General features: G+C 33.8%; 1 protein-coding gene, 3 long non-coding RNA genes and 2 pseudogenes across 6 annotated transcripts; 3 read left to right on the top strand and 3 right to left on the bottom strand.

Moving 5' to 3' along the window:
* Window positions 1-3,126: 3,126 nt before the first annotated feature.
* LOC146937545 (calcineurin B-like protein 3) lies at window positions 3,127-11,548 on the bottom strand. 3 transcript variants are annotated; one of them, XM_085751808.1, is made up of 10 exons: window positions 10,945-11,548; window positions 10,621-10,748; window positions 6,775-7,845; window positions 5,772-5,819; window positions 5,527-5,687; window positions 5,191-5,273; window positions 4,892-4,951; window positions 3,890-3,966; window positions 3,645-3,694; window positions 3,127-3,463 (listed from the first exon to the last, which is right to left on the bottom strand). In XM_085751808.1, exons 5-10 carry the CDS (start codon window positions 5,648-5,650, stop codon window positions 3,183-3,185), a joined length of 675 nt encoding a protein of 224 aa, XP_085607934.1. In that variant the 5' UTR covers window positions 5,651-5,687; window positions 5,772-5,819; window positions 6,775-7,845; window positions 10,621-10,748; window positions 10,945-11,548; the 3' UTR covers window positions 3,127-3,182. The 3 variants fall into 3 exon arrangements, with proteins under 3 accessions (XP_085607934.1, XP_085607933.1, XP_085607935.1); XM_085751807.1 differs by having other exon boundaries at window positions 6,775-7,848; XM_085751809.1 differs by lacking the exon at window positions 3,645-3,694 and having other exon boundaries at window positions 3,309-3,463; window positions 6,775-7,848.
* A 1,206-nt stretch (window positions 11,549-12,754) lies between these two features.
* LOC146937546 (uncharacterized) lies at window positions 12,755-15,580 on the top strand. The gene is made up of 2 exons (XR_015033289.1): window positions 12,755-12,835; window positions 15,389-15,580. It is a non-coding gene; the product is annotated as an uncharacterized LOC146937546 (long non-coding RNA).
* A 3,704-nt stretch (window positions 15,581-19,284) lies between these two features.
* LOC146937547 (peroxidase 12-like) lies at window positions 19,285-22,025 on the bottom strand (annotated as a pseudogene).
* Window positions 22,026-25,260: 3,235 nt separating this feature from the next.
* On the top strand, window positions 25,261-27,625 carry LOC146937548 (uncharacterized). The gene is made up of 2 exons (XR_015033291.1): window positions 25,261-25,646; window positions 27,440-27,625. It is a non-coding gene; the product is annotated as an uncharacterized LOC146937548 (long non-coding RNA).
* Window positions 27,626-31,466: 3,841 nt separating this feature from the next.
* LOC146937549 (uncharacterized) lies at window positions 31,467-33,860 on the top strand. Its single transcript, XR_015030971.1, has 2 exons — window positions 31,467-31,754; window positions 33,552-33,860. It is a non-coding gene; the product is annotated as an uncharacterized LOC146937549 (long non-coding RNA).
* A 720-nt stretch (window positions 33,861-34,580) lies between these two features.
* On the bottom strand, window positions 34,581-35,216 carry LOC146937550 (cationic peroxidase SPC4 pseudogene; annotated as a pseudogene).
* Between the last annotated feature and the right edge of the window lie 36,873 nt (window positions 35,217-72,089).

The following is a 72,089-nucleotide window of genomic DNA, read 5'->3' on the forward strand; positions in this document are numbered from 1 at the left end:
TTTCGCGATAAGGGTCATCTCATTACTTTCTATTTACCAAATTTAAAACGAAATTGGTTCAAATATTATGTTACGCAATAAAGGACATCGACGGACAAATTCAACATTAATATTTATCAAACTTTTAACCATATAGGCTAAAATCTCATTTTTGGGACAATGCTCATTCAAATAATTTCATTTTGCCGAATACAAATCCAAATAGATTCACATATCATGTTTCGTATCAAAGGAGATCGAGGGACAAGTTCAACCTTTATCAAACTTCTAACCATATAAGGCTAAAATCTCGTTTTCGCGACAAAATGATTCCAATACTTTCATTTTTCCGAATATAAAACCAAATAAGTTCACATATCATGTTTCGCATCAAGGGACATCGAGGGACAAGTTCAGTGTTTATCAAACTTCTAACCACACAGGCTAACATTTCATTTTCGCGACAAGGTTTATTTCAATACTTTCATTTTACCGAATTTCAAACCAAATAGGTTCACATATCATGTTTCACATCAACGGACATCGAGGGACATGTTCAACCTTCATATTTAACAAACATGCAACAATATAAGCTAAAATCTCGTTTTCGCGATAAGGGTAATCTCATTACTTTCTATTTACCAAATTTAAAACGAAATTGGTTCAAATATTATGTTACGCAATAAAGGACATCGAGGGACAAATTCAACATTAATATTTCTCAAACTTTTAACCATATAGGCTAAAATCTCTTTTTTGGGACAATGGTCATTCAAATAATTTCATTTTGTCGAATACAAAACCAAATAGGTTCACATATCATGTTTCGTATCAAGGGAGATCGAGGGACAAGTTCAACCTTTATCAAACTTCTAACCATATAGGCTAAAATCTCATTTTCGCGACAAAGTCATTCCAATACTTTCATTTTTCCGAATATAAAACCAAATAGGTTCACATATCATGTTTCGTATCAAGGGAGATCGAGGGACAAGTTCAACCTTTATCAAACTTCTAACCATATAGGCTAAAATCTCATTTTTGCGACAAAGTTATTCCAATACTTTCATTTTTCCGAATATAAAACCAAATAGGTTCACATATCATGTTTCGCATCAAGGGACATCGAGGGACAAGTTCACTGTTTATCAAACTTCTAACCACATAGGCTAACATTTCATTTTCGCGACAAGGGTCATTTCAATACTTTCATTTTACCGAATTTCAAACCAAATAGGTTCACATATCATGTTTCGCATCAAGGGACATCGAGGGACATGTTCAACCTTTGTATTTAACAAACATGCAACAATATAAGCTAAAATTTCGTTTTCGCGATAAGGGTCAACTCATTACTTTCTATTTACCAAATTTAAACCGAAATTGGTTCAAATATTATGTTACGCAATAAAGGACATCGAGGGACAAATTCAACATTAATATTTATCAAACTTTTAACCATATAGGCTAAAATCTCATTTTTGGGACAATGCTCATTCAAATAATTTCATTTTGCCGAATACAAAACCAAATAGGTTCACATATCATGTTTCGTATCAAGGGAGATCGAGGGACAAGTTCAACCTTTATCAAACTTCTAACCATATAAGGCTAAAATCTCATTTTTGCGACAAAGTGATTCCAATACTTTCATTTTTCCGAAAATAAAACCAAATAAGTTCACATATCATGTTTCGCATCAAGGAACATCGAGGGACAAGTTCACTGTTTATCAAACTTCTAACCACATAGGCTAACATTTCATTTTCGCGACAAGGGTCATTTCAATACTTTCATTTTACCGAATTTCAAACCAAATAGGTTCACATATCATGTTTCACATCAACGGACATCGAGGGACATGTTCAACCTTCATATTTATCAAACTTGTAACCATATAAGCTAAAATCTCGTTTTCGCAACAAGGGTCATTCCAATACTTTCATTTTACCGATTACAAAACCAAATAGGTTCACATATCACGTTTGCATCCAGGGACATCAAGGGACAAGTTCAAACTTCCCATTCATCGAACTTGTAGGCATATATACCAAAATCTTATTTTCGCGACAAGGGTCATTCCAATACTTTCATTTTACCGAATACAAAACCAAATAGGTTCACATATCACGTTTGCATCTAGGGACATCAAGGGACAAGTTCAAACTTCCCATTTATCGAACTTGTAGGCATATAGACCAAAATCTCATTTTCGAGACAAGGGTCATTCCAATACTTTCATTTTACCGAATACAAAACCAAATAGGTTCACATATCACGTTTGCATCTGGGACATCAAGGGACAAGTTCAAACTTCCCATTTATCGAACTTCTAGGCATATAGACCAAAATCTCATTTTCGCGACAAGGGTCATTCCAATACTTTCATTTTACCGAATACAAAACCAAATAGGTTCACATATCACGTTTGCATCTAGGGACATCAAGGGACAAGTTCAAACTTCCCATTTATCGAACTTCTAGGCATATAGACCAAAATCTCATTTTCGTGACAAAGGTCATTCCAATACTTTCATTTTACCGAATACAAAACCAAATAGGTTTACATATCATGTTTGCATCCAGGGACATCAAGGTACAAGTTCAAACTTCCCATTTATCAAACTTGTAGGCATATAGACCAAAAACTCATTTTCGCGACAAGGGTCATCTCATTACTTTCAGTTTACCGAATTTAAAACCAAATATTAAAACCAAATATCATGTTTCGCATCAAAGGACATCGAAGGACAAGTTCAACCTTCAAATTCATCAAACTTGTAACCATATAGGCCAAAATCTCTTTTTCGCGACAAAGGTCATTCCAATACTTGGATTTAACCGAATACAAAACCAAATAGGTTCACATCATGTTTTAAATCAAGGGACACGTTCAACCTTCCCATTTATCAAACTTGTAACCATAAAGGATAAAATCGCGTTTTCGCGACAACGGGTCATCCCAATACTTTATATTTGCCGAATTTACAACCAAATAGGTTCAAATATTATGTTACGCATCAAGGGACTTCTAGGGACAAGTTCAAACTTCCAATTTATCAAACATGTAACCATAAAAGCTAAAATCTCATTTTCGCGGCAAATAGAAGACATAAATCAATAAGATAAAAAGAAAAAACAACAAAGTTATAAACCCAAAAGACAATCGATAAAAAATAAAAATAATAAACATACGAAAGAGATTATATTTTGACGACAAAATTCAATATCTCGAAAACTAAATAACAAATGGTAAAAGATGAATAAAGAGATGTTGCGGTGATTAAAGAAATTAAATTTACAAGAGTGACACGACTAACCTTGAGAAGACCATATTGAATGATTGATCCATCAATCAAGAAGCTTCGTATTTCTTCCCATTTGTTGCATTGTCTTCCTACATTGTTTGATCCAGACGATAAATAGGAAAGCCAAGAAAATACTTTGCTGCAGAGGCATCCGTCCCATTTTTTACACATCCTTACTACATCAGTAATTATTAACGACAGATGATGTTCAGATTTCAAAAAATGCAAAAATAATGTATGTATTAAATAGTAACAAGAGAGTCACTAACATTCAAGGACTTCACGTTACATTAGACATATTTCGTTAGTTGAAAAAAAAACACAACGTGTTCACACAGAGGAGAAAATGATGTATACCTGGAGCGCAACACTTGCGCCACATTTTCTTCATGGTCGAAATATAATAACTGTGGAAAGATGATTATTCAACACCATTAAAAAATATCATTTATAAATCTAACATACTAATAATTGTAGGACATTGTATTCCTTTCAGATACAAGGAGTTAAAAACCATAGCAGGAAAGAATTGGAAAGAACAAAAATTCTATACTAAGCAGTCAAAAAGAAAAAAGGGAAGAGAGGCACATTAGCATTCTTACCTAAAAACTGCAGCAATCATTGTAGCATCCAAACTTGAAAGATCCAAGTCTAACTCTTGACTATCAAATTCAAAGGCCTACAGGCAAGCTGAAATATTTAACCGCTATCAATCGATTTTCGAAACAAGGGTCATTAAGGCACATTCTTATGCTTTCAATTTACCGAATTTAAAACCAACTAGCCTTAAATATCAAGTTTCGTATCAACTGACAAGTTCAACCTTCGTTATTAAATTTCAAAACAAGGGCCATAAAGGCGCATTGTCATACTTCCAAATTACCGAATTTAGAATTAACTATGCTTAAAAATCAAGTTTCACATCAACTGACATAGAGGGACAAGTTCAACCTTCCCATTTATCAAACTTATAATAAAGTTTCCAATTTTCGCGTCAAGGGTCATCAAGTAAGAAGGAATACATGCACATACACATGTTGCAAGGAAGAAGGAATAGCATTTACAATGGTAATATGGTATGGAAAGTGCATTTTTTTTTAAATGTTAAAACAAAAAAGGGTACATGTGGGAAAGCTTGTAATCGAAGGTAAATAATTTAAATGATTTTGATAAAGAATTAAGGTACACTAATTCAATATAAAGTTTCACAGGAGTGAGTGATCATGAAAACAATGAGGTAACCTTCTTGGTGAAACATTAAGAATAACATGTAAGAAGAAGTTATTTTTAAATGTCGTATGATTCCCCTACAAAAAAATTGTCATATGAAGACATCGATGTTAAAAAACTCATTTCAGTTTAACTTTGTGGTAGTAAAAAAACTCATTTCAGTTTAACTTTGTGGTAATAAAAAGAAGACGGTAATCAAAATTTCAGTAGTTTAGAATTAGATGGAGACAAAGTTTATTTTGTATGTCATATTAGGTTGAGATAAGACTTCGTTATTGTTGTATTTGATGGCCTTGGCCTAATCTGATCAGAGAAACAAAATTTCATAGTTCAGAGAAAAGTCAAACAAAGATCAATAGAAAAGATAGAAATACCTGATCGGCAAACAGACTCTCTTTTTTATTTGTCTTGAATAATTCCAATTCAAACTCTTCCTGCAAATGATGCATATTAATAATTAATATTGCAGGAAAAAAGTGAAAACTGAACATATCATGTCATATTTTATAATGTTAGATCCTCTCTGATTGAAGAAATTAATAAAATAGCTTGTCAGAAAATATAATTTATCGGTATAGAATGATTATACATGTTTTTTTGCATTGAAAAGGTTCAATCAAGAAAATTTATTATATCCACAAACCACAAGTTGTCAGTGACGAAGCAGACAAACCTTGTTGATCAGCCCATCATCAATCACTGCACTGCTGATCTTTTTAAAGAGCTCATAAAGAGCTTCAATTTCACTTACACTAACTGCATGCACAAGCAAAACAAATATCTATCATCATCCCTATCTATGTGTATTTATTTCAAATAGTAGTATGAGAGGTAATTGAATCCACAACTAAAAAAAAAGAGCATAATATCGTCCACATGCTTTCAAAATCAAAAGGTAATGACATAATATACAAGATATAAGAAGCACATATTCAAATCAGAATTCATTTTTATAAGAACAAAAGTAACAATAACTGCATTATATTCATAAAGTTAGGTCGATGCATACACACCGTCTCCCTCGCAAGAATTTCAGGATCTTCGAGTCCTGTTGTCTGCTTATACAAGTCAATGTCACAACATTGCAATAGAGGAGCAAATAAATGCTTAATTCCCTCTATGCACTGCAACATGATATCTCTTGTACCTCAAAATCAAAATCCTCCATAACTGTTCCAGAAAACAAATCAATTAGATATTCAATTTAGTTAGTTCCTCATAAGGTCATCTTTAGTAGGAAATTAGCAACTAAACCTTTTAACCATTTCCAATTTCAGTTGGCCAACTCCCAAATGCTAAGATCTGCAAAATTCGAAGGCACCATCAACAAAAGAGTCTAGTTGAGTCTAGTTATAGAACTGAAGTAAAATATCAATCACAATCTACTAAAGAAACAAAAAACGTAAAATAATCAAAACGGAAATACAAATGAACAAATGCCATGCTCTAATCAGGATCAGAACTTAACTGCAATTTACTGACTGCATGTTTGAATTCGCAGTTAATTCGACAAAAACTAAACCTTGGAGCTTCGACAAAATCACAGTGCCACTATGATTTTGTCAAACCTACCGTGATTCCAAACATACTACATCAAACTAACAGCACTCAAAACTCAAACAATACAAATTATGTATCGCTTTATTCCCATCAACGATTCCTAAGTTTGACCAAATTCATAACAAAAACTTAATACAACAAACAGACAACCCTACTTAATTACTCCTTGTAGTGAAGTAGTTTAACCAATTAACAAAAAATTCGACGATACCTAATTATTCATATAACCACAACAAACAATTCAATCTCTCTCTAGCACCTAAGATCCATGATCAAACATTCAGCATCACATAGAAAACATCTCAGAATCGCGTTAAAACCATTGAAATATAATCAATTCAATACCCCAATATTCAAAAGATTCAAACTTTGAAAACATTGAAGGTTGTTAGATTCTGAATTCAACCCAATTCACATACCAATCCACATGCACAGAAAATTCATCGATCTATCCAAAACAGACATAAATAAACACGAATAAACAAAAAAGACATGAAATTTAAGCAAAATTCAACAAGTATTCATATAATATCAAGTATTCAAATATTTCTGCTAAAACCGAATTTTCGCGTCAACCTTTACATTTGCTGCAATACTCCAACGTCTCTTCAAAGCCTTTAGCGCCACACAGCAAGTATTCATAAAAAGAGCAGTATAATTTGAAACTTCCATTTGAAAATCAAAAAACGAGAAATACCTGAGGCAAATTAGTTTTGTCGCACTCAGCTGTGAGAACATCCATCTCCACTTCGCCTTGAGAGCTTCCGTCTGTAGTTTCGGTTTTAGCACTGTCCTTTAAAACGGATTCATTATCCAATAAGGCGGATGGTAGCAGTTCAATACAATGTTGGCTGTCATAATATGCTAAGGCTTCTGATTCTTGAGGTTCAATTTCAAAACCTGATGAGGCATTAAACTCCATAGAGATTGCATGTTGCTCATCATTTTTTTCCACATAATGATTCTGAACTTCTCTCTGTGAATCAATATGATTTTTGGGTTCAATACTTGACCTCACTGCTGGTGGAGGTGAGAGTTCCGGAGAAGTTACAGGGACTTGTGGTACTGCAAAATCAGTCCTCATAGATTCTGTCCTATTAAAGCCAGAGTTTGACGGAGCACTGACCTTCATGTTTTGATGACTTCATGAGGCTTGTTATCCCAACTTTTTTTCCAAGTATTTACCTTCTTCGGCTCCTCTAATATCACGCCTGAAGCCATGATCCATTGGCACCATTGTAATCCTTGACTTTTCTTTCATACCTTTCATCAGGAACTATCTTGTGCTTAAAAATACGAGCTTCATAACTCACATTTTCTAAATAGTACCAATTTTTCTTAGATTTCGGTAGTACTGGATTTATTTGAGAATTTGGAATCTTCCTACTCTCTTGTCCATTTGAAGTTTTCTTTGATGGCTCGCGCAGTTCTAGTAATATTCGGGGTTTCTTCCCATTATTTGATCGTGGACATAGTATTGGGGCCACAACAGAAATAGTTGATTTCAACCTTTGATGTGGTAAGCTCTTTTTATCAGCATAGTCTTCCATTGTTTGATTTGGTAAGTGCCACTCATCAGCATAATGCTCCTCCCTTTGACGAGGCAAGTGCCTGTCATCAGCATACCATGGCAAGTGCCTCTCATCGGCATAGTGTTTCTCCCTTTGACAGGGTAAGTGCCGCTCAACGGCATAATGCTTCTCCCTTTGACAAGGCGAGTGCCTCTCATCGGCATATTGCTTGTACTTGGTGGATCTTGACCATGTGGCTGCTATAGAAATAGATTATACATAAGTGATTATATGGTATAAGCAGCAAATAAGCTATTTATGGAAACAAGGCCTAAGTCTCTCTGAGAGAATTACAACCAAATACAGTCATGTTATATGTTATAGCAATACATTAAAAAACCGTAATTTCAAAATCCTACTTGGATCGGCTGATTTGAGCTTATCTACTGACATGAGTTTTGTAAGTCTTTGGAAAACTTGTAAACACAGCTTATCAAATAAGTACTAACATTGTCCATTAGCAATTTTTAGCTTATTTTCACCAGTTTACCGAAATAGCTTATGAAAACAACTAATAGCTTATATGAAAAATAGTTTAACTTTATTTTATATTTTCCTATAGATATAGCTTATACATAAGCGCTTATCATGATATAAGCAGCAAATAAGCTTTTTATCCAAACAGGGCCTACACCTCTCTATATATGTGAGAGAATTACAACCAAATACGCTCATGTTATAGCATCATCATCACTTAAAAGGAAGAATACAAACAATTTTCAAACACAAATATTCTCATAAACAAAACTCGACACATTACATCATACATATCAGAACTTAAACTATACACTATCTTCATTTTTAAAACAAAACCCTTGTATTATCTCCCTAATTACTGTCGTGCCTATTTCAAAGACAATCAGGTTAGATAAGTATCATTCAATACTAATTAGCATTAACCTTATCGAATTTAGATGAACTAGAATATGAAGCATTTAAAACTTCAGTCAACGCCTACGCAGATCATAAAACCTATTAACCAGGTCAGATTAATTATGGGTCAAGAATCTCAGAAAACCTGTCAACGGATAGGTATGGTGGGGGAAATCATAAAAATGGGAGCACACCCACACAAATTATAAACTCCCCTAGAATTAACTAACAAACAAAGGAAAAGATCTTCAAGGGACCATGCATCTTTGTGTTGAAATACTAGTCAGACACATCTCAGTGTTCAACACCGACATGACACCAACAGATATATATTATGTAATGCCAGTGTCATACCAGTGTATAGTTTAAGTTCTGATATGTATTATGTAATGACATTAGTGTCATTACATATTAGTGTCATTACAAATACATATTAGTGTCATGCCAGTGTTTGTACTTCGTGGGTCTTGACCAGTTGGCTGCTTTAGAAATAGATTATACATAACTGATTATATGGTATAAGCAGCAAATAAGCTATTTATGGAAACAAGGCCTGAGTCTCTCTGAAAGAATTAGTTATAAGAAAATTTTAGACATGGCACTCAACTACCAACATATAAGAAATTTTAGACATAGCACTCAGCTACCTACAAAGTGTGTATTTTCTGTCACGGAAAAAAGTAACAACACTGATTTAACTTTTACTAAAGTATAGATGTTTAATTGTTGTTAGCAAAAGGTGATCAAATCTAACATCTAAATCACATATTAGCCAGAAGTGATTAAAAGCTTTTGTATTAAGCTGCAAAATTTAGACTACATAACAAAAATAACACCAGTTCAAATTCATTACAGACCAAAGCAATTTTACAAAATCAAGTTTATTCTGAAAAACATTTGCCAAACAGTCACCCAAACATACACAAAGCAGGCCAGCTCATTAATCTTTATTTTCTTTCTGTTCAATTTACACACACCATTTTCCCATTTACCCTGCACCTGAAGCAAGCATTGATTGACAGCCATGCAACTTCACTAACTACACCATGGATATTGAGATATAGATAGAAAGAGAACCTCAGTGAAAGGAAGATCAGACACAGCACACATTTCTCCTTGGCATTATAAGGATATTTAGGTTGATCTAGTTAAACTTTATATTGAATTACTTAATCTTCTGAACCCTACAAATCTCCCCAATATTGGAGGAGAGTCTCACTTAAGTGAGAATGAAGTTAACCCCCCTCCCCTCCATCTTCCTATCCCTCCAAAACAATAAACCAAAGAACAAAATTTAAAATAATTCCTTTCATCCCCTCTCTCCCCCATCCTATTCCCCACATATCCCCTAAAAAAATACTATGTAACGATCCATATTTGCTCATTGTGGATGATAACCTCACATTTTGCATAACTCATTACCGAATTATTCTTTAATCAGCCCCAACTTTCAATGATTGTCCCGTCTAAGTAAATGAAAAGCGACAACTATACAGCTAATATGCATTAAGGATCACATCCCAAAAAGCCTAATATTCTATTAGAACTTAGAATGTAGATCCTCGTTACCTAAACAAATTAATATAAATGTAGTCGTGACGGTGTCCTATGTTTTTTTACATTAGCGGTGTTGACCATTCATCATGTTTGCACAATGTAAGACATACCATTATAATGGGCGTACATGTAAAACAACAATAACAAGACGGTATGTTTTGAAATGAAGATATTTGATTGATCCTAAAGTAAGTAGTACCTATGATTAAAAATAGACAAAAAAGTTAAAACAAGAACATTACTAATCATTAATCATTGCGGTATCTTTCATAGACATCTTTGACCATTTTCAAGACGGTATCAGCCCTCTCAGCAATATTAGGCAGTTTATAATTTTGAGCGACGTAAACTCCGGCAAATAAGCTATTTATGGAAACAAGGCCTAAGTCTCTTTAAGAGAATTACTACCAAATACAATCATATCATGTTATATGTTATAACAATACATTAAAATACCCTAATTTCAAAATCAAAATCAACATTAACCTCATGAACCATAACACACGAAATCGAAGTCAAAAACAAAAATCAAAGAAACATACTTGAATTCCAGTAGAATTCCGTGAAAATCCAAGGACTTCATACGCGTCTAGCAGGTGTCACGTCTTTCTTCTCCAACTTCGACCATCCTAAAACGACTTTGTATTTGTGGGTCTTGACCATGTGGCTGCTATAGAAATAGATAATACATAAGTGATTATATGCTATAAGCAGTAAATAAACTAAAACCACACACTATCAAAATCGAAATTAACATTAATCGACGTTAATCAAAATCAAAGTCAAAAACAATTTCAGAAAAACCAATTTCAAAATCAACATTAATCAACATTAATCAAAATCAAAGTCAAAAACGAAAATCAAACCAATTTCCGGTATAATTCCGTGCAACGCCAAGGACTTCATACGGTTCTCGCTAGCACCACCTCACGCTATCTCATTCGCACCTTCTTCCTTCGTGTTTCCGTCGGCAGCACCGTCGTCTTCTCCTGGCCACAAAACCTCGCCTGTGACAGCGCATACTTCTTCTCCACCGCCACCGATTACATGTGCTCGTGACGGCGTCGGCTTCGCTTCGTTCTTCTCCGATTTCAATCGTTTTGAAAACGGCGTCGTTTCTGAACCCCTCCGCTTCCACCACCACCACCACGAAAAAAACTCTCCGCCTTTTCCACCTCACGCTATCTCATTCGAACCACCGTAATCTGCTCCTTACGGTCTCCATGGCCACAAAACCTCGCCCGTGACAGCGCATACTCCTTCTCCACCGCCACCGGCGCTTCGTTCTTCTCCGATTTCGACCGTTCGAAAACGACGTCGTAATACAAAACCGTAATTCTAATCGGAATCAAAACCGAAGAAAAAGAGTTGGTTGAAATTCAAGTTGAGAATTTGTGAATGTGAAATCGAAAATGAAGAGAGAGAGAGAGAGAGAGAGAGAGAGAGAGAGAGAAGAGAACGTGAGAGAACAGAAGAAATAACTTGAATTTTGAATTTTTATTTTGTTTTTATGGGTAAAATAAACTATAGTTTACTAGGTTGGTTAATTAGGGAGTTAGTAAGTGGTGTTTGGCCCATGTTATTTTTAACTTTTCTTTCTTCCCTTAAAAGGAGAACTAGGGTCAAATATTCTTTATAAAAAGGTCTTAAAAAAATAAGGACCTTAATTTTATAGAATAAAATAGAACAAAAAAGTAAATTTGAAAAAAGTTAATAACGTCGAATTTCAGCATTTGCTAAATCAATTATTTTCGAGTTAAATAAGGACCTTAAAGTTAAAAGTAGATTTTAAATAAAAAATAAGTTAGGTTAAAGGCTACCTTAGTTACTCCAAGTTACTCAATAAATAAGCTACATCAATTTAATTCATTCTACATAAATGTTTATGAGTATCTCCCTCGTAAATCTATATTCGTAGTTGATTATTCTATTTATTAAATCTATCATAATGCATAATATTGACATTGTTAGGTTGAATATCTTTTGTGGTGTTCCAATTAAAAAAAGTGTTAGCTTATGAAATGGAAAGTTAGCTTTCCGATAATCGAATAGTCCAGTCCGTATAAATGAAAAGTTTTTAAAGAAATATAAACATATTTTACAAGAAGTTAAAATAACTCAAGAGTGGTTTCGACATATATTTAAAACATGGCATTCATATTAAACCAAAGTTAATGTCAGTTGGCAATTGTCGAAAATTAAAGACATCGTCAAATTACAAACGAGAATTCCAAATAAAATGGATATTGTCATGTTACACATCTTCATGATAACCCCAAAACAAAAAAGCAAAATCTAATTTAGTAAAAGCTAAAGGCCTAAATAGGGTGGGTGTAACACCCCAAATTTTATTTACCTAATTTAATAGAGTTAACCAAATAGTGTCTTGATTTATTATTGTAACAACGAGGCATTTTATGTGGAAATAATATGTCGTTGTGGAGAAAACAAGGTGTTTAATAATTATTGATATTGTGTGTGAAATAAAATAAATGAGGGGAGGAATAATATAATAAATAGTAGTGTTGAGAGGTGAAAATAGAAGTAATAAAATAAGTGGGGGAGATGAAAGTAAAATTAGGTTAAGAGGAGGCGAGAAAACAATGACAGGTGGATTAGCCCAATTCCCTAGTATAAATAACATAAAATAAAGTCATAAACATTATTGTTGCTGCACTTGAGAAAGAGGAGAGGAGAGGAGGCAAACCCTAGCTCAGGAGTGTTGAACCAAAAGCGGTGTTTTTCAGAAAATTCGAGGTAAGGGGGAGAATCTTTCATCTTTAGGTTTCTTTTAATTTTAAAAGGAGAGAAAAGGAGTTCTTAAATCCTTCAATTCTATGGTGTCTTGTTGTTCCCAAAATTAGGGTTGTGGTGATGTAAATCCCAAACTTTGTTCTATGTAGAAAAGTAGACATCCTGGAGATATCGTAAAAGAAAAAAAAAATTAATGATATAGGTAATGGATTAAAAAGGTAGAAACAATGAATATGAGTGTGTGTAGTCTATTGCGAGAACTCAACTTTTCGAATATCAAACTGCCATAGACCAGTTTTTGGCTTAGCCTTAGAGATGCCAGATAACCACATCATTTGTAGGACATGCGGTTTAAGAAAATAAATAAAAATAGATGATCTTTTAATTTTTTTATTTGAAACCGGTGGTTCCTTAACTTGAAGGGTAAATTAGGTGGTAAAATAGATGATTAATTATAGAAGATGAGGGATAGTAGATTATAGAAGGTGAGATCAGCATAATCATCTACAATATTCATGAACTTATCAACGGTCTTAGGAGTAACAATAATATCAATTGTAGCCAAATTAGAGATTCAATAACAAAAGAAAAAAAAAAGAGATGGTTAGAAACGAAGCATAAATATAAACAAAAACAAAACTAAAACAAAAAAATTAATAATACTAATTACGATGGAAGATAAATTGAGAGAATATTATCTTTAAACAATTACATAATTAATTGTTAGTTATAGTGCCCCAAAAAATAGGCTGAATCAATAGTAGTCGGCAAGGAATGTAGAGAGATAACAACAACCTCGGTCTATGTTGAAACTCAAAAATCTGAATGTGAGATTGAAACGACTGATCTACAGCCCGTGCAAAACTCACACTTAGAGTAGTAACGAGTTAAAATGAACGAAGAATAGAGTATGATCGATCAAGATAATTGATGATGCTAAGAAAAGTGTTAAGATGAATGTAATTGATAATAGGAAGATGGGATCTTAAGATTTAAGAAGCCTTGGTTATAATAGTGGGAGACATTATAAGTGGAGATAATTGTGAAATAAAACTTTAAACTAGGAATGAAGATTCAGTATGGATAATAGAATAAAGTACGCCATAAATGAGAGTAACTAATTTTGAGTATAGGAATTAATGATGATGCAGAATAATGATGAAACAATATGTATATATACAACGATGAAAATAGTGAGATAGCACTACCATATGACGTTGATTAATGACGAAATGATGATGTTGTATAATGATGATTAATGATGACGTAATTGATGAACCTGATAGATGAATTCTGTTGTATTTGTGAGCTATTTGATGATGTGCTAATATGTGGTATTTAGAGAGTCTTTCTTCATGCATCATATCATCTTTAAGACCATGTTGAATGACGAAGGATGTATGTATGTTCAGTAACACAACTCTGACATACAAATGTTGATTAGGATGTATGTATGTTCAGTAACACAACTCTGACATACAAATGTTGATTAGAAACCGGTACCGGCATGCATATAGGTCTAGGGGTGAGTTGCATCTTCTCATATACATGTTAGTATGTTGATCCTGATGTTGATGTGAATGCTATGTGTACTCATGTGGGTAGTGAAGGGTAGTTAATTTTCGTTGTTTCCTTACTCCTATGATGAATCTATGATTAAATTCATGTTCTCTTTTTTTTTTTGCTATAATAATGTGTTTGATTTTCGTTTCTGAATTATGAGGTTTTGATGATTGGAATATGGTTGTGTTTATATAGTTAGGTTTATTATTATAACCTTGAGAACTTCTATTTTTTTTTAATTATTGAGTCAATTCCAATTGTTATTATTTTTAACGGCTGTATTATTTTCTATTGCCATATTTCAATTCAAATTGTTTTCATTCCTTGTTGCTGCTATTAACAAGAGCTTTTCTGGCATTTTAAATTGAAATTAAGCTTCCACTTATAGAAATTAAGTTTGTGTCTTTCCAATCCCTTATATTAGTTGAGTACACACACTGCCGTAGCTAATTTATCTTTTATATTCAGCACAAGTAATAAATGATTGACAAATTGATAGATGTTGATATATATATGGTTTCATATCCCTTCAAAAATAAAATATATGAATTTGGATATAGATTTTTATCATTGCAGATAACTGAATTTGAGTACCTACAGCATTGAACTTTTGCTTCCTTGAATTATAATAAAGTTTTTTTTTTCTAGTTGTTAAGTGGAATGGAAACATACTGTTTTGGATATTCATTTGTTTTCAGTTATTTCATTTTATTTTTGAGAAGAAAATGTACAATAAGAATTAGAATAACAATGAGTTATTAAAGATGTGTAATTGATTAATTATTTGACTAAGTATAATTTGTGAGTTATATGTAAAGATGTGTAAATAGTTATGTATAAAATGATGAGAAATTATGATGATGCTTGTAAATGATGATGATTGCATGTGATTTATATCTTTATGTTATCCACGAGTTCTAATTATACCTTATGAAATGTATTCTCACCCTTCTTATTGTTGTATGTTGTGATGTCTGTACTCGTGGGGTACAGACACTCAGGCGAGGAGCTCTAGCTGCGGGACGCTTCAAAGGTGGTGACGGAAGTCCTCCTCCGTCATTATTTTTATTAGTGATAATTATGTAGTCGAAAAACACGTGCTCTGATCTGTAACACTAGGGTCGGGGGTTTATTATTCGAACTATGTTTCTGAAATTTTAAGTCTTTGGAGTTGTGTTTCTTTTACCATGATGTCGAGAATTTAAATCGTTTTATTATGATGGTTGAACATTTCCGCTGCCGAATTATGATTAATATTATATGAAACCTTTGAATTAAGATTATTTTTTATGAGATGGTATAATGACGATTCTGCGTAACACCTAATTTAGAATTTTTATAATTTTATTTACTAGTTCAAAGTTGGGGTTTTTAGGGTGTTACAGTGGGCATGATTCGGTTAACCATCAAAACCGAACCGAACCGAACCAAATTGCTGAAATGGTTCGGAAAAACTGAACTGAACCGTTTATAGTTTGGAAGTAACCAAACTGAACCAAAGTTATGGTTCGGTTAACCATTTGCTTACCTATTAACCAAACCGAACTGAACCAAAACAAATATTTTCTTATCCAATGAATAAAACCACTTTTATTAAAAAAAAATAACAAATTAAAATTAAAAGCTAATATAGTTTATTTCTTCAAAACAACTTATCTTATTCAAAACAACTTATTACGATCTCTTTTTCAAAAAAAACAGCTTTTTTATGCAAAACTTCTTATTTTAAAAAACAGCTTATTCAAAACAGCTTATTTTAAAACAACTTATTTTATGCAAAACAACTTATTTTAAAAAACAACTTATTTTTGCGAAACAACTTATTTTAAAAAACAGCTTATTCAAAAAAGCTTATTTTATGAAAAGCAGCTTATTACGATCTCTTTAAAAACAGTTTATTCAAAACAGCTTATTTTATGCAAAACAACTTATTTTAAAATACAACTTATTCGAAACAACTTATTTTAAAACAGCTTATTTTAATCAGTAAAACGACTTATATGTTTAAATCTAAACAAGTATACTCATATATAAAGTATTGGTTAATTTTTTCCTAGCATTTTTCATGTTTATTATCAGTAAAACTTGCTGGTCCCCGTGGTTGTCAACTTTCTAATGAGTTCACTTAGCCAAAATTGTCACTTGCTATTTCCGGTCAATTTGCATAGGTAGAAGTTTTGGGGATCAAAGCAAATACAAGCTTGTGTGATAAGCTTAGAGTACACTTTGCTCTCAACTTATTTTAAAACATTCACCTCCTTTCCCTGATATAACTATATATTGCATTTTATCCTATTTTAACTTGAATGAACCTTCTGTCCATATTTTCTTTTCTCCACAACTTTCAGTGTCACTGTCACTTAATTTTGGATATTTTATTACTGTATTGAGGTTTTTATTTTAGCAACAAAATGAAGTTTTAATATTTCATTCGTCGGTTTTGGAACTTTGTACATAATATTTGTTTGTCTTTTATCGTCTTATAATCGACAATGAGGATCCAAAACATATATCAATGATCTTTAAAAGCATAAATCGATAAAAATGTGTCTTGGTGGAGGGTGTAATTTAAGCTGTTTTGAATAAGTTGTTTTGATAATAAGCTGGTTTGAATAAGTTATTTTTTAAAATAAGTTGTTTTGAATAAGCAGTTTTTTAAAATAAGTTGTTTTGCATAAAATAAGCTGTTTTTACAATACGCTGTTTTGAATAAGTTTTTTTTTTAAATAAGTTGTTTTCATAAACAAGTTGTTTGAATAAACTGTTTTTTAAATAAGTTGTTTTGCATAAAATAAGCTTTTTTAAAATAAGTTGTTTTGAATAAGCTGTTTTTAAAACAGATATGATTAATGGTTCAGTTTGGTTCGGTTCAGATAATTGTGGTTACTAACGGTTCAGTTCGGTTAATGATTTATTATCAAAATAATAGTTCGGTTCGAGAATTGGTTAAATGGTTCAGTTAGTTTTGATACGGTTCGGTTTTGTTAACCAGTTCGAATTGGTTTTTGGTTATTTTTGCCCACCCCCTAGGCCTAAAGTTGGAGGTTATTCTTTAGTCTTTTGTAGGCTGTTTCAGCATGCTGCAGTTTTAAGTCAATGAAGGACTCAGTTTTGACCATTCCTGCAATGTCAGCTTCAAGTTTGGCAGCGTTCTCATAATGTTGAAGAGCTGACTGAGGATGGCTACAGACTCTGGAGTCTTAATGAGGATGTCTAGCAAACCTTTCATTTCATAGCATGCGCCTGCATCTTGTCGAAGCGTTTGGAATAAATCCATATTTAAAACCTTTTCTTGAAGCATCAGCTCAAATGTCTATGAGTATCTCCCTCGTGAATCTCTCTTGGTAGTTGATTATTCTATTTGTTAAATCTATAATCGGGTTGTCTAACATGTGCAACATCGCACATGTTAAAACAACTAAAAGTAGTAAGTTTTTATTGAAAACTAATAATTATTTATTAAAAAACTATATATATAATATAAAATGTACAAGTTTCAATGTAAGTAAATTTACTATTTAAAATTTCTTAACATATGCAAATTTGCAAGAAAAACTCATCTATAATAATTATAACGCATAATATTGACATTGTTAGGTTGAATATCTTTTGTGGTGTTCCAATTAAAAGAAGTGTGTTTCAGCTAGACGTAAAAAAGGCATTCTTGTGTGGGGAGTTGAATGAGGAAGTTTTTGTTGATCAACCACAAGGTTATGTGAAAAAATGGATGATAGGTTGAAGGTGTATAAATTAAAAAGGGGTTTGTATGGCGTTAAACAAGCACCACAAGTATGGTACAACTATTAATCCTCAACAGGGACGTCAAATAATCCATGATTCATAACCGTTAAACAAAAACCATTAATCAACTAGTTAGAACGATTTGTCCTATCACATTTCTCACTTGCATCCATGATGTCGTTGAAATCACCAAAAATGCACCAAGGGTGAGTAGACGATTGGGACAACTACCGAAGGAAGTCCCAAGCAGCCTGTCATCCTACCCATAAGGATGATTGTTTAAATAATCTACAATCTGACGTCTTTTAGTAAAAGAGCCCCAATAAAAATCTAAACCACCACCTCTGCCAACATAATCAACACAAAAACAAGAATCAAAACCAAGAATGTAGCGAAATTCCTTATTTTTATTTTGGTGAATAAGTATCTCACTTAAGAAAAGGATATACGGCAGACGAGGTATTTAAGATTAGAAACTACACTCGGGTTACCCAATCCGCGACATTCTAACTAATGACACTAATCCCCTTAAAGAAGAAAAACCATATTCCTAAAACGGAGAATCCAAGCAAAACCTTGTCTTGCTTACTTTCCAAAACGCAAGTAAGACCCCGTTGTTATCTAACTTAACTTCCAATGGTATTTGTAGCAAATATGAAACCAACAATCACATGATATTACTCAAGGTCTTTAAAACCGTGAGAATAACACAAAGGTATCAAAGTTTTATGAAACGATGGAATAAAGGAAGCACATGGAATAACTCACGAACGAGTGATGGGTGAACAAGGATTTACAATCAAATGATAACACACACTCACAAGGGAGGCAGTAACTCGTAACCCTAGGAGAGAAATCGCATATGATTACTTACTTATATATTTATTTTCTTCTTGTAAGAAAATCATAGGGAACTCTGAGTCAATGTTGTTATTGCTTTATATTTAAGATTTACTAAGATGTGTGATATTTTAATCAACAAGATTTAGAGATGCATTTTAGAAATTTAGGTTTCTTCTTACCTTGGCCCATGACCTTCAAACAAAGATTATAAGCATAAAAAAAAAATACTAAATTTCCATGTGCTTAAGGAGGTAAAACACAAAGGCATCCACAACTTATAGCAACACAAACAAAATACTCTCTCTTAAAAGCAACTAATTAACTTACTTGGCCACCTTGGCTAGTAATTTTTTTAAACAAGAAAATAAAAAAGATTATTAATAACGGTGAGAGTAATAATCATTTTCCATGTTTTCTGCGATTTCCACCACCTCTTCGACCACAAACGCCACATTAGATTGCCGATTATTTGGGTCCAAACAGGACTTGCGAACTTCTCCTTGATTTCCAGTCAAAACACTCAATTGGCTAACCTTAACAAAAGCATTAGCAAATTTATTGAAAAACTCATTCTAGTTAGAAGCAAAGAGGTTCACAATCTCCTTAGTCTTAGGATGACTTGCTAGGTCTTGATCAGATGTAAACACACCCTGGTGATTCAAGAGATTAATATAGTACATGTTATCGAATTTCGTTGGTGTTCTAATATCCAAGTTAATTGTGTTCAGTGATTGATCATTCGGACATGTCGCTTCGAGTTGTTTCTTGAAATTTGGGTCTATTGGTGGGTTTGTATCAATGGTTCGATTGAATAGTGTAGGACAATGGGATCGACCAAAAGTGTGCGCCCCAGAAAGAGCAACTAAATATGTGGCATCAAATTTTCTGGATTGAAAAAGTCTTAATTGTTCATCCGTTCTTTCAAATGGTACTGGAAGATTGTCTGGTGCAGTTGCATTGAAGGTTAGGCTGTCTCTTCTTCCCAATGGTACATCAAAATCGGGGCCTCCAAGCTGTACAAATTCAAATAAACAAATGACATATTGTTAAGAAAATGTGAAATAATGCTAGGAATACGTAGAGGAAAATGTTAATAATTACACTCATCAGAGAGTTATAAACAACCGTGATCAAATAACACATTGAAAATTGTAGTTGATCACATTTAACATATTCAAATGCCAGTAAAAATTTAATCTCATGTTGTACAACAATATTTTTATTTATATTCTCTTATGAATAGAGTAGTTGCTATAGCTAGGATATTACTGTTAGTATTTTCTATTATAAATAAAATAAAATAAAAACATTAATATTTTCTTCTTTATCAGAATTCGAACTCGGATCCTTTGACTATTCCAACTCCTTCAACATAAACTACTTGAGCTAACCAATACCAGTGCTACGAAAGATGTTTTATATATGTTTAAACGCATTATCTTTATCTTTTAAATAGGAATCACATTTTTACCTCTTATTTTATCATAAGGAAAAAATTGATGTGATGATGATGCACAAGTCTAAGATAAGGATGATCTTAGGACTAAAAGAGCGGAATTTACATTTAGATCCTTTGAAGAGACTAGTAGAGCTCGGATATGAACAGAGACGATAAGAGAGATCAAAATTGAAGAAAGTAAAAATTAAAATGACTAACTTCAAGTATTTGGTCTATTGATAAAAAAAAAAAAATAGATGCAGAACCCGAAGGTTTCGTGTACAAATGCTCCTAGTGTCCTTAAAATGAGGCAAACGAAAATAGTTTTTCTAGTGTTCTTTAAATTCTAAAGTTTTCTCAATAAATGAAAATTACCTGACGAACAGCTTCTCGTGCCGCGAGGACGAGTATGTCCGCACACGAGACAACCCGTGGACACTGTCTACGAATTAGAGCACGGAGATTTTCAAGGGTTTGAATAGCCTCTTCCCTTAAGGCGAAGTTGGCAGGATGTTGTTTTTCGTCATCTTCTCCAACACCGTTCAACAAAATCGATCCATCACATCCCTGTTTCAATTCAAATCAACATTGAATATAGTAAATTATATGTAAATAAAGGTGTGTATAATATGAACCTCATAATTGTGTTAAGGATAGATTCTTACCATCTTTATTTTTTTAATATAAAACTAACTATTTTATAAAGATGGTAAAGGGTCCATTGTAGACTAATTTTTGAAAGTTTATACTTCATCCGTCTCAAAATAATTGTTTCTTTAACATTTTTTCTATATCTCAGGATAATTGTCACTTTAGAATATCAATGCAGTATTTATTATTTTATTTTTTTACTATTATACCCTTATTTATTGAATTTCATCCAACTTAACTACTTCACTAACTACAATTAATCATTTTCTTAAAATCATACACAAATCTAAAGATAAATATAGTATTTTCCTTGATTTTTTTTTACCTGGGAAAAGCAGTCATGGAAAAAGAGCCTGAGTATGCCAGGAGCTTGGCCACTATCTTTTTCAAACACATCTTCAAGATGGAACCTTACAATCCTTAGGACATGACAACCAATAGTAATTCCAATCTAGTCCCCTCACAATGGGAGGCCTTGATAATCTCTTAGAGGAAACAAAGACTAACGAAGCTAATAGAAAAGAAATAAAAAACAATGAAGAAGATCTACATGTACTACTACTAACCCTTACCATTTTTGGTTTACTAATTGGTTGAGATCAGCACAAAACTTGCATGATATTTATAGATGGATATTGAGGGCTAGTGGTCTCTTTGCACAATATGGAGCACATGCATTTGAGATTTGGAACAACCAACAAAGAGACAGGATAAGATGTTACAAAGTAACTCAAAAATCAATAATATAAGTGTAGTTTGCGTTAATTATATTATTCTGGAATGCACAAGTTGAAGGACCTTTTCTTAAAATATCATTGAGAACACAATGTCACCACGAGGCTTCCATAACGTGCATGTATACACATACATTAATCGATGATATACTCTTATATTTAAACATCCAAAAATTGTGTAACCAAAATAATTTAATCCTAAAATTTCATACATTCATTCAACACTTTTTTTTCCCTCTTTTCATTTCTATCATATCAACAGCATATCACATTTACAACATTGCTCTTTCTATTTCCTTCTCTCTCAGGGTATGTTTGGTTGTGAGAAGAAATTGAGAAGAGAGAAATAGGTGAGAGAGAATATGGTAAGAGAGAAAGATAAGAGAAATAGAGTAGATTTGAGGTGTTGTTTGGTTTAAGAGAGAGAGAAGAGAAATAGAAGAGAGAGAAGTGTTGATTATATTTAAAATTACTAAAATACCCTTTCATTAATAAAACTATCATTCTCACATTTTTATTTTACTTTAATTAATTTCAGTTAATTAATTAATCCAATGATTTTTTTATTTGGTAATCTAAAATATCAATTAATTAATTAAATTATTCAAACGCCTTTAGATAATTTATTTTGCTAAAAAAATTAATTAATAAAGAGTTAAATTAATATTTAGTTAACCACAACGGAAGATGTATACAATTATTTATGTGTGCTACTCTCCGTCTTTCAAAATAAAATGTGTGTTATTATCCTTTAAAAAAAATAAAACTATTCGGGTGTTACTGAAAGAAAAAAACCATACTTACCGTAAAAATAAAAAACCAAATTTATGTATGAAAAATGGAATATCACTATGATCACAAAAAAAAAAAAAAAAAAGGAATGTCACAACTGTACGTAGAAAAAAAAAGCGTAGTACAGCTATTTTACAAAATGTTCACAAAAAAAAAAAATAACTATTTTGCCAAATAAACAAAAATGAGGAAAGGGTGACAAGGGTATACAATGGAAAGTGAAAATAAAAGGACCTTTCTCCTGGATCTCTTCGCACATCAGCGAAGAAAGATAAAAGTGGTGGGTCCCACAATAATGTTTTTCTCTCTTCCTTATTTCTTGGCCTACCAAACAGGAGAAGTTTGATATCTCTCCAATTTCTCTCTCAGCAGTTTCTCTCTTCCTTATTTCTTTTCAACCAAACACAGTGTTAATGTTTTAAATGATTTTGAGTGTTTATCAATCTTTTTTCTTTATTGAAAGATCCTTGTGAAACATATTTAAAAATTTCATCAAGAATACTAGCAACACTTTTGTTTTATAATGTTCACCTGAACACTTACTATTTTATTGAGTGATCTCAATTTTGTTATATATTTAAAAATAGATTTCACATAAAATGATGAGACATGCATAAATTTGTGAATTTCACTCGATAAGATAATCAGTATTGATAAGGGGTGTTCCATGCAGTTCTCTTTTTATTAATTAACCTTAACCAGTAATGCAAACAAGTGGGTGGAAAAGCTATTGGACCGAATCGAAAACAATAAAAAAAAAACCAATAAGGAATGAGTCGATCGTACTTAAGGAACTTTTTATCCCACCCTCCTTTTCTCTTGCATGTTCATGGTAATCCACCTGAACTAGACAACTAGTAACCATGTTATGCTTTTTACAAGTTTATCATTGATTAAGTTTGGGGTATAGTCATAACGGACATTCTGGTGAGAGAAAATGGAGCAAAAACCAAGGAGTCAGCTACTTCCTACTTCGCATCATGGGCTATGAGCCCCGCATCATGAGAATACAATGGAAATCTAGGAGATCACTATTGTCTATCTTGCAATTAGGACTGAGCATCAGACGGGTTCGGGCGGGATCGGACCGAAGATATCAAATCTGCAAGGAACCGAAAAGGATTTTATTTCAACCATCTCCGACCGTGTGAGGCGTCGGATTAGTCGGATGACGGTTTGCGCCGGCGACGATTTGAGCGGGCGGTTTGGGTCGGAAACCGTGAATGCCGAAATAAAACCATAAACAAAAATTTGACTAAACAAAAACAAGTTAGCAGCTTTGGCAGATCTGAACAATTTTAACATCCCTTCATCAATACTTGGCTAGATCTAAAGTTGTATTGAGTTTTGGGCATATTTTAAAGCAAAAGGGGAGATGATTGATGCGGCTACCAAGAGATTGAGAGATACAATTGGTCATGAGACAACATCGTAGAGATGAAAATATGAGAAAGAGGAGCGGTTCTACTACATCTTGTAGAGAGAGAGAGAGAGAGAAGAACATAAACTTGTAGAGAGAGAAGATCATAAACAGAGAGAGAGAAGAACTGAGTGAGAGAATAACAGTAGAAAGGGACCCTTCTTTTTTGTTTACGTTTACTTTATTCCCTTTTCCAGAGAGTGCATTTAAACCATCCATTTAATTTATGATTCCCATAATTTTTTAATCTAACGGTGCTTGTTCGGTCGGGTACGGTTAGTGACAGAATTGTTTTCCAACAACTGATACCGACCATTTTAAACCACACAGAACTGTACCTTTCACCCGATGGGCCCACAAACCCGATTGAACCTACCCGTTTGCATATTTATCTATACGGGTTTTTCGGGTTGTAGGCGGGTTCGGTTGTGTTGCTCAGTCCTACTTGCAATGCAGGCTATGATCCCCACATCGCGAGATAGAGCAATAAGGTTAAAAGAGAAGCTCTTTGCCTACACTCAAAATACCATTAGAAAGTTGCTTGATTTCCAATCCAGAAAAAATATCTAAGTTCTCCCATCATGCTCTTATCAAATTCATTTTGCATAAGGTTTAAAAAGTCCTTGCACATCTTTTTATTTGTTGAGCCAAAAAATATATTATCAACATAAACTTGAACTATCAATATATCAAATTGATTAGTTTTTGTGAAAAGAGTAGTATCTATATGTCTTCGTGAAAAACCATTTTCAATAAGAAAAGAGCTCAATCTATCATATAGAGCTTTTGGAGCTGGTTTGAGTCCATATAGAGCTTTTATTAATTTTAAAACATGGTTTCGTTTCTCTTGATTGATGAATCCAGGTGGTTGATGAACATAAACTTATTTATTCAAAAAAATATTTAGAAAGACACTTTTAACATTCTTTTGAAATAGTTACATGCACTTATGATCAACATATACATGTTAAATTATAATTTCGTATAACCTTGCTACTTGTGTAAAAGTGTTATCGTAATATATACCATCATATTGATTGTAGCCTTGTGCCAAGTCTAGCATTGTTTCTGATCACTTTATCTTCTTCACCAAACTTGTTTTTGGCACCCATCTTGTTTGATGATGGTTTAACTACGAGGATTAGAAACAAGGTTCCTGTAACATCCCGCTCATCAGCTTAAGGAACTTTATCAGACAAATGTATCAGAGGAATTAAATTTATGGAAAAGTAAGATAATGGAAATATTTTATGACATGTCAGCATATTACGGATAAAGTATCAGTGTCAGATTAAACACGCTTGAGGCAGGGGCATAATGGAAATTTCGCACGAAAGGGGTATTTAAGTGGCTTTGGCCCAAAATATTCATTCTTCACTTGTCTTTCTCTCTCTAGGGTTGAGAGAAAGAGTTCTCTTCTCCCTCTCTCTCTAGGATCGCCCTCTCCCTCCATAATAATCATCCAAACTTTCTTAACATCATGATCAAGCATGGATTATGGTAGCTTTGCAATCAAGAATCAAGTGGGAGAATGGATTTAAGCATAGTTTGGTTGGGAAGCTTTGGATCATGGATGAAGCATGAGCTAGGGTTTGGGCTTGAAGCTCGAGGAATTGCAAGGAACACGTTAAGGTGAGTTCCATAGATAGATTACCCACCTTTGGGATTGATTAATCTTGTAGAAAAATCATGTTTTATGCTAAGTATAGTTTTTATGTAACTTTAGTACCCCAAGCCAATCCTAGGTGATTATAGGTTTAAATTGCCATGATATATGTTTAAATAAGTCTATATATGTTGTTGGATGTATTTGGTGCATTACAGGGTCGAATTGGACGAGTTTTGGGTCGAAAATGGCGAAAACCCGCGGCCGAAACACGCGAAAACGCAGAATTCGCAGCGCTGCGCCTGAACAAGGGCGCTAGGCGCCCACAAGTCAGGGAGCCAGCGCTAGGCGCCCTCCCTCTGGCGCCAGGCGCCCCAGACAGGACAACGTTCGCGTTGTTCTGCGCTCGGGTGCTTGGGGGCAGTCGCGTGGGGGTCCGTAGCGATCGTTTCGGTGTGTTCTTGTACTGTTTTCACTTGTTTTTCTACTGGAACAAATATGGTTTTATCAAATCTTAAGAACTTATAAACGGCTTGGAATTCGGGTTTTCGGCACGTCCGGTCTTTAGTAACTATTGGGAATTTGCACAACTCGTCAATTGATCCTTGCATCATTAATCATGGCAATGTTAGCATAAATTACAAGGATGGCTCAAGAGAGTTTAAGCTTGATGGGGTAGTAATGAACTAGGAAAGGGAATGTATGTAGAGCCTCGACTTAGCTAGTCGAGAACTAGAAAGATAGCAAGAATCCCTAGAAAGCTAAGACGCGAAGTTATTCTCTTCGCACACGATTAAGAATAAGATAGCAAGCAAGATAAGTTGTGGTTTGATTAGTTAATCTCTCCACTAAGTTTAAGCATGGACAAGTATAAGTTTACCGTCAATCGGATCGACTCAAGGGTCCGAGGTAATAAGCAAGTATGTATGTATGTATGTATAAGTTTATTTTATATGAACGACAAGACCATGACTAATATAAGTAGGTGGCATGTCTCTTGTTATCCACATCAGGGGGATACAAGAGGTTCTCGATCTAAGGGGAACGATTCAAGCCGTAAGGGACCCGCATGTCACCGAAATAAGCAAGACGTAGGTGCTCGTGTCTCTTGTTATCCACGCTAGGGGGATACGGGAGGTTCTCGACCTAAGGGGAACGGTTTAAGCCGCAAGGGACCTGCACGACACCGAGGGAGTCCGATGTACGTACATCGGTCATGTATGGGATTGATTTCGGGGTTACTCCACCCGGGACTATCCGTAAAATGAATCAAGATAATAACTGTTTGTTCAACGCTAACCCATGAATGAACTTAGACACGATTATGTTTATGATGAATATGATTATGTTATGTTTATGCTCATGATCGAGCCCATGTATGATATGTTTAAGAACAAGACTAAGAGCATGAAATGCTATTAGACGAGAGCAAGATATGTATAGGACAAGTAAAGAAAGCTATGGCCGTGACGACCCTAGGTTTCCCTAATCGTCCGGATTAGAATCATGTCATGAATATGCTATGTTATTTATGTTTAGGCCTTGTGACGTAGAGTGTACACTTGGTAATGCGGTTTAGGTTCCCTCAACCGCCATGACATGTATAGGTGAGAAGCCTATAACAAGTGAGATATGACTATGACGGCCCTAGTATGCACTACCGTCTAAGTATGCATGTCCCCACACACGTATAATCAACCGTCAGGTTGTAATGTAGACACGTGGTGACCGTAGGTTTTCCCTTGAGGTTGCCTATAGCCTAGGATTTAGGGGAACTCACTGAGACATTATGTCTCATCCCAATCCTTATTTGTTTCAGATAAGCAGGATGTTTATGCATGTTCGGAGCCGGATGGATATTACTTCAAGGGTTCGTTCGTGAAGCTGCAGGATGTTATGGACTTCAAGGATGTATTTTTACGTATGGATGAGTTATATTGTATTATTATTTACACGAACGGAACTTGATGTAAATATTATTTATTCGAAGTTTTTAATTGTTGTATATTTTAATGTATCCAGTACTAATATTAACGCACGTGCCAGACTTTCTAGATACGTCTGGTATGGGTGTTACAATTGGTATCAGAGCTGGTCGATTCAGACCGTGCCTTGGGTCATTAAATTACAACAAAGGAAGTGGGACCATTGGGTTCCAGGTAAATGTTCTAGTTGTTGATGTTAGTTGAGCCTGATCAACTCAATTTAACATTCGATGATTAGAATGGATGCCTGAGAGCTGAATAGGACCCTGGAGGAACGAAGTATGTGATGAAGAAGTTTTATCGTGCCAAAAGGTGGCCGGTGAACTAATCAGGTACAAGTGTGAATCCTCTGGGAATGTAAGGCATGTTAAGAAGGGACGTTTCGACAATGTCGGGTAAGATGTTGATGATACTTCATGAACCTGTAAGTGAAGAGATGTTGGAACGGATTTATGATATACTGGAATGATAGTACAAGGTTACAAGATAGGGAGAAGTCGACTTATGTTGACGGAGTCAGCGGGCTCTCAGGAACAGTAATATGTAAATGAAGTTAAGGACATGTAGGTTTGTCAAGTTGCGTAAGTGGCAACGTAAAGAGGCAAGTTAATCATAGTGGTGGAAGTTAAGGATTCAAGAGAAAGTTTTATGTTATCAGGAGTAAGACATTGATTTCCAACGTGCCAAGAATTGTATCGAAAAAGGTTGATGTTGCCATGCATATGTTATAGAATATTTTATGACGATAGGAATGAATGATGTGCATTTTATACTTGAGAATAAGAGTTTTACGCAACAAATGTTTTCTGAAAAAAATACTTTTGGAGAAGCTCACCAATAGTAAGCCTGGGACGAAAATTTTTCCGTTTTTTTTTTTTGTGAAACCTACTAGTTCGATCCTATGGTTTGCAATGACTATTGGGGAGATGTCTTCACAATAAATTTCACGTGACGAAAATCTTTTAAGACATCAAGTAATGAATGCATATCACCTCCTACAATTTCTAAGGAAAAGGACGTGGACAACCATCAACGAAAACGATACGGTTTAAGGTATTTTTGGAAGTTAATGTGTTGATGTGTCAAGAACAAGCCAAGATCAAGAGTATAGAAGTTCCTGCATTTAGAAGGAAAGTCACCAATGTTTATGCATGAGGTATGATGTACGAATTAAAGCGGTGCAGAGTTATGAGAAAATCACAAGATTCATCGATTATGTGGAATTATGACGTATCGCTCGAACCTATGTTTTGCTTAATATACTTGCTAGGCTCGATATGATGTTGAAACATAAAGTAAATAATTTAGAAATATTTACGCGTATGGGTCGTTGAAGTTGATATTTTGAAAATTCACGAGATTTTCTAGGAACCGGTTTGCTATGATACTCGTAGAGCGAGCTAGACTTATTATAATCTAGAATTGATGACACGTATGTGCTATCAACTCGTTCTATGAATTTAGAGCAACGGTCGGGGCCAAAACTCAATATATTTATAAAGTAGAAAATTATCAGCGTCAATGACTTGTGCGCTAGTTTACGAAGTTTTTTTAAAAAAAAAAATTTAATGAGCAAGCATTGGTTTGATTAAGCAAAATATAGTCCGCGAGAATGCGAAGGTACAAAGATTAAATGTTCAAGAAAGTTATGTTCAAGTGCTAGATGGGTTGTTAATGGAAATTGAGTTTACTCAAAAATAAGTTCAGATATGATATGTATGGTAAGTGCAACCAGCAAGAAAGTAAGGTTTACTCCCGAGTCAAGTATTATGAGCATAAGATAAACCATCATGAGTTTTGAATTCACAAGACAAGTGTAAGGTTGTGATGTTGGTTACAACATGGAAGATCTTGAGAATAATTCAAGAAGTAAATAATCAAGGGATAAGCATGAATTGAAGTCTCAATTGCTCTAACGGCTTAGAGTATTAGTTTGAGCCAACCAGTGGGAATTCAGAGTAGCGCTACGGAAGTTAATGGTAATCATGAAACGAGGAATTTTAGTATGTATGAATCTTCGTGAAGAATGTTCGGTTGGAAACACAAGTTTAACAAGAATGCATCATAAGACATGCAAGGAGTTCTCGATGTGATAGATAAGGATGAATTCTTATTCAAGCATTGTTGGCTAAGGTATAAGTTTAAGTATGTGTCGTTAGCTAGGTAAGATAAAAAGGACAAGAATTGTCGTATTTGGTCAAGATGCATGAATGATGATAATAGAAAACATGTAAGGACCAGAAGGATTCGTTCCGTGACTTAGGTAAAGAATCAAGTTTAGTGTTTCGAAGAAGAGAAATAAGTTTATGTTAAGAGGTCCAAGGATTTCCTATGGATATGAAAGCGGTATGGCAAGTATGTATATCGGTTGATTAAGAAAAGAATTTATCTTCGAAGTTAAGTATGTTATCATGAAAGGAGGTGCAACTCTCGAGTTGTGCAATGAGAATCATACTCTCGTATGCAATACTTGTTGAGTGAAAACGATACTTGTTAAGACATGTTAAGTCATGATTTTAGAACTTTTAAAAGTTAAGATTGGTATTATGGAACTTGGGAACGATGCTTATTTTAAACTCATGGAATTATACATTTTCGAAACTGATGAGATACGTCGTAAGTGAACTCACTTAAGACGTACCAACTTCAGGACCAACTTGCCGTGGACAAGTTTAGGGCGAGTTGTTAAATCTTTTTCAAATATAGAAACTCGTCCGATGGTTCTGTGGTGCTATTACAAATTCAGTTTTGGGAATGATAAAATATTTTAGTCATGTATATATATATTCGTTCCAAGAACCTGAATACCAGAGCTTAAGGAAATTTCTTCAAGAAAGATTCTAGAACACGTATCGTTATCATTTAGCAAGAGATGGCACTTGAAAGTATGTACATGTTATGAAAACGACAATGTTCGTATGAAGCCAATATCATGTGGGATACACGGAATTGTGTTAAGAGTATACGATGTAAGTGCAAGTGGAATTACTAGTAAGTTTCACGAGTATGTGAACCATAATATTGGTTAATGGATTGTCAGATGAAGTGGTGAGTTGATTTCACTTTTTCATGTCAAGCTATATGAGTTACCCATTAATTCGGGTGTGATAAGATGCAATGGAATTGCGATGAAATCAGAAGATTTCCTAAGGCTCTGAAAAGAGATAAGAGATTCATGGAATCATTTACATGAGTAATACAAGTAAGAAGCATGTGCCTCAAGGTACAGTAAGATTATGTATTCATGATAAGATGTATGTATGAAATATGTTTTAAAGTTACAAGTAAGCACTGCAGGGCAAACCTGGTTTCCGTAGGATCCCAGTTAAAAGGCAAATCCTGAGTGTTCATGTTTATAAAAAGATACCTATATGAATGGTTTATGTTAAGTGGGTAAAATACGAGTCCGAGACAATAAGTCTGTGTGTAGCAAGGTAAGTTCTGAATCATGATATGATAAGAAAATTCTAAGTTTGGGTAATATTAAAATCAAGAAGGTTATGTTCAGTTGCATATGGGTTAAGAAACAAGATGAGGACATGATACAACGAACTCTATGAGTAAGTATGAATAGAGTATGTATGGCTCAGACCAAAGATGGTAAGTTTCTGTCATGATGATTGGTAGTCGATCTCTAAAATTTCGAGGACGAAATTTCTTTAAGGGGGGTAGAATGTAACATCCCGCTCATCAGCTTAAGGAACTTTATCAGACAAATGTATCAGAGGAATTAAATTTATGGAAAAGTAAGATAATGGAAATATTTTATGACATGTCAGCATATTACGGATAAAGTATCAGTGTCAGATTAAACACGCTTGAGGCAGAGGCATAATGGAAATTTCACACGAAAGGGGTATTTAAGTGGCTTTGGCCCAAAATATTCATTCTTCACTTGTCTTTCTCTCTCTAGGGTTGAGAGAAAGAGTTCTCTTCTCCCTCTCTCTCTAGGATCGCCCTCTCCCTCCATAATAATCATCCAAACTTTCTTAACATCATGATCAAGCATGGATTATGGTAGCTTTGCAATCAAGAATCAAGTGGGAGAATGGATTTAAGCATAGTTTGGTTGGGAAGCTTTGGATCATGGATGAAGCATGAGCTAGGGTTTGGGCTTGAAGCTCGAGGAATTGCAAGGAACACGTTAAGGTGAGTTCCATAGATAGATTACCCACCTTTGGGATTGATTAATCTTGTAGAAAAATCATGTTTTATGCTAAGTATAGTTTTTATGTAACTTTAGTACCCCAAGCCAATCCTAGGTGATTATAGGTTAAAATTGCCATGATATATGTTTAAATAAGTCTATATATGTTGTTGGATGTATTTGGTGCATTACAGGGTCGAATTGGACGAGTTTTGGGTCGAAAATGGCGAAAACCCGCGGCCGGAACACGCGAAAACGCAGAATTCGCAGCGCTGCGCCTGAACAAGGGCGCTAGGCGCCCACAAGTCAGGGAGCCAGCGCTAGGCGCCCTCCCTCTGGCGCCAGGCGCCCCAGACAGGACAACGTTCGCGTTGTTCTGCGCTCGGGTGCTTGGGGGCAGTCGCGTGGGGGTCCGTAGCGATCGTTTCGGTGTGTTCTTGTACTGTTTTCACTTGTTTTTCTACTGGAACAAATATGGTTTTATAAAATCTTAAGAACTTATAAACGGCTTGGAATTCGGGTTTTCGGCACGTCCGGTCTTTAGTAACTATTGGGAATTTGCACAACTCGTCAATTGATCCTTGCATCATTAATCATGGCAATGTTAGCATAAATTACAAGGATGGCTCAAGAGAGTTTAAGCTTGATGGGGTAGTAATGAACTAGGAAAGGGAATGTATGTAGAGCCTCGACTTAGCTAGTCGAGAACTAGAAAGATAGCAAGAATCCCTAGAAAGCTAAGACGCGAAGTTATTCTCTTCGCACACGATTAAGAATAAGATAGCAAGCAAGATAAGTTGTGGTTTGATTAGTTAATCTCTCCACTAAGTTTAAGCATGGACAAGTATAAGTTTACCGTCAATCGGATCGACTCAAGGGTCCGAGGTAATAAGCAAGTATGTATGTATGTATGTATGTATAAGTTTATTTTATATGAACGACAAGACCATGACTAATATAAGTAGGTGGCATGTCTCTTGTTATCCACGTCAGGGGGATACAAGAGGTTCTCGATCTAAGGGGAACGATTCAAGCCGTAAGGGACCCGCATGTCACCGAAATAAGCAAGACGTAGGTGCTCGTGTCTCTTGTTATCCACGCTAGGGGGATACGGGAGGTTCTCGACCTAAGGGGAACAGTTTAAGCCGCAAGGGACCCGCACGACACCGAGGGAGTCCGATGTACGTACATCGGTCATGTATGGGATTGATTTTGGGGTTACTCCACCCGGGACTATCCGTAAAATGAATCAAGATAATAATTGTTTGTTCAACGCTAACCCATGAATGAACTTAGACACGATTATGTTTATGATGAATATGATTATGTTATGTTTATGCTCATGATCGAGCCCATGTATGATATGTTTAAGAACAAGACTAAGAGCATGAAATGCTATTAGACGAGAGCAAGATATGTATAGGACAAGTAAAGAAAGCTATGGCCGTGACGACCCTAGGTTTCCCTAATCGTCCGGATTAGAATCATGTCATGAATATGCTATGTTATTTATGTTTAGGCCTTGTGACGTAGAGTGTACACTTGGTAATGCGGTTTAGGTTCCCTCAACCGCCATGACATGTATAGGTGAGAAGCCTATAACAAGTGAGATATGACTATGACGGCCCTAGTATGCACTACCGTCTAAGTATGCATGTCCCCACACACGTATAATCAACCGTCAGGTTATAATGTAGACACGTGGTGACCGTAGGTTTTCCCTTGAGGTTGCCTATAGCCTAGGATTTAGGGGAACTCACTGAGACATTATGTCTCATCCCAATCCTTATTTGTTTCAGATAAGCAGGATGTTTATGCATGTTCGGAGCCGGATGGATATTACTTCAAGGGTTCGTTCGTGAAGCTGCAGGATGTTATGGACTTCAAGGATGTATTTTTACGTATGGATGAGTTATATTGTATTATTATTTACACGAACGGAACTTGATGTAAATATTATTTATTCGAAGTTTTTAATTGTTGTATATTTTAATGTATCCAGTACTAATATTAACGCACGTGCCAGACTTTCTAGATACGTCTGGTATGGGTGTTACAGTTCCAAACTTTATTTTCAAACTTAGACAACTCTTCTTTCATTGTCTTTATTTATGATTCATCAATGATGACTTCATCCATGGATTTTGGTTCAGAATGAGATACCATGGACATGTTTGACTCATATATGAAAGATCTTCAATTTTCGATCTCATCATCAAGACTTCCTATGATTTTCTCATGTGGATGATAATCTACCAATCTCGAACTCTTTGGAGGGTTCTAACTTCTAAGAAGTTGATGCAAGATTTTTTTTTTTTTAACAAAGATGATGCAAGATTATGATAATCCTTTTTTGGAAAATGTTTTCGATAGAAATTATTCACTATGATTTTAAATTTAAGACGATCGTGAATTCGTTTGTGTAAGGTTTTGAGTTCTTTAAAAAAAATGCACATTCCCTATTAAAAAAATTAGGGTGTTAGATAATACCACTGTAAAAACGAACATATTTTAATCACAAGAATTAAAATATTTAAATCAAGAAGATATATTAAGGAGATGCATCTTGAACTCAAGACCTTCAAAAAAGAGGTTATTAAAAGGTAAATGAAGTACTAAATTTATGAATAGACTTGTGTGCACAATGTGGCTTTCCATACTCTCATTAGCCACTTATTACACATTTCATACATTACAACTTATAACAACATAAACAAAAGTACTCTCTCTTAGCGACCCTTATTACCTACTTAAGCAAATAGTTTTTCTCAATGGGATTGGAAAAATTATTGTTAATTTTTTAGGTAAGGCAGGAGTGTGGACATACATCAAGAGGAAACAACGACATCCCAACTAGGTTGGCACCCCGTGAAATAACATAACATAACAATTTTATAATTAATCTACATGTTTGCTGCAATTTCCACCACCTCTTCCACCATAGATGCCACCTTAGATTTCCTATTATTTGGAGCAAAACATGACTTACGAATTTCTCCTTGATTTCCAGTCAAAACATCCAATTGACTAACCTTAACAAAAGCATTAGCAAATTTGTTAAAAAACTCTTTCTGGTTAGAAGCAAAGAGGTTCACAATCTCCTTAGTCTTAGGATGACTTGCCAAGTCTTGATCCGATGTAAACACACCCTGGTGATTCAAGAGGTTAATGTAGTACATATTATCGAATGTGTTTGGTGTTCAAACATCCAAATTAACGGCGTTGAGGGACTCCTCATTCGGACATGTTGCTTCGAGTTGTTTCTTGAAATTTGGTTCGATTGGTGGGTCGGATTCAATGATTCGGTTGAACATTGTTGGACAATGAGCTTGACCAAAAGTGTGGGCACCAGATAGAGCAACTACATCAGTTGCATCGAATTTTTTTGATCCGAAAACGGTTAATAGTTCATCTGTTCGTGCAAATGGTACTGGGAGATTATCTCCTGCATTTACACTGAAGTTTAGTAATGTTCAACCTTCATATTTAACAAACATGCAACAATATAAGCTAAAATCTCGTTTTCGCGATAAGGGTCATCTCATTACTTTCTATTTACCAAATTTAAAACGAAATTGGTTCAAATATTATGTTACGCAATAAAGGACATCGAGGGACAAATTCAACATTAATATTTCTCAAACTTTTAACCATATAGGCTAAAATCTCTTTTTTGGGACAATGGTCATTCAAATAATTTCATTTTGCCGAATACAAAACCAAATAGGTTCACATATCATGTTTCGTATCAAGGGAGATCGAGGGACAAGTTCAACCTTTATCAAACTTCTAACCATATAGGCTAAAATCTCATTTTCGCGACAAAGTCATTCCAATACTTTCATTTTTACGAATATAAAACCAAATAGGTTCACATATCATGTTTCGTATCAAGGGAGATCGAGGGACAAGTTCAACCTTTATCAAACTTCTAACTATATAGGCTAAAACCTCATTTTTGCGACAAAGTTATTCCAATACTTTCATTTTTCCGAATATAAAACCAAATAGGTTCACATATCATGTTTCGCATCAAGGGACATCGAGGGACAAGTTCAACCTTTATCAAACTTCTAACCACATAGGCTAACATTTCATTTTCGCGACAAGGGTCATTTCAATACTTTCATTTTACTGAATTTCAAACCAAATAGGTTCACATATCATGTTTCGCATCAAGGGACATCGAGGGACATGTTCAACCTTCGTATTTAACAAACATGCAACAATATAAGCTAAAATCTCGTTTTCGCGATAAGGGTCATCTCATTAATTTCTATTTACCAAATTTAAAACGAAATTGGTTCAAATATTATGTTACGCAATAAAGGACATCGAGGGACAAATTCAACATTAATATTTATCAAACTTTTAACCATATAGGCTAAAATCTCATTTTTGGGACAATGCTCATTCAAATAATTTCATTTTGCCGAATACAAAACCAAATAGGTTCACATATCATGTTTCGTATCAAGGGAGATCGAGGGACAAGTTCAACCTTTATCAAACTTCTAACCATATAAGGCTAAAATCTCATTTTCGCGACAAAGTGATTCCAATACTTTCATTTTTCCGAATATAAAACCAAATAAGTTCACATATCATGTTTCACATCAAGGGACATCGAGGGGCAAGTTCACTGTTTATCAAACTTCTAACCACATAGGCTAACATTTCATTTTCACGACAAGGGTCATTTCAATACTTTCATTTTACCAAATTTCAAACCAAATAGGTTCACATATCATGTTTCACATCAACGGACATCGAGGGACATGTTCAACCTTCATATTTAACAAACATGCAACAATATAAGCTAAAATCTCGTTTTCGCGATAAGGGTCATCTCATTACTTTCTATTTACCAAATTTAAAACGAAATTGGTTCAAATATTATGTTACGCAATAAAGGACATCGAGGGACAAATTCAACATTAATATTTATCAAACTTTTAACCATATAGGCTAAAATCTCATTTTTGGGACAATGCTCATTCAAATAATTCCATTTTGCCGAATACAAAACCAAATAGGTTCACATATCATGTTTCGTATCAAAGGAGATCGAGGGACAAGTTCAACCTTTATCAAACATCTAACCATATAAGGCTAAAATCTCATTTTCGCGACAAAGTGATTCCAATACTTTCATTTTTCCGAATATAAAACCAAATAAGTTCACATATCATGTTTCGCATCAAGGGACATCGAGGGACAAGTTCACTGTTTATCAAACTACTAACCACATAGGCTAACATTTCATTTTCGCGACAAGGGTCATTTCAATACTTTCATTTTACCGAATTTCAAACCAAATAGGTTCACATATCATGTTTCACATCAACGGACATCGAGGGACATGTTCAACCTTCATATTTAACAAACATGCATCAATATAAGCTAAAATCTCGTTTTCGCGATAAGGGTCATCTCATTACTTTCTATTTACCAAATTTAAAACGAAATTGGTTCAAATATTATGTTACGCAATAAAGGACATCGAGGGACAAATTCAACATTAATATTTCTCAAACTTTTAACCATATAGGCTAAAATCTCTTTTTTGGGACAATGGTCATTCAAATAATTTCATTTTGCCGAATACAAAACCAAATAGGTTCACATATCATGTTTCGTATCAAGGGAGATCGAGGGACAAGTTCAACCTTTATCAAACTTCTAACCATATAGGCTAAAATCTCATTTTCGCGACAAAGTCATTCCAATACTTTCATTTTTACGAATATAAAACCAAATAGGTTCACATATCATGTTTCGTATCAAGTGAGATCGAGGGACAAGTTCAACCTTTATCAAACTTCTAACTATATAGGCTAAAACCTCATTTTTGCGACAAAGTTATTCCAATACTTTCATTTTTCCGAATATAAAACCAAATAGGTTCACATATCATGTTTCGCATCAAGGGACATCGAGGGACAAGTTCAACCTTTATCAAACTTCTAACCACATAGGCTAACATTTCATTTTCGCGACAAGGGTCATTTCAATACTTTCATTTTACTGAATTTCAAACCAAATAGGTTCACATATCATGTTTCGCATCAAGGGACATCGAGGGACATGTTCAACCTTCGTATTTAACAAACATGCAACAATATAAGCTAAAATCTCGTTTTCGCGATAAGGGTCATCTCATTAATTTCTATTTACCAAATTTAAAATGAAATTGGTTCAAATATTATGTTACGCAATAAAGGACATCGAGGGACAAATTCAACATTAATATTTATCAAACTTTTAACCATATAGGCTAAAATCTCATTTTTGGGACAATGCTCATTCAAATAATTTCATTTTGCCGAATACAAAACCAAATAGGTTCACATATCATGTTTCGTATCAAGGGAGATCGAGGGACAAGTTCAACCTTTATCAAACTTCTAACCATATAAGGCTAAAATCTCATTTTCGCGACAAAGTGATTCCAATACTTTCATTTTTCCGAATATAAAACCAAATAAGTTCACATATCATGTTTCACATCAAGGGACATCGAGGGACAAGTTCACTGTTTATCAAACTTCTAACCACATAGGCTAACATTTCATTTTCACGACAAGGGTCATTTCAATACTTTCATTTTACCGAATTTCAAACCAAATAGGTTCACATATCATGTTTCACATCAACGGACATCGAGGGACATGTTCAACCTTCATATTTAACAAACATGCAACAATATAAGCTAAAATCTCGTTTTCGCGATAAGGGTCATCTCATTACTTTCTATTTACCAAATTTAAAACGAAATTGGTTCAAATATTATGTTACGCAATAAAGGACATCGAGGGACAAATTCAACATTAATATTTATCAAACTTTTAACCATATAGGCTAAAATCTCATTTTTGGGACAATGCTCATTCAAATAATTTCATTTTGCCGAATACAAAACCAAATAGGTTCACATATCATGTTTCGTATCAAGGGAGATCGAGGGACAAGTTCAACCTTTATCAAACTTCTAACCATATAAGGCTAAAATCTCATTTTTGCGACAACGTGATTCCAATACTTTCATTTTTCCGAATATAAAACCAAATAAGTTCACATATCATGTTTCGCATCAAGGAACATCGAGGGACAAGTTCACTGTTTATCAAACTTCTAACCACATAGGCTAACATTTCATTTTCGCGACAAGGGTCATTTCAATACTTTCATTTTACCGAATTTCAAACCAAATAGGTTCACATATCATGTTTCACATCAACGGACATCGAGGGACATGTTCAACCTTCATATTTAACAAACATGCAACAATATAAGCTAAAATCTCGTTTTCGCGATAAGGGTCATCTCATTACTGTCTATTTACCAAATTTAAAACGAAATTGGTTCAAATATTATGTTACGCAATAAAGGACATCGAGGGACAAATTCAACATTAATATTTCTCAAACTTTTAACCATATAGGCTAAAATCTCTTTTTTGGGACAATGGTCATTCAAATAATTTCATTTTGCCGAATACAAAACCAAATAGGTTCACATATCATGTTTCGTATCAAGGGAGATCGAGGGACAAGTCCAACCTTTATCAAACTTCTAACCATATAGGCTAAAATCTCATTTTCGCGACAAAGTCATTCCAATACTTTCATTTTTCCGAATATAAAACCAAATAGGTTCACATATCATGTTTCGTATCAAGGGAGATCGAGGGACAAGTTCAACCTTTATCAAATTTCTAACCATATAGGCTAAAATCTCATTTTTGCGACAAAGTTATTCCAATACTTTCATTTTTCCGAATATAAAACCAAATAGGTTCACATATCATGTTTCGCATCAAGGGACATCGAGGGACAAGTTCACTGTTTATCAAACTTCTAACCACATAGGCTAACATTTCATTTTCGCGACAAGGGTCATTTCAATACTTTCATTTTACCGAATTTCAAACCAAATAGGTTCACATATCATGTTTCGCATCAAGGGACATCGAGGGACATGTTCAACCTTTGTATTTAACAAACATGCAACAATATAAGCTAAAATCTCGTTTTCGCGATAAGGGTCATCTCATTACTTTCTATTTACCAAATTTAAAACGAAATTGGTTCAAATATTATGTTACGCAATAAAGGACATCGAGGGACAAATTCAACATTAATATTTATCAAACTTTTAACCATATAGGCTAAAATCTCATTTTTGGGACAATGCTCATTCAAATAATTTTATTTTGACGAATACAAAACCAAATAGGTGCACATATCATGTTTCGTATCAAAGGAGATCGAGGGACAAGTTCAACCTTTATCAAACTTCTAACCTTATAAGGCTAAAATCTCATTTTCGCGACAACGTGATTCCAATACTTTCATTTTTCCGAATATAAAACCAAATAAGTTCACATATCATGTTTCGCATCAAGGGACATCGAGGGACAAGTTCACTGTTTATCAAACTTCTAACCACATAGGCTAACATTTCATTTTCGTGACAAGGGTCATTTCAATACTTTCATTTTACCGAATTTCTAACCAAATAGGTTCACATATCATGTTTCACATCAACGGACATCGAGGGACATGTTCAACCTTCATATTTAACAAACATGCAACAATATAAGCTAAAATCTCGTTTTCGCGATAAGGGTCATCTCATTACTTTCTATTTACCAAATTTAAAACAAAATTGGTTCAAATATTATGTTACGCAATAAAGGACATCGAGGGACAAATTCAACATTAATATTTCTCAAACTTTTAACCATGTAGGCTAAAATCTCTTTTTTGGGACAATGGTCATTCAAATAATTTCATTTTGCTGAATACAAAACCAAATAGGTTCACATATCATGTTTCGTATCAAGGGAGATCGAGGGACAAGTTCAACCTTTATCAAACTTCTAACCATATAGGCTAAAATCTCATTTTCGCGACAAAGTCATTCCAATACTTTCATTTTTCCGAATATAAAACCAAATAGGTTCACATATCATGTTTCGTATCAAGGGAGATCGAGGGACAAGTTCAACCATTATCAAACTTCTAACCATATAGGCTAAAATCTCATTTTTGCGACAAAGTTATTCCAATACTTTCATTTTTCCGAATATAAAACCAAATAGGTTAACATATCATGTTTCGCATCAAGGGACATCGAGGGACAAGTTTAACCTTTATGAAACTTCTAACCACATAGGCTAACATTTCATTTTCGCGACAAGGGTCATTTCAATACTTTCATTTTACCGAATTTCAAACCAAATAGGTTCACATATCATGTTTCGCATCAAGGGACATCGAGGGACATGTTCAACCTTCGTATTTAACAAACATGCAACAATATAAGCTAAAATCTCGTTTTCGCGATAAGGGTCATCTCATTACTTTCTATTTACCAAATTTAAAACGAAATTCGTTCAAATATTATGTTACGCAATAAAGGACATCGAGGGACAAATTCAACATTAATATTTATCAAACTTTTAACCATATAGGCTAAAATCTCATTTTTGGGACAATGCTCATTCAAATAATTTCATTTTGCCGAATACAAAACCAAATAGGTTCACATATCATGTTTCGTATCAAGGGAGATCGAGGGACAAGTTCAACCTTTATCAAACTTATAACCATATAAGGCTAAAATCTCATTTTCGCGATAAAGTGATTCCAATACTTTCATTTTTCCGAATATAAAACCAAATAAGTTCACATATCATGTTTCGCATCAAGGGACATCGAGGGACAAGTTCACTGTTTATCAAACTTCTAACCACATAGGCTAACATTTCATTTTCGCGACAAGGGTCATTTCAATACTTTCATTTTACCGAATTTCAAACCAAATAGGTTCACATATCATGTTTCACATCAACGGACATCGAGGGACATGTTCAACCTTCATATTTAACAAACATGCAACAATATAAGCTAAAATCTCGTTTTCGCGATAAGGGTCATCTCATTACTTTCTATTTACCAAATTTAAAACGAAATTGGTTCAAATATTATGTTACGCAATAAAGGACATCGAGGGACAAATTCAACATTAATATTTATCAAACTTTTAACCATATAGGCTAAAATCTCATTTTTGGGACAATGCTCATTCAAATAATTTCATTTTGCCGAATACAAAACCAAATAGGTTCACATATCATGTTTCGTATCAAGGGAGATCGAGGGACAAGTTCAACCTTTATCAAACTTCTAACCATATAAGGCTAAAATCTCATTTTTGCGACAAAGTGATTCCAATACTTTCATTTTTCCGAATATAAAACCAAATAAGTTCACATATCATGTTTCGCATCAAGGAACATCGAGGGACAAGTTCACTGTTTATCAAACTTCTAACCACATAGGCTAACATTTCATTTTTGCGACAAGGGTCATTTCAATACTTTCATTTTACCGAATTTCAAACCAAATAGGTTCACATATCATGTTTCACATCAACGGACATCGAGGGACATGTTCAACCTTCATATTTAACAAACATGCAACAATATAAGCTAAAATCTCGTTTTCGCGATAAGGGTCATCTCATTACTTTCTATTTACCAAATTTAAAACGAAATTGGTTCAAATATTATGTTACGCAATAAAGGACATCGAGGGACAAATTCAACATTAATATTTCTCAAACTTTTAACCATATAGGCTAAAATCTCTTTTTTGGGACAATGGTCATTCAAATAATTTCATTTTGCCGAATACAAAACCAAATAGGTTCACATATCATGTTTCGTATCAAGGGAGATCGAGGGACAAGTCCAACCTTTATCAAACTTCTAACCATATAGGCTAAAATCTCATTTTCGCGACAAAGTCATTCCAATACTTTCATTTTTCCGAATATAAAACCAAATAGGTTCACATATCATGTTTCGTATCAAGGGAGATCGAGGGACAAGTTCAACCTTTATCAAACTTCTAACCATATAGGCTAAAATCTCATTTTTGCGACAAAGTTATTCCAATACTTTCATTTTTCCGAATATAAAACCAAATAGGTTCACATATCATGTTTCGCATCAAGGGACATCGAGGGACAAGTTCACTGTTTATCAAACTTCTAACCACATAGGCTAACATTTCATTTTCGTGACAAGGGTCATTTCAATACTTTCATTTTACCGAATTTCTAACCAAATAGGTTCACATATCATGTTTCACATCAACGGACATCGAGGGACATGTTCAACCTTCATATTTAACAAACATGCAACAATATAAGCTAAAATCTCGTTTTCGCGATAAGGGTCATCTCATTACTTTCTATTTACCAAATTTAAAACAAAATTGGTTCAAATATTATGTTACGCAATAAAGGACATCGAGGGACAAATTCAACATTAATATTTCTCAAACTTTTAACCATGTAGGCTAAAATCTCTTTTTTGGGACAATGGTCATTCAAATAATTTCATTTTGCTGAATACAAAACCAAATAGGTTCACATATCATGTTTCGTATCAAGGGAGATCGAGGGACAAGTTCAACCTTTATCAAACTTCTAACCATATAGGCTAAAATCTCATTTTCGCGACAAAGTCATTCCAATACTTTCATTTTTCCGAATATAAAACCAAATAGGTTCACATATCATGTTTCGTATCAAGGGAGATCGAGGGACAAGTTCAACCATTATCAAACTTCTAACCATATAGGCTAAAATCTCATTTTTGCGACAAAGTTATTCCAATACTTTCATTTTTCCGAATATAAAACCAAATAGGTTCACATATCATGTTTCGCATCAAGGGACATCGAGGGACAAGTTTAACCTTTATGAAACTTCTAACCACATAGGCTAACATTTCATTTTCGCGACAAGGGTCATTTCAATACTTTCATTTTACCGAATTTCAAACCAAATAGGTTCACATATCATGTTTCGCATCAAGGGACATCGAGGGACATGTTCAACCTTCGTATTTAACAAACATGCAACAATATAAGCTAAAATCTCGTTTTCGCGATAAGGGTCATCTCATTACTTTCTATTTACCAAATTTAAAACGAAATTCGTTCAAATATTATGTTACGCAATAAAGGACATCGAGGGACAAATTCAACATTAATATTTATCAAACTTTTAACCATATAGGCTAAAATCTCATTTTTGGGACAATGCTCATTCAAATAATTTCATTTTGCCGAATACAAAACCAAATAGGTTCACATATCATGTTTCGTATCAAGGGAGATCGAGGGACAAGTTCAACCTTTATCAAACTTCTAACCATATAAGGCTAAAATCTCATTTTCGCGATAAAGTGATTCCAATACTTTCATTTTTCCGAATATAAAACCAAATAAGTTCACATATCATGTTTCGCATCAAGGGACATCGAGGGACAAGTTCACTGTTTATCAAACTTCTAACCACATAGGCTAACATTTCATTTTCGCGACAAGGGTCATTTCAATACTTTCATTTTACCGAATTTCAAACCAAATAGGTTCACATATCATGTTTCACATCAACGGACATCGAGGGACATGTTCAACCTTCATATTTAACAAACATGCAACAATATAAGCTAAAATCTCGTTTTCGCGATAAGGGTCATCTCATTACTTTCTATTTACCAAATTTAAAACGAAATTGGTTCAAATATTATGTTACGCAATAAAGGACATCGAGGGACAAATTCAACATTAATATTTATCAAACTTTTAACCATATAGGCTAAAATCTCATTTTTGGGACAATGCTCATTCAAATAATTTCATTTTGCCGAATACAAAACCAAATAGGTTCACATATCATGTTTCGTATCAAAGGAGATCGAGGGACAAGTTCAACCTTTATCAAACATCTAACCTTATAAGGCTAAAATCTCATTTTCGCGACAAAGTGATTCCAATACTTTCATTTTTCCGAATATTAAACCAAATAAGTTCACATATCATGTTTCGCATCAAGGGACATCGAGGGAAAAGTTCACTGTTTATCAAACTTCTAACCACATAGGCTAACATTTCATTTTCGTGACAAGGGTCATTTCAATACTTTCATTTTACCGAATTTCTAACCAAATAGGTTCACATATCATGTTTCACATCAACGGACATCGAGGGACATGTTCAACCTTCATATTTAACAAACATGCAACAATATAAGCTAAAATCTCGTTTTCGCGATAAGGGTCATCTCATTACTTTCTATTTACCAAATTTAAAACGAAATTGGTTCAAATATTATGTTACGCAATAAAGGACATCGAGGGACAAATTCAACATTAATATTTCTCAAACTTTTAACCATATAGGCGAAAATCTCTTTTTTGGGACAATGGTCATTCAAATAATTTCATTTTGCCGAATACAAAACCAAATAGGTTCACATATCATGTTTCGTATCAAGGGAGATCGAGGGACAAGTCCAACCTTTATCAAACTTCTAACCATATAGGCTAAAATCTCATTTTCGCGACAAAGTCATTCCAATACTTTCATTTTTCCGAATATAAAACCAAATAGGTTCACATATCATGTTTCGTATCAAGGGAGATCGAGGGACAAGTTCAACCTTTATCAAACTTCTAACCATATAGGCTAAAATCTCATTTTTGCGACAAAGTTATTCCAATACTTTCATTTTTCCGAATATAAAACCAAATAGGTTCACATATCATGTTTCGCATCAAGGGACATCGAGGGACATGTTCAACCTTCGTATTTAACAAACAAGCAACAATATAAGCTAAAATCTCGTTTTCGCGATAAGGGTCATCTCATTACTTTCTATTTACCAAATTTAAAACGAAATTGGTTCAAATATTATGTTACGCAATAAAGGACATCGAGGGACAAATTCAACATTAATATTTATCAAACTTTTAACCATATAGGCTAAAATCTCATTTTTGGGACAATGCTCATTCAAATAATTTCATTTTGCCGAATACAAAACCAAATAGGTTCACATATCATGTTTCGTATCAAAGGAGATCGAGGGACAAGTTCAACCTTTATCAAACTTCTAACCTTATAAGGCTAAAATCTCATTTTCGCGACAAAGTGATTCCAATACTTTCATTTTTCCGAATATTAAACCAAATAAGTTCACATATCATGTTTCGCATCAAGGGACATCGAGGGAAAAGTTCACTGTTTATCAAACTTCTAACCACATAGGCTAACATTTCATTTTCGTGACAAGGGTCATTTCAATACTTTCATTTTACCGAATTTCAAACCAAATAGGTTCACATATCATGTTTCACATCAACGGACATCGAGGGACATGTTCAACCTTCATATTTAACAAACATGCAACAATATAAGCTAAAATCTCGTTTTCGCGATAAGGGTCATCTCATTACTTTCTATTTACCAAATTTAAAACAAAATTGGATCAAATATTATGTTACGCAATAAAGGACATCGAGGGACAAATTCAACATTAATATTTATCAAACTTTTAACCATATAGGCTAAAATCTCATTTTTGGGACAATGCTCATTCAAATAATTTCATTTTGCCGAATACAAAACCAAATAGGTTCACATATCATGTTTCGTATCAAGGGAGATCGAGGGACAAGTTCAACCTTTATCAAACTTCTAACCATATAAGGCTAAAATCTCATTTTTGCGACAAAGTGATTCCAATACTTTCATTTTTCCGAATATAAAACCAAATAAGTACACATATCATGTTTCGCATCAAGGAACATCGAGGGACAAGTTCACTGTTTATCAAACTTCTAACCACATAGGCTAACATTTCATTTTCGCGACAAGGGTCATTTCAATACTTTCATTTTACCGAATTTCAAACCAAATAGGTTCACATATCATGTTTCACATCAACGGACATCGAGGGACATGTTCAACCTTCATATTTAACAAACATGCAACAATATAAGCTAAAATCTCGTTTTCGCGATAAGGGTCATCTCATTACTTTCTATTTACCAAATTTAAAACGAAATTGGTTCAAATATTATGTTACGCAATAAAGGACATCGAGGGACAAATTCAACATTAATATTTCTCAAACTTTTAACCATATAGGCTAAAATCTCTTTTTTGGGACAATGGTCATTCAAATAATTTCATTTTGCCGAATACAAAACCAAATAGGTTCACATATCATGTTTCGTATCAAGGGAGATCGAGGGACAAGTCCAACCTTTATCAACCTTCTAACCATATAGGCTAAAATCTCATTTTCGCGACAAAGTCATTCCAATACTTTCATTTTTCCGAATATAAAACCAAATAGGTTCACATATCATGTTTCGTATCAAGGGAGATCGAGGGACAAGTTCAACCTTTATCAAACTTCTAACCATATAGGCTAAAATCTCATTTTTGCGACAAAGTTATTCCAATACTTTCATTTTTCCGAATATAAAACCAAATAGGTTCACATATCATGTTTCGCATCAAGGGACATCGAGGGACAAGTTCACTGTTTATCAAACTTCTAACCACATAGGCTAACATTTCATTTTCGCGACAAGGGTCATTTCAATACTTTCATTTTACCGAATTTCAAACCAAATAGGTTCACATATCATGTTTCGCATCAAGGGACATCGAGGGACATGTTCAACCTTCGTATTTAACAAACAAGCAACAATATAAGCTAAAATCTCGTTTTCGCGATAAGGGTCATCTCATTACTTTCTATTTACCAAATTTAAAATGAAATTGGTTCAAATATTATGTTACGCAATAAAGGACATCGAGGGACAAATTCAACATTAATATTTATCAAACTTTTAACCATATAGGCTAAAATCTCATTTTTGGGACAATGCTCATTCAAATAATTTCATTTTGCCGAATACAAAACCAAATAGGTTCACATATCATGTTTCGTATCAAAGGAGATCGAGGGACAAGTTCAACCTTTATCAAACTTCTAACCTTATAAGGCTAAAATCTCATTTTCGCGACAAAGTGATTCCAATACTTTCATTTTTCCAAATATTAAACCAAATAAGTTCACATATCATGTTTCGCATCAAGGGACATCGAGGGACAAGTTCAATGTTTATCAAACTTCTAACCACATAGGCTAACATTTCATTTTCGTGACAAGGGTCATTTCAATACTTTCATTTTACCGAATTTCTAACCAAATAGGTTCACATATCATGTTTCACATCAACGGACATCGAGGGACATGTTCAACCTTCATATTTAACAAACATGCAACAATATAAGCTAAAATCTCGTTTTCGCGATAAGGGTCATCTCATTACTTTCTATTTACCAAATTTAAAACGAAATTGGTTCAAATATTATGTTACGCAATAAAGGACATCGAGGGACAAATTCAACATTAATATTTATCAAACTTTTAACCATATAGGCTAAAATCTCATTTTTGGGACAATGCTCATTCAAATAATTTCATTTTGCCGAATACAAAACCAAATAGGTTCACATATCATGTTTCGTATCAAGGGAGATCGAGGGACAAGTTCAACCTTTATCAAACTTCTAACCATATAAGGCTAAAATCTCATTTTTGCGACAAAGTGATTCCAATACTTTCATTTTTCCGAATATAAAACCAAATAAGTACACATATCATGTTTCGCATCAAGGAACATCGAGGGACAAGTTCACTGTTTATCAAACTTCTAACCACATAGGCTAACATTTCATTTTCGCGACAAGGGTCATTTCAATACTTTCATTTTACCGAATTTCAAACCAAATAGGTTCACATATCATGTTTCACATCAACGGACATCGAGGGACATGTTCAACCTTCATATTTAACAAACATGCAACAATATAAGCTAAAATCTCGTTTTCGCGATAAGGGTCATCTCATTACTTTCTATTTACCAAATTTAAAACGAAATTGGTTCAAATATTATGTTACGCAATAAAGGACATCGAGGGACAAATTCAACATTAATATTTCTCAAACTTTTAACCATATAGGCTAAAATCTCTTTTTTGGGACAATGGTCATTCAAATAATTTCATTTTGCCGAATACAAAACCAAATAGGTTCACATATCATGTTTCGTATCAAGGGAGATCGAGGGACAAGTCCAACCTTTATCAACCTTCTAACCATATAGGCTAAAATCTCATTTTCGCGACAAAGTCATTCCAATACTTTCATTTTTCCGAATATAAAACCAAATAGGTTCACATATCATGTTTCGTATCAAGGGAGATCGAGGGACAAGTTCAACCTTTATCAAACTTCTAACCATATAGGCTAAAATCTCATTTTTGCGACAAAGTTATTCCAATACTTTCATTTTTCCGAATATAAAACCAAATAGGTTCACATATCATGTTTCGCATCAAGGGACATCGAGGGACAAGTTCACTGTTTATCAAACTTCTAACCACATAGGCTAACATTTCATTTTCGCGACAAGGGTCATTTCAATACTTTCATTTTACCGAATTTCAAACCAAATAGGTTCACATATCATGTTTCGCATCAAGGGACATCGAGGGACATGTTCAACCTTCGTATTTAACAAACAAGCAACAATATAAGCTAAAATCTCGTTTTCGCGATAAGGGTCATCTCATTACTTTCTATTTACCAAATTTAAAACGAAATTGGTTCAAATATTATGTTACGCAATAAAGGACATCGAGGGACAAATTCAACATTAATATTTATCAAACTTTTAACCATATAGGCTAAAATCTCATTTTTGGGACAATGCTCATTCAAATAATTTCATTTTGCCGAATACAAAACCAAATAGGTTCACATATCATGTTTCGTATCAAAGGAGATCGAGGGACAAGTTCAACCTTTATCAAACTTCTAACCTTATAAGGCTAAAATCTCATTTTCGCGACAAAGTGATTCCAATACTTTCATTTTTCCGAATATTAAACCAAATAAGTTCACATATCATGTTTCGCATCAAGGGACATCGAGGGACAAGTTCAATGTTTATCAAACTTCTAACCACATAGGCTAACATTTCATTTTCGTGACAAGGGTCATTTCAATACTTTCATTTTACCGAATTTCTAACCAAATAGGTTCACATATCATGTTTCACATCAACGGACATCGAGGGACATGTTCAACCTTCATATTTAACAAACATGCAACAATATAAGCTAAAATCTCGTTTTCGCGATAAGGGTCATCTCATTACTTTCTATTTACCAAATTTAAAACAAAATTGGTTCAAATATTATGTTACGCAATAAAGGACATCGAGGGACAAATTCAACATTAATATTTCTCAAACTTTTAACCATATAGGCTAAAATCTCTTTTTTGGGACAATGGTCATTCAAATAATTTCATTTTGCCGAATACAAAACCAAATAGGTTCACTTATCATGTTTCGTATCAAGGGAGATCGAGGGACAAGTTCAACCTTTATCAAACTTCTAACCATATAGGCTAAAATCTCATTTTCGCGACAAAGTCATTCCAATACTTTCATTTTTCCGAATATAAAACCAAATAGGTTCACATATCATGTTTCGTATCAAGGGAGATCGAGGGACAAGTTCAACCTTTATCAAACTTCTAACCATATAGGCTAAAATCTCATTTTTGCGACAAAGTTATTCCAATACTTTCATTTTTCCGAATATAAAACCAAATAGGTTCACATATCATGTTTCGCATCAAGGGACATCGAGGGACAAGTTCACTGTTTATCAAACTTCTAACCACATAGGCTAACATTTCATTTTCGCGACAAGGGTCATTTCAATACTTTCATTTTACCGAATCTCAAACCAAATAGGTTCACATATCATGTTTCGCATCAAGGGACATCGAGGGACATGTTCAACCTTCGTATTTAACAAACAAGCAACAATATAAGCTAAAATCTCGTTTTCGCGATAAGGGTCATCTCATTACTTTCTATTTACCAAATTTAAAACGAAATTGGTTCAAATATTATGTTACGCAATAAAGGACATCGAGGGACAAATTCAACATTAATATTTATCAAACTTTTAACCATATAGGCTAAAATCTCATTTTTGGGACAATGCTCATTCAAATAATTTCATTTTGCCGAATACAAAACCAAATAGGTTCACATATCATGTTTCGTATCAAAGGAGATCGAGGGACAAGTTCAACCTTTATCAAACTTCTAACCTTATAAGGCTAAAATCTCATTTTCGCGACAAAGTGATTCCAATACTTTCATTTTTCCGAATATTAAACCAAATAAGTTCACATATCATGTTTCGCATCAAGGGACATCGAGGGACAAGTTCAATGTTTATCAAACTTCTAACCACATAGGCTAACATTTCATTTTCGTGACAAGGGTCATTTCAATACTTTCATTTTACCGAATTTCTAACCAAATAGGTTCACATATCATGTTTCACATCAACGGACATCGAGGGACATGTTCAACCTTCATATTTAACAAACATGCAACAATATAAGCTAAAATCTCGTTTTCGCGATAAGGGTCATCTCATTACTTTCTATTTACCAAATTTAAAACAAAATTGGTTCAAATATTATGTTACGCAATAAAGGACATCGAGGGACAAATTCAACATTAATATTTCTCAAACTTTTAACCATATAGGCTAAAATCTCTTTTTTGGGACAATGGTCATTCAAATAATTTCATTTTGCCGAATACAAAACCAAATAGGTTCACATATCATGTTTCGTATCAAGGGAGATCGAGGGACAAGTTCAACCTTTATCAAACTTCTAACCATATAGGCTAAAATCTCATTTTCGCGACAAAGTCATTCCAATACTTTCATTTTTCCGAATATAAAACCAAATAGGTTCACATATCATGTTTCGTATCAAGGGAGATCGAGGGACAAGTTCAACCTTTATCAAACTTCTAACCATATAGGCTAAAATCTCATTTTTGCGACAAAGTTATTCCAATACTTTCATTTTTCCGAATATAAAACCAATTAGGTTCACATATCATGTTTCGCATCAAGGGACATCGAGGGACAAGTTCACTGTTTATCAAACTTCTAACCACATAGGCTAACATTTCATTTTCGCGACAAGGGTCATTTCAATACTTTCATTTTACCGAATTTCAAACCAAATAGGTTCACATATCATGTTTCGCATCAAGGGACATCGAGGGACATGTTCAACCTTCGTATTTAACAAACAAGCAACAATATAAGCTAAAATCTCGTTTTCGCGATAAGGGTCATCTCATTACTTTCTATTTACCAAATTTAAAATGAAATTGGTTCAAATATTATGTTACGCAATAAAGGACATCGAGGGACAAATTCAACATTAATATTTATCAAACTTTTAACCATATAGGCTAAAATCTCATTTTTGGGACAATGCTCATTCAAATAATTTCATTTTGCCGAATACAAAACCAAATAGGTTCACATATCATGTTTCGTATCAAAGGAGATCGAGGGACAAGTTCAACCTTTATCAAACTTCTAACCTTATAAGGCTAAAATCTCATTTTCGCGACAAAGTGATTCCAATACTTTCATTTTTCCGAATATTAAACCAAATAAGTTCACATATCATGTTTCGCATCAAGGGACATCGAGGGACAAGTTCACTGTTTATCAAACTTCTAACCACATAGGCTAACATTTCATTTTCGTGACAAGGGTCATTTCAATACTTTCATTTTACCGAATTTCTAACCAAATAGGTTCACATATCATGTTTCACATCAACGGACATCGAGGGACATGTTCAACCTTCATATTTAACAAACATGCAACAATATAAGCTAAAATCTCGTTTTCGCGATAAGGGTCATCTCATTACTTTCTATTTACCAAATTTAAAACAAAATTGGTTCAAATATTATGTTACGCAATAAAGGACATCGAGGGACAAATTCAACATTAATATTTCTCAAAGTTTTAACCATATAGGCTAAAATCTCTTTTTTGGGACAGTGGTCATTCAAATAATTTCATTTTGCCGAATACAAAACCAAATAGGTTCACATATCATGTTTCGTATCAAGGGAGATCGAGGGACAAGTTCAACCTTTATCAAACTTCTAACCATATAGGCTAAAATCTCATTTTCGCGACAAAGTCATTCCAATACTTTCATTTTTCCGAATATAAAACCAAATAGGTTCACATATCATGTTTCGTATCAAGGGAGATCGAGGGACAAGTTCAACCTTTATCAAACTTCTAACCATATAGGCTAAAATCTCATTTTTGCGACAAAGTTATTCCAATACTTTCATTTTTCCGAATATAAAACCAAATAGGTTCACATATCATGTTTCGCATCAAGGGACATCGAGGGACAAGTTTAACCTTTATCAAACTTCTAACCACATAGGCTAACATTTCATTTTCGCGACAAGGGTCATTTCAATACTTTCATTTTACCGAATTTCAAACCAAATAGGTTCACATATCATGTTTCGCATCAAGGGACATCGAGGGACATGTTCAACCTTCGTATTTAACAAACATGCAACAATATAAGCTAAAATCTCGTTTTCGCGATAAGGGTCATCTCATTACTTTCTATTTACCAAATTTAAAACGAAATTCGTTCAAATATTATGTTACGCAATAAAGGACATCGAGGGACAAATTCAACATTAATATTTATCAAACTTTTAACCATATAGGCTAAAATCTCATTTTTGGGACAATGCTCATTCAAATAATTTCATTTTGCCGAATACAAAACCAAATAGGTTCACATATCATGTTTCGTATCAAGGGAGATCGAGGGACAAGTTCAACCTTTATCAAACTTCTAACCATATAAGGCTAAAATCTCATTTTTGCGACAAAGTGATTCCAATACTTTCATTTTTCCGAATATAAAACCAAATAAGTTCACATATCATGTTTCGCATCAAGGAACATCGAGGGACAAGTTCACTGTTTATCAAACTTCTAACCACATAGGCTAACATTTCATTTTCGCGACAAGGGTCATTTCAATACTTTCATTTTACCGAATTTCAAACCAAATAGGTTCACATATCATGTTTCACATCAACGGACATCGAGGGACATGTTCAACCTTCATATTTAACAAACATGCAACAATATAAGCTAAAATCTCGTTTTCGCGATAAGGGTCATCTCATTACTTTCTATTTACCAAATTTAAAACGAAATTGGTTCAAATATTATGTTACGCAATAAAGGACATCGAGGGACAAATTCAACATTAATATTTCTCAAACTTTTAACCATATAGGCTAAAATCTCTTTTTTGGGACAATGGTCATTCAAATAATTTCATTTTGCCGAATACAAAACCAAATAGGTTCACATATCATGTTTCGTATCAAGGGAGATCGAGGGACAAGTCCAACCTTTATCAAACTTCTAACCATATAGGCTAAAATCTCATTTTCGCGACAAAGTCATTCCAATACTTTCATTTTTCCGAATATAAAACCAAATAGGTTCACATATCATGTTTCGTATCAAGGGAGATCGAGGGACAAGTTCAACCTTTATCAAACTTCTAACCATATAGGCTAAAATCTCATTTTTGCGACAAAGTTATTCCAATACTTTCATTTTTCCGAATATAAAACCAAATAGGTTCACATATCATGTTTCGCATCAAGGGATATCGAGGGACAAGTTCACTGTTTATCAAACTTCTAACCACATAGGCTAACATTTTATTTTCGCGACAAGGGTCATTTCAATACTTTCATTTTACCGAATTTCAAACGAAATAGGTTCACATATCATGTTTCGCATCAAGGGACATCGAGGGACATGTTCAACCTTCGTATTTAACAAACATGCAACAATATAAGCTAAAATCTCGTTTTCGAGATAAGGGTCATCTCATTACTTTCTATTTACCAAATTTAAAACGAAATTCGATCAAATATTTTGTTACGCAATAAAGGACATCGAGGGACAAATTCAACATTAATATTTATCAAACTTTTAACCATATAGGCTAAAATCTCATTTTTGGGACAATGCTCATTCAAATAATTTCATTTTGCCGAATACAAAACCAAATAGGTTCACATATCATGTTTCGTATCAAGGGAGATCGAGGGACAAGTTCAACCTTTATCAAACTTCTAACCATATAAGGCTAAAATCTCATTTTTGCGACAAAGTGATTCCAATACTTTCATTTTTCCGAATATAAAACCAAATAAGTTCACATATCATGTTTCGCATCAAGGAACATCGAGGGACAAGTTCACTGTTTATCAAACTTCTAACCACATAAGCTAACATTTCATTTTCGCGACAAGGGTCATTTCAATACTTTCATTTTACCGAATTTCAAACCAAATAGGTTCACATATCATGTTTCACATCAACGGACATCGAGGGACATGTTCAACCTTCATATTTAACAAACATGCAACAATATAAGCTAAAATCTCGTTTTCGCGATAAGGGTCATCTCATTACTTTCTATTTACCAAATTTAAAACGAAATTGGTTCAAATATTATGTTACGCAATAAAGGACATCGAGGGACAAATTCAACATTAATATTTCTCAAAGTTTTAACCATATAGGCTAAAATCTCTTTTTTGGGACAATGGTCATTCAAATAATTTCATTTTGCCGAATACAAAACCAAATAGGTTCACATATCATGTTTCGTATCAAGGGAGATCGAGGGACAAGTCCAACCTTTATCAAACTTCTAACCATATAGGCTAAAATCTCATTTTCGCGACAAAGTCATTCCAATACTTTCATTTTTCCGAATATAAAACCAAATAGGTTCACATATCATGTTTCGTATCAAGGGAGATCGAGGGACAAGTTCAACCTTTATCAAACTTCTAACCATATAGGCTAAAATCTCATTTTTGCGACAAAGTTATTCCAATACTTTCATTTTTCCGAATATAAAACCAAATAGGTTCACATATCATGTTTCGCATCAAGGGACATCGAGGGACAAGTTCACTGTTTATCAAACTTCTAACCACATAGGCTAACATTTCATTTTCGCGACAAGGGTCATTTCAATACTTTCATTTTACCGAATTTCAAACCAAATAGGTTCACATATCATGTTTCGCATCAAGGGACATCGAGGGACATGTTCAACCTTCGTATTTAACAAACAAGCAACAATATAAGCTAAAATCTCGTTTTCGCGATAAGGGTCATCTCATTACTTTCTATTTACCAAATTTAAAACGAAATTGGTTCAAATATTATGTTACGCAATAAAGGACATCGAGGGACAAATTCAACATTAATATTTATCAAACTTTTAACCATATAGGCTAAAATCTCATTTTTGGGACAATGCTCATTCAAATAATTTCATTTTGCCGAATACAAAACCAAATAGGTTCACATATCATGTTTCGTATCAAAGGAGATTGAGGGACAAGTTCAACCTTTATCAAACTTCTAACCTTATAAGGCTAAAATCTCATTTTCGCGACAAAGTGATTCCAATACTTTTATTTTTCCGAATATTAAACCAAATAAGTTCACATATCATGTTTCGCATCAAGGGACATCGAGGGACAAGTTCACTGTTTATCAAACTTCTAACCACATAGGCTAACATTTCATTTTCGTGACAAGGGTCATTTCAATACTTTCATTTTACCGAATTTCTAACCAAATAGGTTCACATATCATGTTTCACATCAACGGACATCGAGGGACATGTTCAACCTTCATATTTAACAAACATGCAACAATATAAGCTAAAATCTCGTTTTCGCGATAAGGGTCATCTCATTACTTTCTATTTACCAAATTTAAAACAAAATTGGTTCAAATATTATGTTACGCAAAAAAGGACATCGAGGGACAAATTCAACATTAATATTTCTCAAACTTTTAACCATATAGGCTAAAATCTCTTTTTTGGGACAATGGTCATTCAAATAATTTCATTTTGCCGAATACAAAACCAAATAGGTTCACATATCATGTTTCGTATCAAGGGAGATCGAGGGACAAGTCCAACCTTTATCAAACTTCTAACCATATAGGCTAAAATCTCATTTTCGCGACAAAGTCATTCCAATACTTTCATTTTTCCGAATATAAAACCAAATAGGTTCACATATCATGTTTCGTATCAAGGGAGATCGAGGGACAAGTTCAACCTTTATCAAACTTCTAACCATATAGGCTAAAATCTCATTTTTGCGACAAAGTTATTCCAATACTTTCATTTTTCCGAATATAAAACCAAATAGGTTCACATATCATGTTTCGCATCAAGGGATATCGAGGGACAAGTTCACTGTTTATCTAACTTCTAACCACATAGGCTAACATTTTATTTTCGCGACAAGGGTCATTTCAATACTTTCATTTTACCGAATTTCAAACCAAATAGGTTCACATATCATGTTTCACATCAACGGACTTCGAGGGACAAGTTCAACCTTTATCAAACTTCTAACCATATAAGGCTAAAATCTCATTTTCGCGACAAAGTCATTCCAATACTTTCATTTTTCCGAATATAAAACCAAATAGGTTCACATATCATGTTTCGTATCAAGGGAGATCGAGGGACAAGTTCAACCTTTATCAAACTTCTAACCATATAGGCTAAAATCTCATTTTTGCGACAAAGTTATTCCAATACTTTCATTTTTCCGAATATAAAACCAAATAGGTTCACATATCATGTTTCGCATCAAGGGACATCGAGGGACAAGTTCACTGTTTATCAAACTTCTAACCACATAGGCTAACATTTCATTTTCGCGACAAGGGTCATTTCAATACTTTCATTTTACCGAATTTCAAACCAAATAGGTTCACATATCATGTTTCGCATCAAGGGACATCGAGGGACATGTTCAACCTTCGTATTTAACAAACAAGCAACAATATAAGCTAAAATCTCGTTTTCGCGATAAGGGTCATCTCATTACTTTCTATTTACCAAATTTAAAACGAAATTGGTTCAAATATTATGTTACGCAATAAAGGACATCGAGGGACAAATTCAACATTAATATTTATCAAACTTTTAACCATATAGGCTAAAATCTCATTTTTGGGACAATGCTCATTCAAATAATTTCATTTTGCCGAATACAAAACCAAATAGGTTCACATATCATGTTTCGTATCAAAGGAGATCGAGGGACAAGTTCAACCTTTATCAAACTTCTAACCTTATAAGGCTAAAATCTCATTTTTGCGACAAAGTGATTCCAATACTTTCATTTTTCCGAATATTAAACCAAATAAGTTCACATATCATGTTTCGCATCAAGGGACATCGAGGGACAAGTTCACTGTTTATCAAACTTCTAACCACATAGGCTAACATTTCATTTTCGTGACAAGGGTCATTTCAATACTTTTATTTTACCGAATTTCTAACCAAATAGGTTCACATATCATGTTTCACATCAACGGACATCGAGGGACATGTTCAACCTTCATATTTAACAAACATGCAACAATATAAGCTAAAATCTCGTTTTCGCGATAAGGGTCATCTCATTACTTTCTATTTACCAAATTTAAAACAAAATTGGTTCAAATATTATGTTACGCAAAAAAGGACATCGAGGGACAAATTCAACATTAATATTTCTCAAACTTTTAACCATATAGGCTAAAATCTCTTTTTTGGGACAATGGTCATTCAAATAACTTCATTTTGCCGAATACAAAACCAAATAGGTTCACATATCATGTTTCGTATCAAGGGAGATCGAGGGACAAGTTCAACCTTTATCAAACTTCTAACCATATAGGCTAAAATCTCATTTTCGCGACAAAGTCATTCCAATACTTTCATTTTTCCGAATATAAAACCAAATAGGTTCACATATCATGTTTCGTATCAAGGGAGATCGAGGGACAAGTTCAACCTTTATCAAACTTCTAACCATATAGGCTAAAATCTCATTTTTGCGACAAAGTTATTCCAATACTTTCATTTTTCCGAATATAAAACCAAATAGGTTCACATATCATGTTTCGCATCAAGGGACATCGAGGGACAAGTTTAACCTTTATCAAACTTCTAACCACATAGGCTAACATTTCATTTTCGCGACAAGGGTCATTTCAATACTTTCATTTTACCGAATTTCAAACCAAATAGGTTCACATATCATGTTTCGCATCAAGGGACATCGAGGGACATGTTCAACCTTCGTATTTAACAAACATGCAACAATATAAGCTAAAATCTCGTTTTCGCGATAAGGGTCATCTCATTACTTTCTATTTACCAAATTTAAAACGAAATTCGTTCAAATATTTTGTTACGCAATAAAGGACATCGAGGGACAAATTCAACATTAATATTTATCAAACTTTTAACCATATAGGCTAAAATCTCATTTTTGGGACAATGCTCATTCAAATAATTTCATTTTGCCGAATACAAAACCAAATAGGTTCACATATCATGTTTCGTATCAAGGGAGATCGAGGGACAAGTTCAACCTTTATCAAACTTCTAACCATATAAGGCTAAAATCTCATTTTTGCGACAAAGTGATTCCAATACTTTCATTTTTCCGAATATAAAACCAAATAAGTTCACATATCATGTTTCGCATCAAGGAACATCGAGGGACAAGTTCACTGTTTATCAAACTTCTAACCACATAGGCTAACATTTCATTTTCGCGACAAGGGTCATTTCAATACTTTCATTTTACCGAATTTCAAACCAAATAGGTTCACATATCATGTTTCTCATCAACGGACATCGAGGGACATGTTCAACCTTCATATTTAACAAACATGCAACAATATAAGCTAAAATCTCGTTTTCGCGATAAGGGTCATCTCATTACTTTCTATTTACCAAATTTAAAACGAAATTGGTTCAAATATTATGTTACGCAATAAAGGACATCGAGGGACAAATTCAACATTAATATTTCTCAAACTTTTAACCATATAGGCTAAAATCTCATTTTTGGGACAATGCTCATTCAAATAATTTCATTTTGCCGAATACAAAACCAAATAGGTTCACATATCATGTTTCGTATCAAAGGAGATCGAGGGACAAGTTCAACCTTTATCAAACTTCTAACCTTATAAGGCTAAAATCTCATTTTTGCGACAAAGTGATTCCAATACTTTCATTTTTCCGAATATTAAACCAAATAAGTTCACATATCATGTTTCGCATCAAGGGACATCGAGGGACAAGTTCACTGTTTATCAAACTTCTAACCACATAGGCTAACATTTCATTTTCGTGACAAGGGTCATTTCAATACTTTTATTTTACCGAATTTCTAACCAAATAGGTTCACATATCATGTTTCACATCAACGGACATCGAGGGACATGTTCAACCTTCATATTTAACAAACATGCAACAATATAAGCTAAAATCTCGTTTTCGCGATAAGGGTCATCTCATTACTTTCTATTTACCAAATTTAAAACAAAATTGGTTCAAATATTATGTTACGCAAAAAAGGACATCGAGGGACAAATTCAACATTAATATTTCTCAAACTTTTAACCATATAGGCTAAAATCTCTTTTTTGGGACAATGGTCATTCAAATAACTTCATTTTGCCGAATACAAAACCAAATAGGTTCACATATCATGTTTCGTATCAAGGGAGATCGAGGGACAAGTTCAACCTTTATCAAACTTCTAACCATATAGGCTAAAATCTCATTTTCGCGACAAAGTCATTCCAATACTTTCATTTTTCCGAATATAAAACCAAATAGGTTCACATATCATGTTTCGTATCAAGGGAGATCGAGGGACAAGTTCAACCTTTATCAAACTTCTAACCATATAGGCTAAAATCTCATTTTTGCGACAAAGTTATTCCAATACTTTCATTTTTCCGAATATAAAACCAAATAGGTTCACATATCATGTTTCGCATCAAGGGACATCGAGGGACAAGTTTAACCTTTATCAAACTTCTAACCACATAGGCTAACATTTCATTTTCGCGACAAGGGTCATTTCAATACTTTCATTTTACCGAATTTCAAACCAAATAGGTTCACATATCATGTTTCGCATCAAGGGACATCGAGGGACATGTTCAACCTTCGTATTTAACAAACATGCAACAATATAAGCTAAAATCTCGTTTTCGCGATAAGGGTCATCTCATTACTTTCTATTTACCAAATTTAAAACGAAATTCGTTCAAATATTTTGTTACGCAATAAAGGACATCGAGGGACAAATTCAACATTAATATTTATCAAACTTTTAACCATATAGGCTAAAATCTCATTTTTGGGACAATGCTCATTCAAATAATTTCATTTTGCCGAATACAAAACCAAATAGGTTCACATATCATGTTTCGTATCAAGGGAGATCGAGGGACAAGTTCAACCTTTATCAAACTTCTAACCATATAAGGCTAAAATCTCATTTTTGCGACAAAGTGATTCCAATACTTTCATTTTTCCGAATATAAAACCAAATAAGTTCACATATCATGTTTCGCATCAAGGAACATCGAGGGACAAGTTCACTGTTTATCAAACTTCTAACCACATAGGCTAACATTTCATTTTCGCGACAAGGGTCATTTCAATACTTTCATTTTACCGAATTTCAAACCAAATAGGTTCACATATCATGTTTCTCATCAACGGACATCGAGGGACATGTTCAACCTTCATATTTAACAAACATGCAACAATATAAGCTAAAATCTCGTTTTCGCGATAAGGGTCATCTCATTACTTTCTATTTACCAAATTTAAAACGAAATTGGTTCAAATATTATGTTACGCAATAAAGGACATCGAGGGACAAATTCAACATTAATATTTCTCAAACTTTTAACCATATAGGCTAAAATCTCTTTTTTGGGACAATGGTCATTCAAATAATTTCATTTTGCCGAATACAAAACCAAATAGGTTCACATATCATGTTTCGTATCAAGGGAGATCGAGGGACAAGTCCAACCTTTATCAAACTTCTAACCATAAAGGCTAAAATCTCATTTTCGCGACAAAGTCATTCCAATACTTTCATTTTTCCGAATATAAAACCAAATAGGTTCACATATCATGTTTCGTATCAAGGGAGATCGAGGGACAAGTTCAACCTTTATCAAACTTCTAACCATATAGGCTAAAATCTCATTTTTGCGACAAAGTTATTCCAATACTTTCATTTTTCCGAATATAAAACCAAATAGGTTCACATATCATGTTTCGCATCAAGGGACATCGAGGGACAAGTTCACTGTTTATCAAACTTCTAACCACATAGGCTAACATTTCATTTTCGCGACAAGGGTCATTTCAATACTTTCATTTTACCGAATTTCAAACCAAATAGGTTCACATATCATGTTTCGCATCAAGGGACATCGAGGGACATGTTCAACCTTCGTATTTAACAAACAAGCAACAATATAAGCTAAAATCTCGTTTTCGCGATAAGGGTCATCTCATTACTTTCTATTTACCAAATTTAAAACGAAATTGGTTCAAATATTATGTTACGCAATAAAGGACATCGAGGGACAAATTCAACATTAATATTTATCAAACTTTTAACCATATAGGCTAAAATCTCATTTTTGGGACAATGCTTATTCAAATAATTTAATTTTGCCGAATACAAAACCAAATAGGTTCACATATCATGTTTCGTATCAAAGGAGATCGAGGGACAAGTTCAACCTTTATCAAACTTCTAACCTTATAAGGCTAAAATCTCATTTTCGCGACAAAGTGATTCCAATACTTTCATTTTTCCGAATATTAAACCAAATAAGTTCACATATCATGTTTCGCATCAAGGGACATCGAGGGACAAGTTCACTGTTTATCAAACTTCTAACCACATAGGCTAACATTTCATTTTCGTGACAAGGGTCATTTCAATACTTTCATTTTACCGAATTTCTAACCAAATAGGTTCACATATCATGTTTCACATCAACGGACATCGAGGGACATGTTCAACCTTCATATTTAACAAACATGCAACAATATAAGCTAAGATCTCGTTTTCGCGATAAGGGTCATCTCATTACTTTCTATTTACCAAATTTAAAACAAAATTGGTTCAAATATTATGTTACGCAAAAAAGGACATCGAGGGACAAATTCAACATTAATATTTCTCAAACTTTTAACCATATAGGCTAAAATCTCTTTTTTGGGACAATGGTCATTCAAATAATTTCATTTTGCCGAATACAAAACCAAATAGGTTCACATATCATGTTTCGTATCAAGGGAGATCGAGGAACAAGTTCAACCTTTATCAAACTTCTAACCATATAGGCTAAAATCTCATTTTCGCGACAAAGTCATTCCAATACTTTCATTTTTCCGAATATAAAACCAAATAGGTTCACATATCATGTTTCGTATCAAGGGAGATCGAGGGACAAGTTCAACCTTTATCAAACTTCTAACCATATAGGCTAAAATCTCATTTTTGCGACAAAGTTATTCCAATACTTTCATTTTTCCGAATATAAAACCAAATAGGTTCACATATCATGTTTCGCATCAAGGGACATCGAGGGACAAGTTTAACCTTTATCAAACTTCTAACCACATAGGCTAACATTTCATTTTCGCGACAAGGGTCATTTCAATACTTTCATTTTACCGAATTTCAAACCAAATAGGTTCACATATCATGTTTCTCATCAACGGACATCGAGGGACATGTTCAACCTTCATATTTAACAAACATGCAACAATATAAGCTAAAATCTCGTTTTCGCGATAAGGGTCATCTCATTACTTTCTATTTACCAAATTTAAAACGAAATTGGTTCAAATATTATGTTACGCAATAAAGGACATCGAGGGACAAATTCAACATTAATATTTCTCAAACTTTTAACCATATAGGCTAAAATCTCTTTTTTGGGACAATGGTCATTCAAATAATTTCATTTTGCCGAATACAAAACCAAATAGGTTCACATATCATGTTTCGTATCAAAGGAGATCGAGGGACAAGTCCAACCTTTATCAAACTTCTAACCATAAAGGCTAAAATCTCATTTTCGCGACAAAGTCATTCCAATACTTTCATTTTTCCGAATATAAAACCAAATAGGTTCACATATCATGTTTCGTATCAAGGGAGATCGAGGGACAAGTTCAACCTTTATCAAACTTCTAACCATATAGGCTAAAATCTCATTTTTGCGACAAAGTTATTCCAATACTTTCATTTTTCCGAATATAAAACCAAATAGGTTCACTTATCATGTTTCGCATCAAGGGACATCGAGGGACAAGTTCACTGTTTATCAAACTTCTAACCACATAGGCTAACATTTCATTTTCGCGACAAGGGTCATTTCAATACTTTCATTTTACCGAATTTCAAACCAAATAGGTTCACATATCATGTTTCGCATCAAGGGACATCGAGGGACATGTTCAACCTTCGTATTTAACAAACAAGCAACAATATAAGCTAAAATCTCGTTTTCGCGATAAGGGTCATCTCATTACTTTCTATTTACCAAATTTAAAACGAAATTGGTTCAAATATTATGTTACGCAATAAAGGACATCGAGGGACAAATTCAACATTAATATTTATCAAACTTTTAACCATATAGGCTAAAATCTCATTTTTGGGACAATGCTTATTCAAATAATTTAATTTTGCCGAATACAAAACCAAATAGGTTCACATATCATGTTTCGTATCAAAGGAGATCGAGGGACAAGTTCAACCTTTATCAAACTTCTAACCTTATAAGGCTAAAATCTCATTTTCGCGACAAAGTGATTCCAATACTTTCATTTTTCCGAATATTAAACCAAATAAGTTCACATATCATGTTTCGCATCAAGGGACATCGAGGGACAAGTTCACTGTTTATCAAACTTCTAACCACATAGGCTAACATTTCATTTTCGTGACAAGGGTCATTTCAATACTTTCATTTTACCGAATTTCTAACCAAATAGGTTCACATATCATGTTTCACATCAACGGACATCGAGGGACATGTTCAACCTTCATATTTAACAAACATGCAACAATATAAGCTAAGATCTCGTTTTCGCGATAAGGGTCATCTCATTACTTTCTATTTACCAAATTTAAAACAAAATTGGTTCAAATATTATGTTACGCAAAAAAGGACATCGAGGGACAAATTCAACATTAATATTTCTCAAACTTTTAACCATATAGGCTAAAATCTCTTTTTTGGGACAATGGTCATTCAAATAATTTCATTTTGCCGAATACAAAACCAAATAGGTTCACATATCATGTTTCGTATCAAGGGAGATCGAGGAACAAGTTCAACCTTTATCAAACTTCTAACCATATAGGCTAAAATCTCATTTTCGCGACAAAGTCATTCCAATACTTTCATTTTTCCGAATATAAAACCAAATAGGTTCACATATCATGTTTCGTATCAAGGGAGATCGAGGGACAAGTTCAACCTTTATCAAACTTCTAACCATATAGGCTAAAATCTCATTTTTGCGACAAAGTTATTCCAATACTTTCATTTTTCCGAATATAAAACCAAATAGGTTCACATATCATGTTTCGCATCAAGGGACATCGAGGGACAAGTTTAACCTTTATCAAACTTCTAACCACATAGGCTAACATTTCATTTTCGCGACAAGGGTCATTTCAATACTTTCATTTTACCGAATTTCAAACCAAATAGGTTCACATATCATGTTTCTCATCAACGGACATCGAGGGACATGTTCAACCTTCATATTTAACAAACATGCAACAATATAAGCTAAAATCTCGTTTTCGCGATAAGGGTCATCTCATTACTTTCTATTTACCAAATTTAAAACGAAATTGGTTCAAATATTATGTTACGCAATAAAGGACATCGAGGGACAAATTCAACATTAATATTTCTCAAACTTTTAACCATATAGGCTAAAATCTCTTTTTTGGGACAATGGTCATTCAAATAATTTCATTTTGCCGAATACAAAACCAAATAGGTTCACATATCATGTTTCGTATCAAGGGAGATCGAGGGACAAGTCCAACCTTTATCAAACTTCTAACCATAAAGGCTAAAATCTCATTTTCGCGACAAAGTCATTCCAATACTTTCATTTTTCCGAATATAAAACCAAATAGGTTCACATATCATGTTTCGTATCAAGGGAGATCGAGGGACAAGTTCAACCTTTATCAAACTTCTAACCATATAGGCTAAAATCTCATTTTTGCGACAAAGTTATTCCAATACTTTCATTTTTCCGAATATAAAACCAAATAGGTTCACATATCATGTTTCGCATCAAGGGACATCGAGGGACAAGTTCACTGTTTATCAAACTTCTAACCACATAGGCTAACATTTCATTTTCGCGACAAGGGTCATTTCAATACTTTCATTTTACCGAATTTCAAACCAAATAGGTTCACATATCATGTTTCGCATCAAGGGACATCGAGGGACATGTTCAACCTTCGTATTTAACAAACAAGCAACAATATAAGCTAAAATCTCGTTTTCGCGATAAGGGTCATCTCATTACTTTCTATTTACCAAATTTAAAACGAAATTGGTTCAAATATTATGTTACGCAATAAAGGACATCGAGGGACAAATTCAACATTAATATTTATCAAACTTTTAACCATATAGGCTAAAATCTCATTTTTGGGACAATGCTCATTCAAATAATTTCATTTTGCCGAATACAAAACCAAATAGGTTCACATATCATGTTTCGTATCAAAGGAGATCGAGGGACAAGTTCAACCTTTATCAAACTTCTAACCTTATAAGGCTAAAATCTCATTTTCGCGACAAAGTGATTCCAATACTTTCATTTTTCCGAATATTAAACCAAATAAGTTCACATATCATGTTTCGCATCAAGGGACATCGAGGGACAAGTTCACTGTTTATCAAACTTCTAACCACATAGGCTAACATTTCATTTTCGTGACAAGGGTCATTTCAATACTTTCATTTTACCGAATTTCTAACCAAATAGGTTCACATATCATGTTTCACATCAACGGACATCGAGGGACATGTTCAACCTTCATATTTAACAAACATGCAACAATATAAGCTAAGATCTCGTTTTCGCGATAAGGGTCATCTCATTACTTTCTATTTACCAAATTTAAAACAAAATTGGTTCAAATATTATGTTACACAAAAAAGGACATCGAGGGACAAATTCAACATTAATATTTCTCAAACTTTTAACCATATAGGCTAAAATCTCTTTTTTGGGACAATGGTCATTCAAATAATTTCATTTTGCCGAATACAAAACCAAATAGGTTCACATATCATGTTTCGTATCAAGGGAGATCGAGGAACAAGTTCAACCTTTATCAAACTTCTAACCATATAGGCTAAAATCTCATTTTCGCGACAAAGTCATTCCAATACTTTCATTTTTCCGAATATAAAACCAAATAGGTTCACATATCATGTTTCGTATCAAGGGAGATCGAGGGACAAGTTCAACCTTTATCAAACTTCTAACCATATAGGCTAAAATCTCATTTTTGCGACAAAGTTATTCCAATACTTTCATTTTTCCGAATATAAAACCAAATAGGTTCACATATCATGTTTCGCATCAAGGGACATCGAGGGACAAGTTTAACCTTTATCAAACTTCTAACCACATAGGCTAACATTTCATTTTCGCGACAAGGGTCATTTCAATACTTTCATTTTACCGAATTTCAAACCAAATAGGTTCACATATCATGTTTCGCATCAAGGGACATCGAGGGACATGTTCAACCTTCGTATTTAACAAACATGCAACAATATAAGCTAAAATCTCGTTTTCGCGATAAGGGTCATCTCATTACTTTCTATTTACCAAATTTAAAACGAAATTCGTTCAAATATTATGTTACGCAATAAAGGACATCGAGGGACAAATTCAACATTAATATTTATCAAACTTTTAACCATATAGGCTAAAATCTCATTTTTGGGACAATGCTCATTCAAATAATTTCATTTTGCCGAATACAAAACCAAATAGGTTCACATATCATGTTTCGTATCAAGGGAGATCGAGGGACAAGTTCAACCTTTATCAAACTTCTAACCATATAAGGCTAAAATCTCATTTTTGCGACAAAGTGATTCCAATACTTTCATTTTTCCGAATATAAAACCAAATAAGTTCACATATCATGTTTCGCATCAAGGAACATCGAGGGACAAGTTCACTGTTTATCAAACTTCTAACCACATAGGCTAACATTTCATTTTCGCGACAAGGGTCATTTCAATACTTTCATTTTACCGAATTTCAAACCAAATAGGTTCACATATCATGTTTCACATCAACGGACATCGAGGGACATGTTCAACCTTCATATTTAACAAACATGCAACAATATAAGCTAAAATCTCGTTTTCGCGATAAGGGTCATCTCATTACTTTCTATTTACCAAATTTAAAACGAAATTGGTTCAAATATTATGTTACGCAATAAAGGACATCGAGGGACAAATTCAACATTAATATTTATCAAAATTTTAACCATATAGGCTAAAATCTCATTTTTGGGACAATGCTCATTCAAATAATTTCATTTTGCCGAATACAAAACCAAATAGGTTCACATATCATGTTTCGTATCAAGGGAGATCGAGGGACAAGTTCAACCTTTATCAAACTTCTAACCATATAGGCTAAAATCTCATTTTTGCGACAAAGTTATTCCAATACTTTCATTTTTCCGAATATAAAACCAAATAGGTTCACATATCATGTTTCGCATCAAGGGACATCGAGGGACAAGTTCACTGTTTATCAAACTTCTAACCACATAGGCTAACATTTCATTTTCGCGACAAGGGTCATTTCAATACTTTCATTTTACCGAATTTCAAACCAAATAGGTTCACATATCATGTTTCGCATCAAGGGACATCGAGGGACATGTTCAACCTTCGTATTTAACAAACAAGCAACAATATAAGCTAAAATCTCGTTTTCGAGATAAGGGTCATCTCATTACTTTCTATTTACCAAATTTAAAACGAAATTGGTTCAAATATTATGTTACGCAATAAAGGACATCGAGGGACAAATTCAACATTAATATTTATCAAACTTTTAACCATATAGGCTAAAATCTCATTTTTGGGACAATGCTCATTCAAATAATTTCATTTTGCCGAATACAAAACCAAATAGGTTCACATATCATGTTTCGTATCAAAGGAGATCGAGGGACAAGTTCAACCTTTATCAAACTTCTAACCTTATAAGGCTAAAATCTCATTTTCGCGACAAAGTGATTCCAATACTTTCATTTTTCCGAATATTAAACCAAATAAGTTCACATATCATGTTTCGCATCAAGGGACATCGAGGGACAAGTTCACTGTTTATCAAACTTCTAACCACATAGGCTAACATTTCATTTTCGCGACAAGGGTCATTTCAATACTTTCATTTTACCGAATTTCAAACCAAATAGGTTCACATATCATGTTTCGCATCAAGGGACATCGAGGGACATGTTCAACCTTCGTATTTAACAAACAAGCAACAATATAAGCTAAAATCTCGTTTTCGCGATAAGGGTCATCTCATTACTTTCTATTTACCAAATTTAAAACGAAATTGGTTCAAATATTATGTTACGCAATAAAGGACATCGAGGGACAAATTCAACATTAATATTTATCAAACTTTTAACCATATAGGCTAAAATCTCATTTTTGGGACAATGCTCATTCAAATAATTTCATTTTGCCGAATACAAAACCAAATAGGTTCACATATCATGTTTCGTATCAAAGGAGATCGAGGGACAAGTTCAACCTTTATCAAACTTCTAACCTTATAAGGCTAAAATCTCATTTTCGCGACAAAGTGATTCCAATACTTTCATTTTTCCGAATATTAAACCAAATAAGTTCACATATCATGTTTCGCATCAAGGGACATCGAGGGACAAGTTCACTGTTTATCAAACTTCTAACCACATAGGCTAACATTTCATTTTCGTGACAAGGGTCATTTCAATACTTTCATTTTACCGAATTTCTAACCAAATAGGTTCACATATCATGTTTCACATCAACGGACATCGAGGGACATGTTCAACCTTCATATTTAACAAACATGCAACAATATAAGCTAAGATCTCGTTTTCGCGATAAGGGTCATCTCATTACTTTCTATTTACCAAATTTAAAACAAAATTGGTTCAAATATTATGTTACACAAAAAAGGACATCGAGGGACAAATTCAACATTAATATTTCTCAAACTTTTAACCATATAGGCTAAAATCTCTTTTTTGGGACAATGGTCATTCAAATAATTTCATTTTGCCGAATACAAAACCAAATAGGTTCACATATCATGTTTCGTATCAAGGGAGATCGAGGAACAAGTTCAACCTTTATCAAACTTCTAACCATATAGGCTAAAATCTCATTTTCGCGACAAAGTCATTCCAATACTTTCATTTTTCCGAATATAAAACCAAATAGGTTCACATATCATGTTTCGTATCAAGGGAGATCGAGGGACAAGTTCAACCTTTATCAAACTTCTAACCATATAGGCTAAAATCTCATTTTTGCGACAAAGTTATTCCAATACTTTCATTTTTCCGAATATAAAACCAAATAGGTTCACATATCATGTTTCGCATCAAGGGACATCGAGGGACAAGTTTAACCTTTATCAAACTTCTAACCACATAGGCTAACATTTCATTTTCGCGACAAGGGTCATTTCAATACTTTCATTTTACCGAATTTCAAACCAAATAGGTTCACATATCATGTTTCGCATCAAGGGACATCGAGGGACATGTTCAACCTTCGTATTTAACAAACATGCAACAATATAAGCTAAAATCTCGTTTTCGCGATAAGGGTCATCTCATTACTTTCTATTTACCAAATTTAAAACGAAATTCGTTCAAATATTATGTTACGCAATAAAGGACATCGAGGGACAAATTCAACATTAATATTTATCAAACTTTTAACCATATAGGCTAAAATCTCATTTTTGGGACAATGCTCATTCAAATAATTTCATTTTGCCGAATACAAAACCAAATAGGTTCACATATCATGTTTCGTATCAAGGGAGATCGAGGGACAAGTTCAACCTTTATCAAACTTCTAACCATATAAGGCTAAAATCTCATTTTTGCGACAAAGTGATTCCAATACTTTCATTTTTCCGAATATAAAACCAAATAAGTTCACATATCATGTTTCGCATCAAGGAACATCGAGGGACAAGTTCACTGTTTATCAAACTTCTAACCACATAGGCTAACATTTCATTTTCGCGACAAGGGTCATTTCAATACTTTCATTTTACCGAATTTCAAACCAAATAGGTTCACATATCATGTTTCACATCAACGGACATCGAGGGACATGTTCAACCTTCATATTTAACAAACATGCAACAATATAAGCTAAAATCTCGTTTTCGCGATAAGGGTCATCTCATTACTTTCTATTTACCAAATTTAAAACGAAATTGGTTCAAATATTATGTTACGCAATAAAGGACATCGAGGGACAAATTCAACATTAATATTTATCAAAATTTTAACCATATAGGCTAAAATCTCATTTTTGGGACAATGCTCATTCAAATAATTTCATTTTGCCGAATACAAAACCAAATAGGTTCACATATCATGTTTCGTATCAAGGGAGATCGAGGGACAAGTTCAACCTTTATCAAACTTCTAACCATATAGGCTAAAATCTCATTTTTGCGACAAAGTTATTCCAATACTTTCATTTTTCCGAATATAAAACCAAATAGGTTCACATATCATGTTTCGCATCAAGGGACATCGAGGGACAAGTTCACTGTTTATCAAACTTCTAACCACATAGGCTAACATTTCATTTTCGCGACAAGGGTCATTTCAATACTTTCATTTTACCGAATTTCAAACCAAATAGGTTCACATATCATGTTTCGCATCAAGGGACATCGAGGGACATGTTCAACCTTCGTATTTAACAAACAAGCAACAATATAAGCTAAAATCTCGTTTTCGCGATAAGGGTCATCTCATTACTTTCTATTTACCAAATTTAAAACGAAATTGGTTCAAATATTATGTTACGCAATAAAGGACATCGAGGGACAAATTCAACATTAATATTTATCAAACTTTTAACCATATAGGCTAAAATCTCATTTTTGGGACAATGCTCATTCAAATAATTTCATTTTGCCGAATACAAAACCAAATAGGTTCACATATCATGTTTCGTATCAAAGGAGATCGAGGGACAAGTTCAACCTTTATCAAACTTCTAACCTTATAAGGCTAAAATCTCATTTTCGCGACAAAGTGATTCCAATACTTTCATTTTTCCGAATATTAAACCAAATAAGTTCACATATCATGTTTCGCATCAAGGGACATCGAGGGACAAGTTCACTGTTTATCAAACTTCTAACCACATAGGCTAACATTTCATTTTCGTGAC

The sequence above is a fragment of the Medicago sativa genome, chromosome 3, assembly GCF_051527215.1.
Source record: "Medicago sativa cultivar Bolivia chromosome 3, Bolivia_mono, whole genome shotgun sequence".
Classification (NCBI taxonomy): domain Eukaryota; kingdom Viridiplantae; phylum Streptophyta; class Magnoliopsida; order Fabales; family Fabaceae; genus Medicago; species Medicago sativa.

Bases quoted from the DNA above. Each gene is read 5' to 3' on its own strand.
- LOC146937545 (XM_085751808.1), bottom strand. From the start codon at position 5,650: ATGTTGCAGTGCATAGAGGGAATTAAGCATTTATTTGCTCCTCTATTG. The intron at 3,695-3,889 runs GTAAGAATGCTA...ATCTTTCCACAG, and splicing joins ATGATTGCTGCAGTTTTTAG to TTATTATATTTCGACCATGA. The intron at 3,464-3,644 runs GTATACATCATT...TTACTGATGTAG, and splicing joins GCGCAAGTGTTGCGCTCCAG to TAAGGATGTGTAAAAAATGG.